At 32.2% G+C, this 53,448-nt stretch overlaps 3 protein-coding genes across 3 annotated transcripts; 1 reads left to right on the forward strand and 2 right to left on the reverse strand.

The window, feature by feature from the left end:
- Positions 1 to 112: 112 nt before the first annotated feature.
- Positions 113 to 9,668, reverse strand: LOC134235986 (SUMO-interacting motif-containing protein 1-like; the record flags this gene model as incomplete). Its single annotated transcript, XM_062718163.1, has 3 exons — positions 9,440 to 9,668; positions 1,001 to 1,543; positions 113 to 424 (listed from the first exon to the last, which is right to left on the reverse strand). Coding segments are annotated over exons 1-3 (1,044 nt in total), but the record flags the coding sequence as incomplete, so codon positions are not given.
- A 3,808-nt stretch (positions 9,669 to 13,476) lies between these two features.
- On the forward strand, positions 13,477 to 18,530 carry LOC134235985 (perlucin-like). Its single transcript, XM_062718162.1, has 5 exons — positions 13,477 to 13,561; positions 15,395 to 15,498; positions 15,796 to 15,892; positions 17,571 to 17,793; positions 18,451 to 18,530. Exons 1-5 carry the CDS (start codon positions 13,507 to 13,509, stop codon positions 18,485 to 18,487), a joined length of 516 nt encoding a protein of 171 aa, XP_062574146.1. The 5' UTR covers positions 13,477 to 13,506; the 3' UTR covers positions 18,488 to 18,530.
- Positions 18,531 to 34,262: 15,732 nt separating this feature from the next.
- On the reverse strand, positions 34,263 to 35,370 carry LOC134235984 (C-type lectin domain family 17, member A-like). Its single transcript, XM_062718161.1, has 4 exons — positions 35,286 to 35,370; positions 35,103 to 35,194; positions 34,623 to 34,719; positions 34,263 to 34,411 (listed from the first exon to the last, which is right to left on the reverse strand). The coding sequence occupies exons 1-4, from the start codon at positions 35,353 to 35,355 to the stop codon at positions 34,263 to 34,265; spliced, it is 408 nt and encodes a 135-aa protein (XP_062574145.1). The 5' UTR covers positions 35,356 to 35,370.
- Positions 35,371 to 53,448: the final 18,078 nt, after the last annotated feature.

Here is a 53,448-nt window from a genome sequence, read left to right on the forward strand (position 1 = left end):
CAACCCAATGAAATTATTCATTAATGAATTTAAAACTTAGACTTTTTGCTTTTAAATCTACAATTTTTAATACATGTATCAGTCTACTGGTACAAATGATTCCTTCTGTTACCTGGGACTGATCATTACTGCTGGGTATCTGTCCACTACTGCTGGGTATCTGTCCACTACTGCTGGGTATCTGTCCACTACTGCTGGACATATGTCCAATACTGCTGGGTATCTGTGCAATACTGCTGGACATCTGTCCAATACTGCTGGGTATTTGTCCACTACTGCTGGACATCTGTCCAATACTGCTGGGTATCTGTCCAGTACTGCTGGGCATCTGTCCAAAACTGTTAGGTATCTGTCCAGTACTGCTGCCTGAAGGTGTCTGTTCTGGTGTGTCCCTCTCCTGTGTGGATGGTGTCACCGATTCAACCTTAAATAATCAAAACATATATAAAATACATTTACACACTTGAACTAAGGGATTTAACTGATTCCTATATAGTATATACGAGTGTGCAAAATGACAATTGTTCCACAAATCTACATTAATTATACTTACCCTAGTCATGTCACTATAAAGGTTTTACCTTGATCAGACCAAGTTAAAGAGATCACCAACATATAACAAGAGGCCCATAAGCCTTATAGGCCATCTGAGTATCAAGTAACAACTTTTGATCCAATAATTAAATTTTGTTCATGTTTTAAACCAGACACCATGAAATTTTATTTCATCATAAGCAGTTGATTAATATGAAAGAGCTGCTTTCAAAGCATTAATTTATTTCAGACTACAAAACCCTCCATCCCCAGTACCCCTGACTCAGGGGTCCTAAAATAAATTATTGGAATGTAAAATGGGTTGGCAAATGATCAAATCTTCAATAAAGCCCTTTGGGCTTCATGGGATTTTTATCACGTGACCAACCCGTTTTATATTCCAATAAAACTTAAAAAAAAAACCTTATTTCTTAAATATTAACTTTTTAAACAATATTACATGTACCTGGGACTGACCACTACTGCTGGGTATCTGTCCAATACTGCTGGGTATCTGTCCAATACTGCTGGGTATCTGTCCAATACTGCTGGGTATCTGTCCAATACTGCTGGGTATCTGTCTAATACTGCTGGGTATCTGACCACTACTGCTGGGTATCTGTCCACTACTGCTGGGTATCTGACCACTACTGCTGGGTATCTGACCACTACTGCTGGGTATCTGTCCACTACTGCTGGGTATCTGTCCACTACTGCTGGGTATCTGTGCAATACTGCTGGGTATCTGTGCAATACTGCTGGGTATCTGTCCAATACTGCTAGGTATCTGTCCACTACTGCTTGGTATCTGTGCAATACTGCTGGGTATCTGTGCAATACTGCTGGGTATCTGTCCAATACTGCTAGGTATCTGTCCACTACTGCTGGGTATCTGTCCAATACTGCTGGGTATCTGTCCAATACTGCTGGGTATCTGTCCAGTACTGCTGCCTGAAGGTGTCTGTTCTGGTGTGTCCCTTTCCTGTGTGGATGGTGTCACTGATTCAACCTTTTAAAAATAGTTTTAAAACTAGAAACTCTTGTTGCTATAGCAACAAAAAAGGTCTTCCGTCCTCCTCTATTTATCTGACAGTGTATGAATGAGCTTTTATCTATGTTAAAAAGGCAGATAATATTTACAATGATTACAGGAAAACAAACGGCCGGAGGTATAACTCACTAAAATTCTTGATGTTACTTTAGACAGTTTAAAGTCTTAATAACATTCATAAAAAATCATTTTCAATTTTTTAGCACTTCCTGTGATGACTGGACTGGAAGTGACAGAGGACGCATTTTACCCTATATCTATTACCCAATCTTCACAAGTTTAGTGCCTTGGTCTGTTACATTTTAAGAAATCTCGTAATGTTAACTTCTCGTTTTGAGGACAAGAAATCACGTGACCGCAAGTAAATTTTAAAAAAGATATTTTACGTTACTTTAGACTTTTGCAGTCTGAATAACATGTCCTAAAATCATTTCAAATACTCTTTTTATAAAAGATATTTCTGGGATAATATGATACTCAATTTATGCAGTTTTTTCTCTCATAACTGGAAGTTGTCGTTTTTGTTTCTACTGGGACTGACATATTTCGAAATAACAAATAAGATGCTGTAATATAATATTAAGAAAGATTCCACAAAGAAAAGTTGAATTTTTTGATATATTTGATCACTTCATGTGACAACCGGAAGTGACTGCGGACGATGTTAACTCAAATCGATTTCTCTACTCAGCATAATCTACCATTCCTATTCCTTTGGTGTCTTAATCTCTTACCGTTTACGAAATCTAGCCATGATAACTTCTTAGTTTTAGGACAGAAAATCACGCGACCGGAAGTGAATTTTATAGAGATATTTGAGGTAACTGTAGATATATTGAATCTGAATAACATACCACAAAACCGTTACACACTTTATATATAAATAATATATATTTGAAAGAAAATACTCAAATTATGTAGTTTTTCTCTTATAACCGGAAGTTGTCGTTTTTGTTTCCGGTGGGTCTGATATATTTTGAAACTAGAAATAAGATGTTATCAGGTGATGCAATAAACTTTCCATAAAAGAAAAGTTGAAATTTTCGATTTCTTTGACTACTTCCTGTGACGACCGGAAGTGACGGCGGACAATCTTAACCCACACAGTTTTGCCTACTCATCAAGATCTACCATTTCTATAAGTTTGGTGTCTTCATCTCTTACCATTTACGAGATCTTTCTATGATAAGTTCTCATTTTGAGGACAGGAAATCACGTGACCGGAAGTGAATTTTAAAAAGATATTTGACGTTACTGTAGACATTGGCAGTCTGAATAACATATCCAAAAAATCATTTCAAATACTTTATCTATAAAAAATATTTATGGGAAAGAAAAATACTCAAATTATGTAGTTTCTCTCTTATAACCGGAAGTTGCCGTTTTTGTTTCCGGTGGAACTGACATATTTCAATACTACAAGTAAGATGCTATTATGTGATGCAAAAAAAAATTCAAAAAAGAAAAGTTGAAATTTTCGATATTTATGAACACTTCCTGTGACGACCGGAAGTGACGGCGGACAATCTTAACCCAAATGGATTTGCCTACTTATCAAGATCTATCATCCCTGTAAGTTTGGTGCCTTAATCCCTTACCGTTTCTGAGATCTCACTCGGATTAAATATTTTTGAAAAAAGCGGAAATCGGACATATCTGACGACCGGAAGTGAATTTTCAAAAAATGAAAAAAACGTCTCGGGGTATTTTCATTTTCTATCATCCCTGAAAATTTCAGGAAAATCCGTCCAGCCATCTCTGAGAAATCCTGCCGACAAGATTTGGGGAAAAAAATAATAATAAGAACTAGAAACTCTTGTTGCTACAGCAACAAAGAAGGTCTTCCGTCCTCCTCTATTAATCTGTATGCAGTATTTTTTTTTCTATTTTAAAAAAGACAGACATATAATAAACTAGTAGACTAATTGTTCAGCGAACAATTATCGGCCTTTCAACTTTTATAAGCATTTCGATATCATTTGGGCTGAAAAAAGTAGAAGAAAAGCAAGAAAAGAAATAAAACAGCAAAATTCTCATTTCTCTACTAGGATTTTAGATCGGGCTCGCAGTTGGTATAAATATACTCTAAACAGACTTCCTGGATTATTAGAGTCGACTCGGGGATAACCACGAATTCATTGATCACGCAAAGAGAGCACGTTCAAAACATTGTAACACGCTCCTAGGTGTATATATGATCTTGAATGAGATCATTTTCGAGTTAAGATGTAAGGGGTAGGGTCGGATTAAAATTACGATATACCTAATAATATGAATAACATGCATTTGATCTGCGCATCAAGACGGAAGCGTAAGTGGAAACGTTGTGAAATGTCCCATGTGTACCTGCATCATATGTGCATAATACATGTATTAAAGAGATGTTTGAAAATATTCGATTTGAGTTGTTTTATGTTTAAAATGGATGGCGATAAATTATTTCTGAGCATGTGAGAAACATGAGCGAGAGATGCAAGGCAGTTTGTAATTAAAGAAAAAGAAAACAGAGAATCGGGTTCGGATTTTAACATTCCTGACCAAAATAGGTATGGAATATGTGTGTGGATTAAATTCATTGTACGTAGCACAATAAATAAAATTCCGAACATGTATTTCTAGATGGGAAACACAGGGAAGAAACATGTATTGTTTTTTACTATGCTGAAAGTCGCTATTTCTTATAAGATTGTGTTATTCTAGAAAAAAAATCAAATTTCAAATGAAATCAAGATTCATTCAATTAATATTAAATTTAAATAAAATTGAAATAAATTCCACATACCAAAGAAAGCTAGAATACATGGTATTAAAATGTCGTATTAGAGCAGGAGAATCAAATGATATTAACAACAAATGAAGAAATAGCCAACACAAGCTTTATTTTATTTTATGCCCATCAGAATTTAAATTTCAGACAGAAAAAAATGCAGTTTTTGCCGATAATCCGTAGAATTTCATTATACTCAAGAGACTCACCGTAAAACTCTTAGGACACTTTCTTTAAGGTGTCTTCTACTCAAAATCTTAATTTTATGTCGATCTGTGGTGTCTTTTCAGAGGTAGAAGTTTTTTCTATGTTGCTATTGAGTTTTTTTAAGGGACGAGAAGTGGGGGGGGGGGGGTTATTTTGTAAACATTTGTTAAAATGAGAGTTGTTAATACCTCCACATACTTAAGCTTGATTGTGACCTTTAGGTCAATGGGGTCAAAGGTCAAGGTCATTTATCAAGATCAAAGGTCAAGGTCATCAGAGAGAGAGAGAGAAGGTGGGGAGAGAGAGAGAGAGGTAAACTTGAGATTAACACTTGAAGCTGAATCTAGATAAAGGTAATGAAGATTTCTTTATTACTTTTTGAGTAAGGGTCAAAGGTCTCATTTTTAGGACAAGAAATCACGTGACCTGAAGAAAGTAAATTTTAAAAGAAGATATTTGAGGTTACTCTAGAAATTTGCAGTCTGAATAAAATGTCCCAAAATCATTTCAAATACTTTTTTTAATTAAAGATATTTATCGGATAGTAGGAAACTCAATTTATACAGTTTTTCTCTCATAACCGGAAGTCGTCGTTTTTGTTTCCAGTGGGATTACATATCTCGAAGCTACAAGTAAGATGCTATAAGGTAATACTAAGAAAGATTCCATAAAGAAAAGTTTAAAATTTTGATTTATTTGATCACTTCCTGTGACAACCAGAAGTGACGGCGGACGATCTTAAACTCAAAGGATGTGTCTACTCATCAAGGTCTACCATCCCTATTAATTTGGGGTCTTATTCTCTTACCGTTTACGAGATCTAGCTATGATAACTTCTGATTTTGAGGACAGGAAGTCACGCGACCGGAAGTGAATTTTACTGAGATATTACACTTTTCAGTAGACATTCGCAGTCTGAATAACATATCTAAAAATCATTACAAATACTTTAATTATCAAAAAAAATTAAGGGAAAGAAAGACATTCAAATTATGTAGTTTTTCTCTTTTAACCGGAAGTTGTCATTTTTGTTTCCGTTGGGACTGATGCATTTCGAAATTTCAAATAAGATGCTATAATGTGATGCAAAACAAGTTTCAAAAAAGAAAAGTTGATTTTTACGAGTTTTTTTTTCACTTTCTATGACGACCGGAAGTGACGGCAGACAATCTTACCCCATATGGTTTTGCCTACTAATCAAGATCTATTACTCATATAAGTTTGGTGTCTTAATCTAATACTATTTTCGAGATCTAGCTATGATAACTTCCGATCTTGAGGACTGGAAATCACGCGACCGGAAGTGAATTTTACAAAGATGTTTGATTTTGCTGTAGACATTAGCAGTCTATATAACATATCTAAAAATCATAACAAATCCTTTATCTATAAAAAATATTTATTGGAAATAAAAATACTCAAATTATATAGTTTTTCTCTTATAACCGGAAGTTGTCGTTTTTGCTTCCGGTGGGACTGATATATTTCGAAACTACAAATAAGATGCTATTGTGTGATGCAAAAACAGTTTCATAAAAGAAAAGTGGCAATTTTCGATTTCTTTGATCACTTCCTGTGACGACCGGAAGTGATGGCGGACAATGTTAACCCAAGTGGATTTGCCTACTTATCAAGATCCATTACTCTAATAAGTTTGTAGTCTTCATCTCTTACTGTTTACGAGATCTTGCTATGATAACTTCTCATTTTGAAGACAGGAAATCACGCGACCGGAAGTGAAAATTGCAAAAATATTTGACATTACTGCAGACATTTGCAGTCTTAATAACATATCCAAATATCATTACAAATACTTTATCTATGAAAAATATTTATAGGAAAGAAAAATACTGAAAATATGCAGTTTTTCTCTTAAAACCGGAAGTTGTCGTTTTAGTTTCCAGTCGGACTGATATATTTCAAATATGAAAATAAGAAGTTATAATGTGACGCAAAAAAAGTTTCATGAAAGAAAAGTTAAAAATTTTGATTTTTTGGATCACTTCCTGTGACGACCGGAAGTGACGGCTGACACTCTTATCCCAACTGAATTTGCCTACTTATCAAGATCTATCACTTATATAAGTTTGGTGTCTTAATCTCTTACCGTTTTCGAGATATAGCTGTGATAACTTTTCATTTTGAGGACAAGAAATCACGCGACCGGAAGTGAATTTTATAATGATATTTGACGTTACTGTAGTCATTTATAGTCTGAATAACATATCCAAAAATCATTATAAATACTTTATCGATAAGAAATATTTATGGGAAAGAAAAATACTGAAAATATGTAGTTTTTCTCTTATAACCGGAAGTTGTCGTTTTTGTTTCCGGTGGGACTGACATATTTCGAAACTACGAATAAGATGCTATAATGTGATGCAAAAAAGTTTCAAAAAAGAAAAAGTTGAAATTTCCGATTTCTTTGATCACTTCCTGTGACGACCGGAAGTGACGGCGGACACTCTTACCCCGATTGGTTTTGCCTACTTATCAAGATCTATTAATCATATAAGTTTGGTGTCTTAATCTCTTGCCGTTTCTGAGATATGACTCGGACAAAACTTTTTTGAAAAAAGCGGAAATCGGACATATCTGACGACCGGAAGTGACTTTTGAAAAACTGAAAACTGCATCTGAAAGATATTTTCACTCTCCATCATCCCTGAAAATTTCATGAGAATCCGTCCAGTCATCTCTGAGAAATCGTCAAAACAAAAAGGCAAAATAATAATAATAATAATAATAATAACTAGAAACTCTTGTTGCTACAGCAACAAAGGTCTTCCGTTCTCCTCTATTAATCTGCAAGAATGAGTTTTTATCTATGTTAAAAAAGGCACAGAATATTTAAAATGATTTAAAGAAACAAACGGCCGGAGGTATAATTTACCAAGTTCCTTTACTTTATTTTAGACAATTATAGTCTTAATAACATGTACAAAAATCAATTGGCCAATCTTCATGGTTTATTATTCATATAAGTTTAGTGTCTTGATCTGTTACAGTTTAAAAGATATCGTTATATTATCTTCTCATTTTGAGGGCAAGAAATCACGTGACCGGAAGTAAATTTTTGAAAAGAATATTTGAGGTAACTCTTAACATTTCAGTCTGAATAACATGTCCTAAAATCATTTCAACTGCTCTTTTTATAAAAAAAAAATATTTAAGAGATAGTATGATACTAAATTTATGCAGTGTTTCTTTCATAACCGGAAGTTGTTGTTTTTATTTCCAGTGGGACTAACATATTTCAAAACTAGAAATAAGATGATATAATGTCTTACTAAGAAAGATTCAATAAGAAAAGTTGATTTTTTTATTTATTTGTTCACTTCCTGTGACAACCGGAAGTGATGGCGTACAATGTTAATCGAAATGGATTTGCCTACTCATCAAGATCTATCACTCCTATAAGTTTGGTGTCTTAATCTCTCACCGTTTATGAGATCTAGCAATGATAACTTCTCATTTTGAATACAAGACCGGAAGTGAATTTTACAAAGATATTTGATGTTATTGTAGACACGTACAGTCTGAATAAAATATCTAAAAATCCTGACAAATACTTTATCAATAAGAAATATTCATAGGAAAGAAAAATACTCAAATTATGTAGTTTTTCTCTTTTAACCGGAAGATGTCGTTATTTGTTTCCGGTGGTACTGAAACATTTGAAAACTACAAATAAGATGCTATAATGTGATGCAAAAACAGTTTCATAAACAAAAAGTAGAAAATTTTGATTTTTTGGATCACTTCCTGTGACGACCGGAAGTGACGGCTGACGATCTTAGCACCACTGCTTTTGCCTACTCCTCAAGATCTATAAATCCTATAAGTTTTGTTTCTTAATCTTTTACCGTTTACGAGATCTAGCTATGATAACTTCTCATTTTGAGGACAGGAAATCATGTGACCGGAAGTGAATTTTACAAAGATATTTGACGTTACTGTAGACATTTGCAATCTGAATAACATATCAAAAAATGATTAAAAGTACTTCATCCATAAAAAATATTTATGGGAAAGAAAAATACTGAAAATGTGCAGTTTTTCTCTTATAACCGGAAGTTGTCGTTTTTGTTTCCGGTGGGACTGACATATTTCGAAAGTACAAATAAGATGCTTTTATGTGATGTAAAAAGTTTCAAAAAAGAAAAAGTTGAAAATTTCGATTTCTTTGATCACTTCCTGTGACGACCGGAAGTGACGGCGGACAATGTTAACCCAATTGGTTTTGCCTACTTATCAAGATCTATTACTTATATAAATTTGGTGTCTTAATCTCTGACCGTTTCTTAGATATGACTCGGACAAAACTTTTTTGAAAAAAGCGGAAATCGGACATATCTGACGACCGGAAGTAAATTTTAAAAAACTGAAAACTGTATTTGAAAGATATTTTTACTCTCTATCATCTCTGAAAATTTCGAGAGAATCCGTCCAGTCATCTCTGAGAAATCGTCAAAAAACGAAAAGGGAAAAAAAAATAATAATAATAATAAGAAACAGTAGAATCACTATAAGGTCTTCCGTCTGAAACGGAAGACCTTAATAAAAAGAAAAAACAGTAGAATCTCTATAAGGTCTTCCGTCTGAAACGGAAGACCTTAATAAGAAAAAACAGTAGAATCACTATAAGGTCTTCCGTCTGAAACGGAAGACCTTAAATATAGCGATTTGGTTTCCTTTCAAATGAATACTATTTTCTACAACCCTTCTTTTAAAACATGAACTTTGACTATCAATACCTAGTATAAAATGATTTTTGTGTGACATTTGTTCTAATATGATGAAATACAGCAATTTAATTTATAAGTCTTTTTGCATTTAAGGCTTAGAAATTTAATTCTTGATAAAGGGAGGGTTACCCAGTGTACATCAAGTTCACCGTCAGGCATAATATATAATGCAGAACACTTCATTTGTCCCCACTGCTTTATACATGCTGGAGTGGTAGAATGTTCAGGCAGAGGTTCCAGCTTTCTTTTGTCCAGTTTACACAGTTTGTAAGTGGATGTTCCAAGCAAGGGGTATTTCCTCCTTATAAACTGGTCCATCTCGTCTTTGGTCCAATCTAAAGATAGTTTCTCTTTGCATCTTGTGGAGCCTTGGTAAAAATGAATAATTTCAAACCTCTAATTTTTTTTAATTTTATTTTTATAAATAGTATACACTAACAATGGTTTCATTGACAAATAATACCCAATAAAATATTTAAGATTCATATAAGACAGCTAGACAGACGGACGCCGGACAAAATGTGATCAGAAAAGCTCTATATGGCAATGTGGCAACGCCCTTTCAAACAATTACGCACTTTGAATTTTTTTAAAGTGCGTTTTTGGGACATTCTCAACGCATTTAAAAAAAAATTTCAAAGTGTGTTAAGACTGTACATAAAAAATTTTACCATAGGGACATATAACGAACTTTGAAAAAAAATGTATAGGACAAAAATTCTATACTTAGATTTTAGTAATTGAGAAAATGAATTTGTAATACACAGTAATTATATATTTCGAAAAACTTTTTAATTTGCATGTATTGTTTTAACACCAATGAGAACTAGGAGAAGACGAGTAGAATTATTGCTTCTCAGCCCAACTCTTTTTCTTTTACATTACCGTCGGTATCAAATTGAAAGTGGACCCCCCCAGCCCAGGTAGTCCCCAATTTTCAATGCTCATTTTATGTATATTTTTGACATTTTTGTGTCTAGCCCCCCTCACCCTCATCACGGTACCGATACATATGCTACTCCCAAATATATGCATTCCATCTACTGGTACATTTATAAACAGGTTACTTTTAAAAACTTACCATGACCAACTTTGTTCAGCTTTGCTATTTCCACACCCGAAATATACACCCCTGGTTTCTGTAAGCAGCAAAGGCGCATGCGTAGATCATTCGTGGGTCTACCCCTCTTTCTTAGTCTAGATCTATTCCCTCGACTTTGTCTACCCTGGTTTCTAAACAAACTGAATCTGAAATTAATTATGTACCGGTATTATATAATATTCTTTTTGTCCAGAATTATAAATCAATCATTAGAAAAAAATAGGAATTTAAACAAATTAAGCTTAAATAATGTTCTGTTATGGCAATCTTACATAAATACATGTACTAGTAGAAAGCTTTTCACTGTGTTACACAAGTATATGACTATATATCAGTATTTATTAAAATGTACTTGCCCCATGACTGCCCTTGATTGATCAATAAACTGCTGAGTAATTGAATATCACTGGATATTTAGCATTTTAATTTTGTTAAAAAAATAATGAATTATTCTTATTTGTGGCGTCATTACTTCACTAAATTTATAATTATAAATAGTATTATTGATCTAATTACACGTTTATATATATACATGATATATGGCAAATAGATGGAAAGATTTCAGTTTAGGTTCACCCCCCCCCCCCTCCCCCTCTAATTAAGTTATGGATTTGCCCCTATATGCGAAGTACTTGATATCCGTACCTTTGTACGATCGATGGATTTCCGGCGCTGTCCTGGTCCGGAGAACTAGTGGTGATCTGAGAGATAGATCTGGCGATCCTTGCCCCTCTCCTCTGCAATCTTCGGACGATATGAGCCCTGTCATGCAGTCTCGAAATCTCAGGCAAAAAGTCATCCGTATCTGAACCATCCATATTTTCCATTTGACGCGTATTATATACCGGTATATATATTACAAAAATCGTAACTTTTGCAAATGATATATTTTTTCCTATGCAGAATGCTATAACAGAACAGGTCCAAAACAGAGTGGAAGTATAACTGACTCAATTCAATTAAATTCGATGCATTGAGTCAATAAAACAATTTTAGAGAGTTGAAATGTCAATCTCAATCAACATTAATTTATAGAGCAGGAAATGACAAAAATAAGCAAATCCCATTCAAAGGTATACCAGTGTAAGATCTGGCTATAAAATTTGATAACAGCCATCGGCAAATGACATCGATATCGTGAGACTGAGGAGAGAGATGTCAGATGACGAAGCATTACAAACACGTGCAAAAATTGCCCCTAGAGGTCAAATAATTTAAAAACAATTAATTTCCACAAATGTGAAGATCTAGCCCTAAACTGATTTCTATTTTGTACTAGCTAACAATTTTTGAAAACTTAAATAGAAAGTACCTAATATGAATTGATTTACTTGGCAGTTTGGATATTGAGTTAATTAAAAACCCAAAGTTATGATATCAAAAGATGCGGAACTGTCTTCTATATGTTTATCATGAAACTTTTTCATATCATTCAGTCTATAATTTCACGAGAAAAACTTCTTAAATTATATACATATTGCTGCTACTGTTGGCACAGCCAAATATTTTAAGTTGGGGACACTATCAATTACCAGAAATTCCTTGACAAGCGGAAAAAGGCATAAGAAGTTTAATTAATTGATCTCTCCTATATAGTATCACTACATGTTTTCTATACTCTTAATATGTTTTTTAAAGATTATATTGTATACTGTATATCGGCAAATCCGTACAGTATAGTCCATTTGCAGTTATATTCCCTGTCTTAGGTGTAGGAAGCACATTGAAAGTCTATGTATATCATGTCATGTGTAAACAGTCTGGGGAATTTTCCCCGTTGAGCTATGAGTCACCAAATATCTAACATGGACTGTGATTGGTTGATTTTCACTTGAGTAAAAATATTTAATTGTGAGTAGAAATGGCCAGTGTCATATTTTTACTGCAGTAAAAATATTTTTACTGTAGTAAAATTAATTAATTGTGAGTTAAATGGCCACATTGTATTTTTACTCCAGTAGAGAAGTAAATTATTTTTACTGGAGTAAAAATAATTTTATTATTTTTACTGGAGTAAAAATAATTTTACTGGAGTAAAAATATTTAATTGTGAGTAGCATTGGCCAGTGTTTTATTTTAACTGCAGTAAAAATAATTTTAGTGGAGTAAAAATAAATAATTGTGAGTAGAACGGCCAACCATAGACGATTCTATTTACGGAAATACGACAGTCATGATCACGTTACGAAATTCATTTCTACAGCACTGCAATCTCGGAATGATGGTTTTCTGTCACGCATGTCAATATTATCAATCTTGTTTAAAGTCATCATTTCGTAAGAGCTATGGTCTATACGGTGATTATGTCAGCAATTATAATCAATCGAAAATTCAAATGCTGACATACATTTGTCATATTTAAAACCATTATTTACACACCGAATTTTTTTTATTTCCCGATCGTAACAAGGGGCACACGGCGGATGTTACCGGTCGGCAGGTGATTCTCAATCCTCCATGGCACCCGATCCCACCTCTGACGTTTCGGAGGTCCAAGTTTGCTCTGCTCCTATTTTGTATTGTTTGAATGGACATTTGAGTTTGAATAATGTTTGTTATTTCCATATGTTTCATGATAAGAGAAGATATCTAATCAAACAAAGAGAAACTAAATAAATAAATTGTTTTCACGGTCTATGAATTTTTGGTACAATCCCCGGATTTAAAATGATCTATCATTAATTTAAGCATGATTCACAGTGCTTACATTCTTGAAGAAATCATTACCTAGAACATGTTTGCGGTGTTGCAATTAATTAAAAACATACTTCAAAATAACGTTCTTATAATGAATAGAATGTTTTGATGTTATATTTCTTTGTGTGTCGTGAATACTTACAATTGAATCTTAAATCTAATAAATATAAACTTCTAATGTTTCAGAAAAGAAGATTAAATTTAAAATAAATAAAATTATGATAGCCTAAAAAAATAATCCATGATATGGTCTCCAAAGCTAAAACACTTTTCATTTTAGAGCATTTATGTCGCATGTAAATTTATTGAGACCTTTGACATCATGAACTTGACATTTATTTATATCTCTAAACGGCTACAATATCGGGACACTTGGTCTGTGGGCTACAGAAAAGGAATGCGAATGATTAGCCGAATACCACTTTTATCTCTTGTTGTCGCCACATTTTCAGGTAAATTAATGTACATGTAATTGAGAAAAAGCATTATGAATTTTTGAAAGACGTTCCCTATATTTCAGAATTAATGAATGGGAACATGCTAAAGAGTTGACAATGATAATGTTTTGAATTGTTCTGGTTCCAAAAAAAATTTTCCTTTTTCTATTTTTTTTTTTCTTAAGTAATTTTTGTAAGAGGGGACCTATGTACAAGTAGTTTTTGTGTGAAATTTTCAAAACTTTGTCATTTCTTTTCTTGTCACATGCTTTTAAATTTAAAGCATTAAAACAATTACTTATATGCTATTTTCTTTTTTACACGAGCATGTGCGAATTTCTATTAAAAAATTATTATTTTACAATATTTTTCGTTAAAAATGCGCGAAAAAGAACCAAAAAATTACAAATTATATTCAGAATCAAGATGTATTTAAAGTATTTGTCATATATCTTAAAAAATGAAAGCATATTCATTGTAATTTATCTTACGTGAAAAATTATAAAGGAACACAATGTACATGTAAGCATCGTCCCATTTTTTACTGCCGTATTTGTAACAATTCCGTCATATAATTAGGTAATACTTAAAAAGACTTCGTGTGAAAGTGTTGTAATTCATGGAATTCTTTTTAGAATATTAACATTTGCAAAATTAATATCAGCCTCTATATAACACTACTGAAAGCAATGTGTATCTATAACCGTAAAAATATAAGTTTCTTAAGACGTCATAAACATTGATGCGATTTCTCAGTAGCATCATAAAGGGTCGACGCGCATTCTATGAATGCAAGATATGGTGATAACGAACAGTATTGTATCTCAAACTCGATCACAAAACAATACAAATTAGGAACAGAGCAAAGGCAGACCTCCGAAACATCAGGGGTTCAGCAGGTGCAATTGAGGAGTGAACATCCCTTGCTGACCTGTCACACCCGCCATGTGCCCCTTGTCATGATCGGGAAATAACGGAAAAATCCGTCGTCAATTCAGTGTAAAAATAATTGACTAACAATTTGTATGAAAAACGTTCGTCAGCACACTTCGGATGTGACCGGTAATTATGGGATGCTAAATCCGCCATGACACTTTATTCCACCTCTGATGTTTCAGAGATCCATGTTTGCTTAGTTCCTATTTTGTATTGTATTATGGACTTTGAGATTGAATACTGTTATCTCCATATACATTGTAGTTCGCATATCAACCAAATCTATAAATAAAAAAAAACAATTATTAATGATGTGTATATATGTTTTTTTTAAATTGTGTACATAATTGATTAATATGTTGACGGTGCGACCGTTATGGAGAGATATTTATTTTGTTATATATAATAATAATTTAGATCGGGCTCGGCAAACTGCACGTGACATTTCGTGCGTCTAGTCTCTGACGTCATATGACGTCGTATGTAAGTTACCTTTCCAAAAAAAAAAGAACAGTGATGAAAGAAAATAAAGAACGTTTTGTTTACTATTTATTTTCAATATTTATCCAATTCATCTGGGCATGTTTACTTTTAAATGAACTTTTGCTGCTTTTTTCGAGAGCTTAAACAAGTGATGCATTTTGGGTCCAAATTACTGCGTCAAAAAATTCTATCGAATGAATTTGCAGTAGTCTGAATTTTCTCTTCGCACAGGCGTTGCTTAAAGAGCTCGCAGTGAAGAGTGTTGCTAATTTGCGACGCTCGCTGTTATCCATGTAAAGCCTATATCACAGTTGTAAAAGTCAACAGGTATGAAATATGTCTCTATTGAAACGTCAAATAACGCTGCTCTGACGCAGACCAACGTGGGTCCTCCTAGAACACGGTTAAACACTCCTTGTTGATTTTAAGGGATTGACTATGTTGGGGCCGACTGTCCAAACAACTGGAGAGGATATTCAGGAAATTGTTATCTCTTCCTCACTCACCTTCCAATGAACTGGCAAAGTGCGTGGGTAAGTCCCCCTCATTATAATAATGACTTTTCAAAGTATCGAAAATGCCGTGATATTTTATTGATTTGCTTTGGATATTTAAAGCATGTATTTGATTTCATCATTTGCTGCAATAAAAGTTTACTTCCCTTAGGTTACTCTGAAGAATGATTTTATATCCAAAACACTACTCGGCAGCTTTTGAAAACATATTCCTTTTTAAATCTATATTTGTCAAGATTAAGATAAATGCATTCAATTGCATGTAAAACAATACATGTGCGTACTGAGTTAATGATATGCCTTTACTTAAAACAGGACTACTGTGCGCACATGGGTGCAAAGTTAGTAGAAATTGAAACTTTTGCTGAGGACAATTTTATCAAACAAAACGCAAAGGATTTTCATTTTCATGGTAAGTGTATGTTAACAATTAAAATAAGTTTCAGAGCAAGCTTTCTGATGTTTACCAAAACATCCATGGGACACAAATGACTGTATGGACAATAATCATAAATAAAATTGATAAAATATCACCAGCATATTCCTTATATACACCCAGAAATCCTGTTGTAAAAATCGTCCAAGGACAATTTGCGTCTTTAACTTTATTAACAATTTTAATAAAACTCAAACACAGGCCTTGATTTTACTGGTCATTGCTTCATAAACTTTGAATTTGTTAACGAAGCACGATTTGATGAATCTTGGTTGCAACTATAGTGATATATAGTAAATCCATCTTTCAAATCAAGTAATTTTTTTTTCAAAGAATTGAATTGCTATGAACTTAAAGGCAGAGATTTTTTACCGGGTGGTAAATTACAGGTGAGGGATGGGCTTATTTTGTACAGGTGTGAATGCTTTGGGGGCTAGCAGTCTACCTGTGGTCATCTGTCGTCTATACATATACACAGGAAGTGATTTAATACACAGTGAAATACCCCAGGTGTCAAACTTTACCTGTGTTGGGGATTTTGATACATTTTAAAATTAGAAGTAAAAAGGTTTTATCAATTTTTATTGATTTTTTTTTACTGTTTTAAAACACTCTTACCTATTTAAGAAAAATATTATGATATCATACCATAAATTCAAATATTAAAACATTTAAAGATTGTTGTAGATGTTATTGTATGTGTTAATTTAAAGAAAACAACTCCTGTAACAACCAAATTAGACATAATGCATTCATCCCCAGGACCCCATCTATTAATTAAATGGAAAGAGAGCTGTGTGAATTACCTTTAACACAAAATATCTTCAGTGTATATGTTTATTTTAACCATGATAAGGCTTTGTCACAATGAAACATGCTTGTAAATTCTCATTTGAATAAAAAGGAAAATATAAGTGACCCATGATTAGAAACATTATTTTTTAAATTTAATTACTTTACACAGTGCTACTCTGAATTTTATCAATAACATTTCCACTTCACCATTAAACATATTAAATCGAAATTTCATTTGAAAAAAAAAAGTTTTTGTACTAAAGTTTAATTTTTTGACTTTAAAAATGCATATTATATTATTATCTTTTCAAATACTAAAGGAATATTTAATTCATATATTATCAATCTATAAAATTTCATTGTAATACAGTAATTCTGTATACCATGTTCAGTAAACATCAAAGGATCAAAAGTTAATTAGAAGGTGACCATGAGTCCCGATCAAGGTGTACAGGGTATACACAGGGACCAGTAAGTAACTGTCAATCAAGTTCAAGCATCCAATGTTAGACCTTCACCCACTTGATTGACAGGGCTACCCAGACCAGGTATTTTTGAAGGCGGTGCTTAAAATCTCTGCCTTTAATGAAATCAGAATAACGCTGCAAGATCATTTCGAAATTCTACAAGACGATTGTGAGATAAGTTTTAAAAAACGTCGTAGGTGTATCTAGGGTATGTTTACAAATATCTAGATTACATATATACTGTTTACTATATATCTCTGAGATGGCTTGTAAGATGGATACGATTTTAATCTGATTTTTTTTAAAAAAGCATTTAAGCTCAAAGACATAAAGGATAAAAAAAAAGAATATAATATAACATCATTTATGTTTTTAATTTCATTTTGGCATAGACTGTTTTTGGTTGGGTGGATCTGATGCAGTGCTCCCAGGTGTTTGGATTTGGGCCACATCACGTTCACACTTGCTATATACCAACTGGGGACCAGGAGAGCCAAATCACATTCATTCCGATAATGAACACTGTCTGAATCTGTATTATTTCACCGGATATAATACGTACTTCTGGAATGATGATGTCTGTGACTATCATTGCCATCCTATCTGTGAACAACCGTATGAAAAAAAAAATTCTTATTTCCATATTTATCATTACATAATTTGGTCTGATTTTTTTTAAGAAAAAAAAATGCGTTTCTTTTTGGTTTCAATTGGTAATACGTACAGTCATACCATGCCCAGTCGGTAGATTCGGTAAAGCACTCGCATTTTGATCGGGGGGTCGTTGGTTCGAATCCCGGCAACGAATGGCCTAAGTCGCTGAAGTTAAGGAAGCAACTGTTTATTCACCAAGCACTCGGTATTTTGAAGTGAGTTTTGAGTCCTTCGGGGGAGACCTTAAAAACTGAGGCCCCGAGTCACATTAATATCATTTACTGCTCAATGATTCTGAGTGCTGAGTAAAGGTCTAAGTTGACGCCTTTTACCGGTACATGCACATGGTAACGTCTCTATATGAATGAAACGTCTTACATAAGACGTAAAACAACACACATTAATAATTCATATGATAATCATTCATACTATTATCATGTTAATGTTAAATTATATTTATTGGAAAATTCACGTTTTTTAAAAAGAGTGTATTAGACATTATGGTACCATGTTTATCGGAAAAAGCTCAGTCTGTAGTTATAGAATTTAATTATTACTTTGTTATCATAAAAGAGGCTTGCATTTGAAAATATGTTTTTTTTCTTTTTTTTTCTTTAGGAGTATCCCTGGGGGTTCAATATTTGGAAGAAGATAGAGGATGCGTATTATACGATGCACTTTCCCAGAAGTTATGAATTTAATCAGTATTTATAAATAAACACATTAAATTCAACGATTCTATCAGTAATTTAATTATCATGTACTACCGAACAAAATCATTCCATCTGTATAAATAATATAATACTAGGTACATGTGTATTTGACTGAGTGTTGGAATAATTTTGTTGCATTCTATTGTCAAGACTGGTAGAGGAAATGTCAACCAAGCTTCGTTGAGGAATGTTGTTGAAGATTTACTTGATGAAAAACACTATCATGTTCAATTCTAAATATTTTCATTTTCAAGTATTTTTTAGAAAGTTAAAAAAGTCATTTTAGCCTACTTATTACGTTTCCCAAAACCAACATAAAAAACTTTTCTTTGACAATAGACCCCCTTTCTACGACCGATTTTGCGTTATTCTCCAAAGCCATCACCTTGTAGGGCAGAGTAGAGTAGTGAATCTATACATGCAAGAAATTCTGTGGATTAATCAATTTTTGTTGTCATCAATTTTCGTGGATTTTATATAAAAAGACGTTATCGAGAATAAGTAATTTCGTGGACAAAAGCATTGCCTATACAAATAAATAGCATATTTCTTAATTTAACGAACATTTAACTTCGTGGATCTGTTCAACAACGATATCCTCGAAAATTGGTGCTCAACGAATATTAATGAAACCACAGTATATGGGGAAAATATTTATAATCCTATAATCCTGAATTGATAGAGAATTTAACAAACGTATATTCATAAGAAATAAAGTGTTATCTTTACCTCGGTAACAAGTATTACAAATTGAACTTGGTTGAATATAAAACAGATCTGAAAATGTTGCCCTACAATATGGCGGCTAAGTGGAATAACGCCTAGGTAAATTTATGTCATAGAAAAAGAGTCTATTCCATGAAGGGTATGGAGATAATGAACAGTATTTAATCTCAAAGTCCATAAAACAATACAAAATAAGAGCAGAGGGAACACTGACTCCCGAAACATCAGAGGTGGGATCAGGTGCCATGGAGGAGTGAGCATCCCCTGCCGACCGGTCACACCCGCCGTGTGCTCCTTGTCATGATCAGTAAAGTACGGAAAAAATCTGTCGTCAATTCAGTGTATAAATAATGGAATAACAATTGGCATGAAAATCGTCAGTCAGCATTTGATACAATGATAAATTGTATTTACTGACAAGGTCATTGTGTCGACCATAAAACTTACGAAATGATGACTTTAATCGAGACTGCTGATATTCCTGTTTCATCAACTTGCTTGTCAATAATTTACCTCGTTTTAGAAATTGTTCATACGTAGAGCATGCTCTTGCGTATCCAATCAACTGAGATATATATATACTCCGTATGCTAGTGATGAAGGTATATTGCTGCATAAGTAAGGAAAGTTGACGATATAAAAATTAAAGTCATCACGTTTATCATATAGCTTGGTTGTTAGATCACCATAAGTGTCTTTTTCAAGTAAAATATCGAAGTATGAAGCAGAAGTGTCAGACTCTGTGGTATCTTTTATCTCAAGCTCACCAGGATATATCGTATCGACGTAGGAAAGGAAATTATCATTATTAATTGACAATACGTCGTCGATATATCTAAATGTCGAGTTGAAGGCCACAACAAGTGTTTTCTTCTTTTCACGCATAAGATTTTGCATAAATTCTGCTTCATATAAATATAAAAATAAGTCTGTTTATAACGGAGCGCAATTTGTACCCATGGGAATTCCAATAGATTGTTGGAATACCTGGTCTCCAAAAACCAAATAGATATTGTCAATCAGAAACTCAAGTATCTTTTTGATGTGAACTTCAGAGTACTTATATGTGCAATCAAAATCTTTTTTAGCAAAACAATTTTGCAAATAACCAATGACGAGGTTAGTAAATTTACGATTTCCATTTTTATTGAAGAAGCAGCTGTCAATGATATCAAAAAGCATCGACTTTAATTTGTCGTTGGGAATTGTTGTGTATAAAGTTGAAAAGTCATAAGTTTTTAAGCTATTGATTTTTGTAAAGTCTTGTGATTTCAATTTGTCCAAAAGTTCCCTAGAATTTTTTAGCATTCACATCTGATTCACACCACTTCTTGAATATATATATATATATATAGTTGCACAGTACTCTTGAAGTTTTTCCTTCACTACTGTCAATATTGTAGTGAGGAGTAACGAAAGAGTCTTGGTTGCACATTTACTGGAACCTGCAATGTATCTTTGTAAGGATTCTTATGACGTTTCGGAATCCAATATATATACATGTAAGTTAGTTCAAATTAATTTTGACTCTGTGGAATATTAAAAGTATTCAAAACTGACAGGTGATTTTGAAGAATTATTTCCTTAAAAAGGGAAGTATGGGCATAAGTAGGATTATCACTTGTAGAATTAAATCCAAGTTCTTCTAGAATGCAATTTATATAATGAGCCTTACAAACGAAGACAATGTTGTTACCTGCTTTGTCGGCAGGAACCAGTACGTACTGATCGTTTAATCTAATTTTTTTTTACTTCTGGTTTATTCAACACAGAAGGATTGTTTTTTGTGACTTCAAAAATGCTTTCGTCAAGTCCGACGATTTGAGTCTTTCATTAAGGATGTGTGAAACTGACGATTTTACGAGGGTTGATCCAAAAGTAATGTCACAACTTCGATAAAATTGCTTCTAGTCAACGTAAATTAACAAAATTATACATGGTGGTAGCTACATTTATTTCAAATCAATTCTGAAAAATTCAAATTGAAATGATTTATACTTTTCAAAATATCGAATTATATACAAAGTGCAGATATGGTAGTCACCGCACCCCAATAACGTCATATGACGGATATGCGCCGTCACAAAGTTTTAAAAACGCTTCCCCAACGTTTCATTAAGAAATTGATATTCAAAAACACATTCACACATTTTAATTTCTTTAAGAATCATTGTCATCAATAGCACACACTATCAGTAATTTAGTCGTTCATCAAAATTCTTTGAACAGTACAATAAGACAAACTTAAAAGTTTTTCATACAATGTATCACTCAAACCGCGTGACACGAATCTCTGTTTTTGACAACGTTGACACCATTGAACGTTTCTACTCGACCTCGTACCTTTCGGTCTTTCTGTCCTCATCTGATCAATCAATTACCCATTACCCGCCCAAAATTAATCTCTGACACAATCTATGATCAAGTCTAGTGTTAACATTATTTTCTCTGCGAGTCTGATTAACCATTGTATCTGATTCTACTGGCGATTTCCCACTTTTTAAGTAAAAACGCATTAAAACTTATTTCGGGGTTTTATTCAATTTCGACATTTCCTTTGTGTTTGTCTTTTTTTTATTCTAACAATATACACTTTAAAACGTGACGTTTAGTTTTGACGCGTCGGCACCCCCTATGTTTAATGTTTTAAACGTCTATACAATGAATGCAATAAAACATTTTTAAATGAAACTTTCAAGTTTGATTAGATTTCTTTTTCTGCATCTTTTGGTGCATGATATTTGATAATGTGACGCCTAATATAAAAATATGGACACAGTGACATTCCTTTTGGATCAACCCTCGTAAATCCACTGCGCAACTCCAACTGTCGAAAATGGACCAATGTTGTCAATATAATTAGAACATATGCTGTTGCCATAACATAACAAGGAGGCTAAGACTTCTGCAGACCCCCCTCCCCCTATAATAATCCTAGCTTACACTAAAGTAATTTTTCTTCCAAAGTTACACTTATGTACTATTAAAATTTATACATGTATTTATTTTCAAGATTATTTTTATCTTTTAGAATAAACATTACAGAGAAGTAGTGAATTCTTTATTGAACATCTGTAATTTAGTACACAGAGTGGCTTAAGGAATTATCCAATTATCTGGGTTCCCTCTCCTGGATTTCTATGGAAAAGAATTAAGAAGAAGACTTATATACTGCACTCAAATTCATTGAATTTTGTGTCTAATATACTTACAAACCAGTTTTATCTGACTCTGATCTTCGTGTGTGTCCCCGTTACAGTTCAAACAAACATGATTTTATTATATATGAGAATGCAGCTCTAAGAAGTTTATTAATAATTCTCCTGTTCTTTTTGAGAAATTAATCACCTCTTCATATTCAACGGTTATGCTTTGATTCTTATCGTGAGATTCCCTTTGCCGTTGGAACATGAATTGGTTTTTGATTCAGGCCTCTGTTTTGATGTGTAAAAAAAATCTCAATCTGTAGTAATTTTTACGTGTATTATGGTCCTTCTTTTTTATGACAAACAATTGAATATCTTATTCATACATATTTTTAAAAAAATCTGATCAACATTACAGACCTTGTTCTGCAATTACTGAAAATAACTTTTATTTCATTATTGTGAGTAATTAGCCGCGTAAGTTGATCTAGAAAAGAAAAATTGAAAGAAATTGTTTACATTGTAAAGATTTTACAAAAATGGTATCCCCTAATTTATACATTTACCCCAAAAGGCCAAGATCTAATTAAACTTTAGTATGCATCAATGTAGGTTTCTTCAATTTTACTATATGCTTAACTATGGCGAAAAACCACAATATCTTCATAAAGGTCTTAATTTTCAGTTTTTGTCTCATCGTTCTTGTATTAGACAGGTTTTAGAATTCTATATTGGCCCCAAATATGTACACGGGACATGGATTAAACATTTGTCGAAATGCACTTTTTAAGGTACCGTAGTTTGATTTTTATTAAGGAAATGTCCACGTTTAAAGATATAATATTTACATTCAGTGTAATTTTCCTTATGAAATGCAATAGAAATCTGCGACGTTTAAATTTCTATAACACACGCAAAACTTGTCACAGCGCTCAGAATACACAGCAGGAACTACCAGTAGCATTTTCAATACTCTAGGGACATCAAAATCTAAAATGTTTGATTTCAATTTAATGAAAAACAATAACCCTGAAAAATAAATGTAAAAATTAAATTAATGTGCGTCAAGATTTAATTTGTTACTTTTTCCCTCGCAATGTTAGTTTAGGTCATTTTACTTTGCAACTTCATTTAAGGTCATTTGACGTCACAAACGTCTATAACATCTATTAACCACGGCAGTTTTGAAGGACGCTAAATTCACATTTAAGATGAACAAAATAAGCAATTATGAAGAAAGAAAATAAGAAAATGTAAATATAAGCATTAAATTCATATTTTCGTATGTCTTTGGTCCTATAACACACCTGGCTGTGCCGACAAATTATCATACCGCGCTAACGCGCGGTTTTCAATTTGTCGGCACGGCCAGGTGTGTTATAGGACCGAAGACATCCAAAAATAATAAATTCAATGCTTAAGTGAAATAGTAACCCAGGTATTCTGACCTCATTTCACAAATGAAGGCCTTTGCTTCATTACAGTGATCGTCGTCCCAGTGATAATGATATTTGTGGTAGAGCTGCATTGTAGCAACCTCTAATGATAAAACACCACCTAATGATACAAATAGCATTAAGCGTTGCAATTGCAACGCTTAATGCCATAAATTATTGCATTAATAGCTGACATCATCAACCGCTAATGCTAAATCGCCGCTTAATGACAGAATTATATCATTAAGCGTCACAAATGCAGTGCAACACCGACGCTTAATGAAACAAGCAAATATCGACATATTCGACGCTTAATGATACACACTAGTGTATCATTAAGCGTTGCAGGTGCAACCCTTAATGATATAAAATTTAGAAATCGCTTGTTATATCTAAGAGAAACACCCACCCACCTTTCCTGGACAATGAGATATCACTTGTCAAAATATTTATATATGCCTAAATGGTATTTATTGAAGTTTTATTGTGTTTTCTATCTAGTCAAGGGAACGTCCACAAGACGAAAGACCACCTTTAAGCAATCGCTTAATGGTAGCTTAATGGTGACTTAATGGTGGCTTACAGAAGTTAATTCCTTTAAGCCACCATTAAGCCACCATTAAGCTGCAACTTACAGGTGCTTAATGTCCAAACTTCATTAAGCTACCATTAAGCCACCATTAAGCTGAGCTTAATGGTGACTTAATGGTCAACCCTCATTAAACTTTTACGCATCTTATATAGAATCTTTGAACTAAATTTTAGTTATTTTAATATCATTTAGGCAAAATCTATTCCAACTCATAGTTCTGTCTCGATCATAATTTCTACGCGTTTTTTGTCAACATGCATAAACTTGATCACTGGGAACAAAGTTAGCTAATAACCACAGGGGCTTGCTCGAGGTGTCTAATTTTTTCTTAAAATCATTTACAGTGATAATAAAACAAGACATCCTGTATCAGAACCGTATTTTTTTTTTTTAAATAAATCATTATTACATGCGTTGTTTTTATCTTTAGTGAATATGATTTTTAAAAATAAATAATTATTACACACCGTGAGGAAGTCCTTGTGAAATATCTTCAATTTACAATACCAAAAATCAATTTGTTTTTAAAATTATCTATATTCATGAACACAAAATATATATTACTTTTTAAAAACAAAATGTTATTTTAATTTCATGTGTTAAAAGAAACATTCCGCTACAGAATTCACAGGAATATAACTATATAATCTCATGAAAAAAAAATCTCTGTCCTTTTTTTGGGGAGGGGGGGGGGCTACTGGCATACAAATGTTTAGTTTTCAAAGATTGACTTTTACCATGAAAAACTTTTTAATGGCTTTTACATCATGAATAATTCTAATTAATTCGTTATTTTTTTTTAATAATGCAGCGGTAAGTATCTGTCAAAATCTAGTCGGTCTTCAATGATTGTTATTTCAAAATCGATTTTCAGAGGAATGGCCGATCAGACTAATCATGACATCCGACCAGATGTATACACATTGAGAAACGGGGTAAGATTAACAGATGATCAGTGTACGGTAAACCGACTGGTCAGACAATAGACCTTAATTAGGTGTCCCCCCGTCCCCGGTTAACTAACAGGAAACTATACATACACAACGTACACTGACAGATTTTAATGATCAATTATTTTGAAAAAATTTAAATTTAACGCAAGCACATAACAAATTAAAAATTATGATTCATCGTAAAAAGTCAATTATTTTGATACCCATTATGATACAAAAAGAATTGTAACTGAATATGATATTCTAAAAAAAGTTTTTGTAAACGTAATTAACCAGGTAACTCTTACGCGAGGATTGTCACTAAATTGTTGACACAGAAACCGTTAATATCCGCAGTATATCAAAAATAATAGTAGAATATGTTTTTTCCCCTTTCTTTTTCGAAGATAGACTTTTGTGTTTTATCTATAATTAATTTATTTTCAATCATAATTTAATGCTTACATTCCGAAAATTTTCGAATAACAGAGCGAAGAACTCAATCACATTACATCAATCTTAAAGTCGAACTCAGTGTAGAAATATATATTAATGTGTTAAGATCCACAAATAAAATTGTTTATATTTTGATTAATAAATCAATTCAAGACTTTTGGAAATGTTCAACAAAATTCTAGTAAATACCTTTACAAGTCCAAACAAATTTTGAAAAAAATAAAGGCTAAATATTTAATATTTTCCTTATTGTACCAAGAGCGGCGATAGCCTAATTGATAAGGCGTTCGCCTTGCAACCCTAAGGTGATGGGTTCGCGCCCCGACTGTAGCGTTTTTTTTTTTTTTTTTTTTGGATTTTGAATTTCGTTCTTTTTCATTATTTTTACCAAATCAAGATATAAGCGAACTCTACATTTATAATATTGATAACAAATCACTATAAAAATAATTTTTCACCCATATAAACAATATTATCGACTGCGTAATGTGACTTAATGGTGGCTTAATGGTGGCTTAATGGTAGCTTAATGGTAGCTTAATGGAGTTTGGACATTAAGCACCTGTAAGTCTAGCTTAATGGTAGCTTAATGGTGACTTAATGGTGGTCTAAAAGTTACCATTAAGGACCTGTAAGCCACCATTAAGCTACCATTAAGCTACATTTAAGCATCCATTAAGGACTTTGAGTTGGCTTAATGGTAACTTAATGGTGGTGTAAATGTTACTTAAAGGTGCTTAATGGTGACTTAATGGTGACTTAAAGACAACCATTAAACCACCATTAAGGACCTATAAGCCACCATTAAGCCGGACTTAAAGGGTGTGTTTCATCTTGTGGTCTTTAAGCCCCAGATGTTTAAGAGACAGACAGTCAGATAGTTGGAAGAAAGAGATACAAAGAAGGGATGAATAAAATGATATTCAAATTCTTTTTAAAAAAAAATTCTACTGAAAATACAGAGGCAAACAAGCAATTTTATTCCTTTTAATTTAATGCAATAATTTGAATAGTCAACCTGAAATAAATATATTGATATGTATATATTATATTCGAAACTTTAGATTTGATACAGCTCTACACATATAGCTGTTTACAATTCAGATATACGTATCAAGATTTTCACCATTGCTTCGTTTTTAATTCACCTGAGCCGAAGGCTCAAGTGAACTTTTCTGATCAAAATTTGTCCGTTGTCTATCGTCGTTGTAGTCGTTGTCGTCGTTGTTGTTGTCGTCGTCGTAAACTTTTCACATTTTCATCTTCTTTTCAAGAACCACTGGGCCAATTATAACCAAACTTGGCACGAAGTATCCTTGGATAAAGGGGAATCAAGTTTGTTCAAATGAATGGCCACACCCTCTTCAAAGGGGAGATAATTATGAATTAGAGAATAATTAATGGCATTTTTTAAAAAAAATCTTCTTATCAAGAAGCACTGCGCCAGGAAAGATGAAACTTATGTGGAATCATCCTCAGGTAATGTAGATTCAAGTTTGTTCAAATAATAATCCCTGGAGCAAAAGTTGGGCCAAAATGGCCGACCCAAGTTTTACATAGGAATATATAGGAAAAATCTTTTTGAAAATCTTCTTCTCCAGAACCACTGGGCCAGGAAAGGTGAAACTCATGTGAAATGATCCTTTGGTAGTGTAGATTCAAGTTTGTTCAAATCATGATCCCCGGGGCAAGGGTGGGGCCAAAATGGCTGACCCAAGTTTTACATAGGAATATATAGGAAAAGTCTTTAAAAATCTTCTTCTCCAGAACCACTGGGCCAGGAAAGACGAAAATCATGAGGAATCGTCCCCAGGCAGTGTAGATTCAAGTTTGTTTAAATGATGACCCCGAGGACAAGGTGGGGCCAAAATGGCCGACCCAAGTTTTACATAGGAATATGTAGGATAAAATCTTCTTCTCAAGAACCATTGGGCCAGGAAAGATGAAATTCACGTGGAATGATCATCGGGTAGTGTAAATTCAAGTTTGTTCAAATCATGACCCCTGGGGCTAGGGTGGCGCCAAAATGGCCCAGCCAAGTTTTTCATAGGGTATATAGGGAAACCTTTTAAAATCTTCTTTTCAAGTACTTCAAAGCTATGATTAGTGTTACTTATATGGAATCATTCTCAGGTAGTGTAGATTCTAGTTTGTTCAAATGATGAACGCCGGGGAGAGGTTTAAATTCAAGCCCGATGTGCTCAGGTGAGCGCTCTGGCCCCTGGGCCTCTTGTTCCAAATTCCGAAAAAGAGAAACATCAATATTGACAACTTAATTTGCTTAAGGATATATAACAAAGAATACAAGTACATGTAATACATAGAATAATATATTGTGTTTTGAGAAAAAGGTTCATTTATTCTTTAATTGTGAGCAGTGTTACTTGAATAATCATTGTTGCATGATTATTTTAGAATCAATTTTAAGTTCTAGTATATATCAAATTACAATATACACATTGACTGAGGTTGAAGAGGCTGTTTTTTTTTTAAATTCTAAATGACGCATATTTCATTTCCAGTATATTTTTTTTTCTCTCGATATATAAGACTAAGTTTACATCTGAGTAAAATTAAAATGAAATAGGTTTAAATGAATATACATGTAGTTCTTTTTTTTCGGTACAAGAGAAACCCTCTCTATTAATACTAGTATTCATCAGAAATATTTTGTTCACTCCAAATGGGTAGTGAAAGGTCGCATGAAAGGCCCGATTGTGCTTTACTTGCTTTTGTTAATACTTTAATAAGTTACAAAATATTCACGTCTCATTCAACTACGGCCAGAATGAGAGAAGCGCGTATATTTTGACCGTGGTTAGCGACGTTAAAGAAGTTTACACTATAGCAAATCTAAGATCCAAAGTTTTTGCTTTGCTTCTCTAGATAATTACATAAAACTATAGTAAACTATAGAGTTTTCTATGTTTTTTTTGTTAGGGACATCCCTTACAAAAAAAATACTACAGTAAAATATAGTCAATCAAAATGTCAAAGTTTTCAATAATTTTTTTCAAAGTGTCAAAGTTTTCGATAAAGTTGATTAAAATATCAAAGTTTTCCATTAACTCTTTCAAAGTTTCAAAGTTTACAATAAACTTTTTCTAAGTATCGAAGTTTTCGATAAAGTTTTTCAAAGTGTCAAAGCTTTCGCCAAAGTTTTTCAAAGTATCAAAGTTTTTCGCCAAAGTTTTTGAAAGTGTCAAAGTTTTTGCCGAAGTTTTTGAAAGTGTCAAAGCTTTCGCCAAAGTTTTTTCAAAGTATCAAAGATTTTCGCCAAAGTTTTCAAAGTGTCAAAGTTTTTCAAAGTGTCTAATTTTTCGCCAAAGTTTTTCAAAATGTCAAAGTTTTCGCCATAGTTTTGAAAATGTCAAAGTTATCATCACTATAGTTAACTATAGTAAACTAAATTTCAGACTTATAAGCAGAACCGACTAACAGGCGAGTATAAATGGTACATGTATACCGAAATAGATCATTCTTTGTTCAAAATTGCAGTGGAGACAGACTGAGATCTTTCTAGTTAGGAATAGAATTAACAACTTTTGAATAATATAAGAAGGTATTGTTATTCCAAACATAAAGTACAATGCTTTGATACTAGTATGCTTGGACTTTTGGTGTTTAAGGCATGGCATTTTTGGCGATACATAATTAGATGTTAAATCGTTATACTAGCTCATCTTACTCTATACATATGAAGTAGCACAAATGCAAGGAAAGAAAGAAACACAGAAGTCTTTCTGTTTGCTGTCTAGTTGGCAAAAATAAGTACGAGTTAGAGTTTTTATTGCAATAACATTTATTTAACTTTCATTTTTTATCTTTATAAAAAAAACATTACTTTGATTTGAAATAGTTACTTTAAACCCTGGATAGCACATGCAATTCAGATGATAAAAAGAAACGTAAGTTGCATATAAAGCAAGTATGTGGCAAAATTTTCCAAGTTAAGGGGAGGGTCTCCGAAAATGGATAATACAAAATTTCTTTAACTTAAATAGGATTCTTCTCTGGTTTCTGACTAGATGAAATATTCAAGGTATATTTGCTGATATGTCATACATGTATATTTAGATGTAAGAGGTTAAAAAGACCATATTTTTTTCCTCATCACAATTATGCAACTTGAAATAGAAATGGTAAACTGCGTTTGAAAACTAGCAGGGACTATATTTTTGGCGGAATGGTGGCGAATGAAAAGATCTTCTTTTCTGCCTTTCAGAATTATCATAGAACATCGAATTTAGTTATATTTTTTACGCAATCAAAGACTAGACGAAATTTTTAAATGTAAGTTAAATTAATAATAAGGGACTAAAGTTAAAAATATATCAAATAAATAAGATTTTTCATACATACTAGAAATATGTTTGCTTTTAAATGCTTCAAATTCAAGTACAGATTTTAGCCAAAAGTCCGTAAAAGGTGTTATCTTAGTAAACAATTAAAACTATTAGTGTTTGTATCATTTTGTGCCTTTATGTGCCAACTTTACTATATGTGAAAATTAGAAAAAAAAATTAAATATAGGAAGCATATAAAAACAACTAATAAATCCTTAAAAGTTAAGAAAAAAAGGATATTCGGAATAGCAAATATCCATTTTATTTAAATTACCCACGGTACTTTGATAATATCATCTGATAGGCCCTATATGGAAGTATCTTTTTATGCAAAAATAAAAAAAAAATCTTTAAAACTACAAGTAGGGATCACATTATTGGAAACAATAATTTTTAGCTCTATTGGTCAGAGACTAGAAGAGCTTATACGATAGTAATGCGTCCGTCCATCTATCTGTCTAGCTGTCCGTCTGTCTGTAAACATTTTTTTAAACGCTGCTCCTCCTACAGTTTTGGTCTGATTTTAATATAACTTGGCACACAAGTAGACTACACTAAGATACATAAAAAAATGCAATGGTTTTTGCTTTCGATGCACGGTGTTGTCATGGTTACTAAAAATAGAATTTTCTGTGAAATTTCTTTTAAATGCTATTCCTCCTACAGTTTTGATCTGATTTCAATATAACTTGGCACACATGTAGACTACACTAAGATAAATAAAATGATGCATCAGTTTTTGATTTCGATGAACGGTGTTGCAATGGTTATTAAAAGTAGAATTTTCTGTGAAATTCCTTTAAAACACTTTATGTCCTACAATTTTTGTCTGATTTCAATATAACTTGGCACACAAATAGACTACACTAAGATACATAGGATATATCATCGGTTTTTGATTTCGATGAACTGTTTTGCCAAGGTTGCTAAAATAGAATTTTCTGTGAAATTCCTTTCAAACACTACATATCCTACAATTTTTGTCCGATTTCAATATAACTTGGCACACAAGTAGACTACACTAAGATACATAAAAAATGCATCGGTTTTTGATTTTGATGAATAAGGTTGCCATTATTAGGAAAAATAGAAATGTCTGTGAAATTCCTTTAAAACGCTAATCCTTCTACAGTTTTAGTCTTATGGCAATGGCTTCTTTTCTCATCCTTTGTTATAAGTACAAACCAGTAGAGCTACAGTCTTGACAGAGACTTTTGGTTTAATGTTAAGGTCAGACGACACGTTCCTCAATAATATTTAATTTTTCTTAAGAGATTGTCATTGAAGAATAGGTACTTAAACAAGATTCCTCGCAAAAAATAAGGGTACCTTACCAGCCATTTGGACAAGATACCAAAGATTTATATTCTTTAAATAACCCTTATGGGTAATCTTCGGAACGGCCTATCTCACCATTTTTTGGTGTACCTATATTTAAAAAATATTTTGAAAACAATGTAGAATTCAGAAAAGAATGCCAAATATGAATATTTTTTATCTTATTCCAAGATATAACAAAACATATTATGAAGGAACGTGTCGTCTGACCTTAATAAAAAAGGTAATGATATTGACCTGACTTTGCCTCAAATATTAAACGGTCAAATTTATTCTAACTGATACCATCACTTAGAAACATTGTCCTCTTGGTTCTGTGAACATATCATTAATTTTTAAATACAAGAAATGTGAGAAGAATCCTACTTTAACCAAGATAAAATATTGATTAATGTAATTAACCCTACCCCACCCCATCCCAACGCTTACAAACATACTTTATCTCATCACTTCTCCTTACTTTGAAAATTTCCATTAAACTACAGCGTAGTTTGATCGGCTTTTTGTTTTATTTTGATGAGAAAGTCGGTGATGTTACATTGGACAACAAATCGAAATTTAGAGATTTTTTCTCACGGCTGGCGTTAAAAAAAGAAAATATCCTTGAAAATGTACTACAGTAACTATAGTTTACTTTAGTTAGCTATATTACCAAAGTAAACATTTAGAAACTTGAATTTACTATTAATAGTGAAAACTTTAGAACTTTGATTTGCAATAGTAAAATCTTTGAACCTTTGATTTACTACAGTTAAAACTTTGGAATTTAATTAACAATAGTTATGACTTTGAAAAGTTGAAGTAATTATGATTTGATTCCTATTTTTAATATTTCATTATATTTCAAGGTTAAGATTAGGAAAATGGTTCCAACATTTTTTTGAGCAGGACCATTTCTCTAAAAGAATAATGTACAATGAATGAATACTAGTACATGCATTAATAGAGAGGGTCTCTCTTGTATCGAAAAAAGAAATATTCATTTAAATCTATTTCATTTTAATATTAGTCAGATGTTAACATATATCGTAAGAAAAAAATATATCTCTGTGGAGACTGTAGCTCTACTCGTTTGTACTTACTTATAATAAAGGAAGAAAAAAGTAGCAATTGGGGCTTAAAACTTTACAAAAGCAATATATAGAATGACAGTCCTTAATTAAGTCTATTTTTGTGGCAAGATTGCAATACAACTACAACTGTAGTAATAGCTTTCAATTAAATTTTACAGAATTTTCAATTTTAGTTATCATGGCAACATCAATCAACAAAATCAAAAACACGAAACTGATAATAGTGTATGCCAGTATCGTCTACCTGCATGCTAAATTATATTACATCTGACTAAAACTGTAAGAACATTAACTTTTTGAAATGATTTCACAGAAATTTCTATTTTAGTAACCACGGCAACACCGTTGATCGAAATTTAAAAAAAACCCATATCTTTAAGTATAGTCTACATGTGTGCCAAGTTATTTTGAAATCAGACAAAAAAATGTTGGATAAGTAGCATTTTATTAATTTATTTCTATATTTAGTAACTAAGACTACACCGTTCATAGAAATCAAAAATCGATACAGAAATTAGGTATCTAAGTGTAGTCTACTTGTGTGCCAAGTTATATTGAAATCATACCAAAACTGCAGGAGAAGTAGCATTTTGAAAAATTGTTTACAGACAGACGGACAGACAGACAGGCAAATATACTATAAAATAAAGTATGCGTCATTTAGAATTAAAAAAGAAAAATCAGCTTCATCAACTTCATTCGACATGTTTTTTTTTTATAATCTGATAATTATATACATGTACTAGTTTTCAAAATTGATTATAAGATAATCATGCCAAGGTAATGTATTCAAGTAAAACTGATAACAAATAAATTATAGGATGAATGAACATTTTTCTCAAAATAATATATTATTCAATGTATTACAATCATTTGTATTATTTATGTTTTATAAATTGTCAATATTGATGTCTCTCTTTTTCGAAATTTGGAGAAACGAAGCAGATTAAGAATACAATTATAGTGAAAATCATCAATTTTTTTCTCGATACGTGTATCTGAAACGTTAACGATGACATGTGTTAAGCTGTATCAAATCTAAAATACAAAGTTTGGAATATTTGAATTTATTCTATATACCTTAGGTTGAGTATTAAAATCATTGTATCAAATTAAAAGGAATTTAATTGTTTGTTTGCCTCTGTATTTTCAATAAAAATGGTTCTTTTAAAAGGATTTGAATATCATTTTATTTATCCCTTTGTTAACATCTCCAGCTATCTGACTATCTGTCTCTTAAACATCTGGGGCTTAAAGACGTTCCCTTGACTAGATAGACAACACAATAAAACTTCAATAATTACCATTTATATAGCACAAGGGCATATATAAATATTTTGACAAATAATATCTCATTGTCGAGGAAAGGTGGAAGGGTGTTTCTCTTAGATAAAACAAGCGATTTCTAAATTTTATATCATTAAGGGTTGCACCTACAACGCTTAATGATACACTAGTGTATCATTAAGCGTCGAATATGTCGATATTTGCTTGTTTCATTAAGCGTCGGTGTTGCACTGCATTTGTGACGCTTAATGATATAATTCTGTCATTAAGCGGCGATTTAGCATTAGCAGTTGATGATGTCAGCTATTAATGCAATAATTTATGGCATTAAGCGTTGCAATTGCAACGCTTAATGCTATTTGTATCATTAGGCGGCGTTTTATCATTAGAGGTTGCTACACTGCATACAGTCCTGATCATGGTCATCATTAGGCTGCCCAGGCATCCAGTCATTGTATCCTATAGGGTCAAACCCTGGCATCCACCTCCACCCACCCTCACTGATGGCATCAGTCGCTCCAACCCAAAAATCAGCTACAAAATGTAAGAATTGGTCTTCGCAAGACATGCAAACATTTTTAGCTTTCAGCGATAGCATTCCAAAATATTTTTAGAAATGTAATTGTATTTCTTGCTGTAATTGCATTTCTTCTTTCAGCATGCTAAATATTAACCAATTTCGTGCTTCCATCATGTTAGTTTGCCTTTTTAATCTTGAAAAAAGTTTTTAATAAAGTAATAAAACCTGTATTTCCATGTAAATTCAGTTGTTTTTTAAGAAATTGGTTTTCAGATTCATCGTTAATATTGGTGAGATATGAGCTCAGGTTTCTACAAAAGTCCTGTAAAAGAAACGAAAGAGGATATTGGGTACTTTTCGCTTAATTGCTTACGGCTAACTGAATTATTTCAAATGGATTGAAGAGTATAAGTAAGGTAAGGTAAACTTCAAAATGTCTAATGAAATTGTAAAATTGTCCATCGCATGTTTAACATATATATCTTGAATATTCTTTTTTTTTCTCAAATTCATTTTTTTAAAATACGATTTTCTGCCAGAAGTAGGGGTCAAAAAACGATTTCTCTTCAAAATAGTTTCGTAATGCACAGAATTTAAAGGACCGTTAAGGAGATTGACTCATTTTTTGATATAGTTATTCTGAAATGTAGGCATAATGTAAAAGGTAGAGATAACGAGCAGTAGAAGTTAAATGAATGTATATACCTCAGCAGCAGTCCATTCCTTTCCTTGTTGATAAAACAAATAACAGCTTGCTTCGTATGGGAACCATCCTTCTGGACATTCACAATGAACTTCTGAAAAACATTGCGATGACGGGATAATTCTTTTATCAATTCTTTTACTATTGAGCTTTCATTTATAGGTGACCGGCAAAAAAAATCTCACCTGTCGTAAGAAATACAGCCAGTATTGTTAAGATAAGAAATCGGTTTCCCTCCATTGATATGTATGTCATGTTTATGTAACGTTATCATTACATCAGCAGACAAGTTCATATACATTAGGAAATTCTAAAAATTAACCCCAACTCTTTAGATAAGAGGCAATGGATTCACAGTTTGTGTCAATTTATTGCGTACCTATTTTTACAATAATGATAGAAATACATTACTTAGTGAATATAGCATTGCCCTCCAGAAGAAGGATATGGAGATAACGAACAGTATTCAATTTCAAAGTCCATAAAACAATAAAACAAAATAGGAGCAGAGCAAACGCTGACCTCTGAAACATTAAATGTGGGATCAGGTGCCATGGAGGCGTGAGCTTCCCTTGCTGACCGGTCACAACCGCCGTGTGCTCCTTGTATAGATGGGGAAATAACGGGAAAATCCGTCGTCAATTCAGTGTATAAATAATGGACTAACAATTAGTATAAGAAACGTCAGTCAGCATTTGTCTCAATGATAAATTGTATTTGCTGATAAGGTCATTGAATCGACCCTAGAATTTACGAAATTATGACTTTAAATGAGACTGTTGATATTCTTGTTTCGTCAACTTTCTTGTTAAAAATTAACCTCGTCTTAGAAATTGTTCATACGTAGAGCATGCTCTTGCGTATCGAATCAGCTGTGATATATAGATTTCGTATGCAGGTAATGAAGGTATATTGCTGCATAAGTAAGGGTAGTTGACGATAGAAAAACTAAAGTCATTACATTTATCGTAATGGTTGTTAGATTACCATTAACGTCTTTTTTCAAGTAAAATATCCAAGTATGAAACAGATTCGTCAGACTCTGTGGAATTACACAATTTCGGAAGAACTACATACTGTAATGTTCATTTTATCTAAATGTATATGTATATACTTAATTTTGTTTAAACATTTCATGTGTTTTAATATCTCTTTCATAGAACCCCATCCCAATATCTTAACCATAGACAATGGGTCTATAAAATTTAGAATACAGGAAGAGGGTTTAATGTTTAATTTAATATGGCCACGCAAAAGATTTAAGGCTAAGTATAGACGTTTTTATGCAAATGAGCAAATAAAATGCAAGAGATATAGAAAAGGCTAGGTGAGCGTCTCCGAGAAAACCATTGAAAGAAGGATATGGAAATAAAGAACAGTATTCAATATCAAAGTCCATAAAATGGCACAAAATGGTCAACAAGCTTACATCTCAAATATTTTCAAAATGCTATAGAACTGAAAGAACATCCCATGAAAGTCCCTTGAATCCAATTACCTCTCAATGTTGTTCTATTTTTAGCTTTGACCTAATTTATGGAAAATGTAAAAAAAAAAATACCAAAATTAATACATTTAAGTACCGAAATATGAAAAGGGAGTACAATTCAAACAAACTTTGTATTTATATTAAAGTTTTCTTCTTTTTTTTTCAGTAAACATAGTTGCTTTGAAAGTTTTGGTTTTGCATTGTATAAAGATCAGACAGAATTTAGAAAACTGGCATATTAATACCATTGTTATATGCCTCAGAAAATGCCAAATTTGATTAAGGTATAAATATACTCAAAAACGCTGGTATTTTCTCCTTTTCACAAAATTATAAAAGAAAAAGACCTAAATCAAATCTGAAAAATATATTCATCTCTGGACTCTCAAAGTTTACTGCACAATTGATTTATATTGATCTATACATTTATACGCAAGTCAAAATTGTATATCTCTTCGATATATAATTCATGTACCAACGTTATTATAAAGAAGAAAATAAAACAAATTGAAAGTAAATAATTTAATGTGAGTATTTTTCAGAGAATTTTTTTTGTTGTCAATTTAGCATGCAAATTTTCTTTCAAAGAAAATTTTGCAGTGTGCAAATGTTTTGGTTGCATTTTGATCGATGCAAATCAAAATTATATTTTCCGATATTGCCATCTTGGATGAATAGAATTCATCATATCTTCAAAGGATTCGTGCTTTAATTGTTTATATACCGAAACAATCATGGAGATGTTAAATGAAACAACTATTTTTACGGAGACAAGGTTACAATCTCTAAGTACAGCTGCTTAATAAGTGTTTCTGGTGCCGGTTTTATTGTTGTCAATGCGAACTTTGAGTCTGTATTAACATATCCATAAAAAAGAATTATCCTGATGTTCTTTAAATATTTTAGTGCTCACTTTGTCTTTTATTATACACATCTGAGTCTGAGGTAGGACTGAACCTTCTTTACACTCGACAATGTTTGTAGGCAATCGTGGAATACAAAATGTACTTTACTTCTCAAGGGATTCTTTTTAAGGAAACTTCCCAATTAAGTTAGATTTCAAACAATTCGTGTTTATTTATAAATGTTAGTTAATAATCTATTTGATATTTTTTCTAAATGTAAATTATAGTTGAGTTCTTTTAACCTCTTCATATTTATTAATTATTATTATAATATTATTTTATTATAATTATTTATTTTAACAAATATTCAGGATGGAATATTTACATCGTGCATCAAAAAAACGTTATGTTGGACTCTCTGAAGAGGTCGATATAGCTTCGCAGGAAGACCGGGACATGAGAATGGATATAATGGAAATAAAAAACTGGAATATGTATTGAAAACTGCTCTTTTGGATACCGACTATTGTACAGTGGTAGCAAAAGAGAGGGATTTCGATTGGAAAGTTCAGATAGTGACAAAGTGTTTACTGAATAATTGGCAGTGACTCAGATAATGTTCACTGTTAAGGTTTAACATGTACATACCTAGGCATTGCATTTTATTGTATTTTTCATAGATTTATTTATATTATATTACAATTATGGACTCTTTCGAAGCCGAGGTCCATATTAATATTTTTCTTGTGAATAACGAACCATATTCAACACCAAAATAGGTTCATTGTTGTTTTAATATATAGTGGGAATTTGAATAAATAAGACATTGAAGGCTGTCTGACGACACCATCTTTATTTACAATCTTCCAATAATTAAAATAAAAAAGGTCCTGATTACTGTTTGTAACTTCAGTGTTCTCCTTTCCGAGTTTCCACACGTGTAAGACGTCCGAATGTTTAAAAAAATAATCCTACAATAAGTTGCAACCATTGTTACAACTTTGTTTGAGGATTTGATTGTTACGTCACAATGATGTTGCATGCGTATTGACCCTCTGGTAAACACGGCCTAAAATAGGTGAATACGTCGTGTTAAGAAATGTACAGTGACTATAAATAGACTATATGATAATATTACATTTAGCTAAATTCAAACTTATGATGACCCTGCTTAATACGAGATATACGTTAAACAGCTTGCACATGTAGTACGTATCAATCTAGCTCCTTTGTTCGCACATACTTAATCTACATTTATTTTCAGAGAAATGTAAAAAAAATTGTAACGTTGCTTTTGTCAAACTTACGTCATATTCAAATGCACAAAACAATAACTGGAATCGTGGAAATTGTGTACCGGAATTGAAGATAAAAGCCTATGCTGAAAAATGAAATGATAACATGTGCCGTCACACACTCCTCAATTTTACAGTGTATATAAATGTTTTATTTTTTATTCAAAAATATTTCTGATCTTCGTGATTTTCTTTTCATTTTCAAAATAAATCTTAATATCGTATACTCAGTATATGATATTAATCTAATTTCTTTTTTTGTACCCTTTCGGTAAATGTTAGTGTAGTACTGATTATTCATTGGATGCTAGTGTGTAAAGAAAATATTTTTTCCTGTATTGGCAATATTAAGTGTAGTTACATTATACTCAGAAGATCCTTAGATGCCCAGCTCTTTATAAGAGGATATGTTGTAGATAATTAAATCCTGTATATATTCCTTGATCCGGCAATTGATTGTTTCCTCACAGTTGTAGATATCCGTTCACGTGAAACATCCAACACAGAAAGGTACATCACGCTTCTAATTTCATTGATACGGTATGTAATTTTTAATAATAATTTAGTATTACTTTTGCACATGAATGTTTTATATTTGTCTCATGCATGCAATATAAGATAAAATTATGTAGTTTTACTTTGAATATCACTTCAAAAAAGAAATTAGACGAGCTTTCTTTAAAATGTACAATAGTTAGGCATAGTTTACTATAGTATCTTATTTTTTCAGTATAGTATCTAAAAGACTCAAGAAAAAACAAAGTAGTTATTATACGTACTATGAAATTCAAATTGTTATTTATATTCATCAATTTATACATGACAAATTTCGAGCTATTAAGGAATTATTGTATGTACTATTATGTTTAGAGATAGATGAATATTTGAGCAATCCTCAAAACTAATATGCAAGTAGACAGCATGTATTTAGACGTTTATTGCATACTTACATGTTTGTTTGTTTAAAAAGTCAATTCTGACATTTCTAAGAACAGGTGTAGTTTGTTTGTGAAAACATATACCATGTTTTTCTCTTAATGTAGGCTCCTTGTATCAAAACAAAATGGCTGGGCCAGAAAAAGGTATGTTCTCCATTGTACATGTACAACTGCATGCTTTTCTTTTTAAAAAGAGAAACAGAGAGTATATATTGAACTTAAAAATAAAGAACACAAACAATATAAAAAAATATTGCGTGGATTGATATACAGTTGTGATTGATTTTGAATACAAATGCCTAAAACATCAAGAACTCGTACCCTTGCTTCAGTCTTTAAATATGTGACTTTGTACTATTTTCTTATATTTTATCCATACAAACTCATTTTTGAACATTACTGAACCTTACAAAATTTTCTCGTCTCTTCTGCAGAAGACTTTTTATATTATTAATCTATATTGAAATATATATATTAAAAGAAATGTTGGTCCTTTAGGTCAAATAATGAAATTGATAAAACAATTTGATTGAATAGAACGGATTTATAGAGTATTAAGATTATACACAGAAACTTTAGACAACTTTCTATCAATTTTAATCAAAATAATATAATAGGTAATAAAAAAACTCACCTGAGTCACTGTATTTTTGTCAAGAAAATGATTTTCTTTTTCGAAATTACACTCTTTTATTTCATACATACTTTGTCTCCATCTTGTTCGACTGAAGTCGGGACCCGAAATAGTCTTGATTTATTCAACATCAAATCGAAAAATCAATATGGATATTGTCCCGCTGTTTTTGAAAATATTTTTTCCTGAACACATTCATTATATACATTCTGATTACTGAGTTCATCTCAAAGGCCATTGAGTGAATGCCAGCCTTAAGGATCGTGATATTCAATGAAAATGAATCTACGCTATTGTAGGAGGATGTTATCAAAACTAAAACTTATTTCATATGCTGTTCAACAGCTGGGCGGGGATTCTTTCTTAATGCTCCCCATATGACATATTTATATTATATTGTGTCCCTTCCCTAAAGCTTCGGCCGGGAAGGGGGGGGGGGGCATATGCAGAAAATTGAATCTTTATCATCTTGATCTGATACCATAAAAATATAAATATTCACTGCCTAGTTGTTCTGAAGATTTCATTCGTATATATACAAGTTTTCCTATGTAAACTTTTATTGCATATTTGGGTCTACCCTAGCCCTGGGGATCACGATTTGCAGTAATTTTCAGTAATTTTCATTGATTTTTTCCTTTAAAAGTGAGTGAGACTCTAACTTCGAATATAATTTGAATCCCCTTTTTCTATTTACGCTTCGTTGCAAGTTTGGTTCAAATTAGCATAGTACAGGTAGCTCTTGAAAAAAAGTTCAAAATGTAAAAAGTTTACAGACGTCACACGGCAGACAAACGACGTACGACATACAGACACCGGACTAAATAAAACAATAAAATAAAAACATAAAAAATATTTCTGCTCTTTTGTAGTTAACATTGACGAATTGATGAAAATTGCCAAAGCAATGTTCGAATCAGTTGACCCTGCTTTCAAAGACATATCGGAGGAAGAGCGCAATGATATAGAAAATATCATGAAAAGTCGCATCCAGGATGTAATCCAAATGAACAATTCTGTCGGGGGCACTTCTACAATGTCTAACACGGAACTAGCAGACACTATGAAAGCCCTTCTCCCAGAGGAGGATGAGGATGAAAAATCATCTGGAAATGATGATCAACAGAACTCGGAAATGGATACTTCGACTTCCGAATCAAGTTCTGAGAGTCCTTCCAAATAAAGACAGAAGATTGCACCAAATAATCACGTTCAGTCTTCCCAGCAAGAAAAATATAATGAAAATACACTCAATTTTTTCAAAGACTTTTGAAATGTTTTTTTGTATTGAAAGATCGAGATTTTCATTTGTTTCGATGTATGTCTGATTTTGGGTTGAGTAAAATTTACCACGTAGCAACCGCTTATTAATATGATGATAGGACACCGCTTAACGATAGATATATCACACAAGTCAGGTATTAATTACAGTGGACCTTCAGATATCCGGACGCCAGATATCCGGATGCTTCAGTATCCGGACGATTTTTCATCGGAACGAAATTTTAAAATGTTATTCTGTCTTGTTTAACTGGTGATTCAGATATCCGGATGCTTCACATATCCGGACAAATTGACTGGGAACCAAAGCGTCCGGATAAATGAGGGTCCACTGTATATGTAAAAAGCTTGTCTGGCGTAAGCAATATTTATTATTTTGGAAAGAAATAAGATTAGTTTAATCTAGCGTAATTAACATAAGTCTGAGTACAGAAAAAATAAGTTGTTTTACTATAAATCAAGAAACGCTCAATTTAGTGGGGTATAACGTAAAATAAAACTGGGTAAATGAATTTCATCTACATATATCCCTGATTACCCTTACTCCATAAACATAAGCGGAAAATCCCCACGTTTCTCTTCAACTTATATTTTGATTCATACAATCATTTCAGAATACAATTGCATTTTCCAAATACTTTTACTTATCTTGTTGAAAATTGCATTTCCTTAGCTTCTTTCAGGGTTATTGACAGTGTGTGCACTGTTAATATCGGATGGTCAACATCGTTGTGTATGAACTGCAGTACTTGACCATATGTGAATCATAATTTTATTTTTCCACAATACATTATACATTTCATTACAAAAAATACATTTTACTATAATTTTATTGCAGTTTTATTTGTTGCTCATTTTTAATGACTTAGCCAATAGCCATCATGGAATGCAGAATTCTTTGCAGTTTTTAAAACAACGTTTTGTAGTCACTATGGTGATATCACAGGTCAAGTGCTAAACAAAAGTTTTGTTGACTCTAGTCTTTTTAGGACATACGCAACCTACCTTACATACTGATAATTTTTCGCCATATTTTTAATTTGGGATTATTGTGTCCTCAGATGTTCATAGGCAAAAAAACTAGCATACATTTCCAGGTATTATGAAAAGATATCAATTGTTTCAAATTCTCGTATAACTCAAAGAAAAATGCACAAAAATACTTAACATATATTCTTGATGTTTTGTATATCAAAACTTATTTTAGAAGTCTTCGACAACTTATATAGGCATTAAAATGAAGAATTTAATTCCTTTAAGTATTGGAACTTTTCAACTCCAGAAAGAAAGACAATAAAGTTCAAACAACGTTGCTTATGTCACAATGAAATATATAGTGTAAAATACAATTATGATTCATTTATGGCCATATGCTGTATCTCAGTAGGAAGTGTCATACACGACACAATTTGCTAGCATGTGTCAAACACGAGACAAGATGCTAGGAGGTTTCAAACACGAGACAAGAAACCAAACAAAAGTTCGCAGCAGGTCTTTGTCCGGTCTTTACTCTTACTGAGGTCGGGGAATGCTCAGTAACAATCTGAAGGATATGCTTTCCAGAAAATTTAGAAAGCAACAAAGAAATTTAAAGTTTTTGCAGAAGCTGGAATTACGGGGAAAAAATCATTGTTAACTACAAAGGTTTTTCGAGAGGACGTCCTATGTAATTTTACTGTGAAAAGTAGCATTTCTTTCATCGAATAGGACCCAACATGTATAATTCTATTCTAAAAATCAAAAACATTAGTCTTTCACATCTTTGATAGAAGGAAGGTTCGTGGCATTTATATCAAAAGTACTGAGTATGCAGTTTTCTTCGTTGAGGATGGAAGTCAGTAAGAATTGCAGGGTGCAAAAGGGGAGATGTACTAGTCTCACGTTATCTTCAGTGTCCAAATACATTTTAATATTGTCCAAATACATTTTAATAATCACTCACCAGATAAATTTTGTTTTGCAGTCTTATTCAATATGGAAATTCTTTACAGAATAAAACATGTTTTATATATTACAATCATGGAAAGGAACACATGGTGGGTATGAGTCTTTCTTTTCTCAAGAACCACTGATGTAGACAAGCTAAAACTTATGTTGAAGCATCTTGGGATAGTGAGGATTATTTAGTGTTCTAATAATGACCCGGGGGTAGAGCGGACCACGAAAGGGAATTCAAGTTTTACATTGAAATATATACATTTTACGCAAAAACTCTTTTTTTCTGAATAACCACTGGACCAGAAAAGCAGAAACTTATGTTGAAGCATCCGGGGGTAATGTTGATCTTAAATTGTTAAAATCATGACCCCTGTGGGTAATGCGGGTCAACAATAGGGAATCCCACTTTAACATTAAGATATATAGGGAAAATCTTTTTTTTTTAAATTCTCCTCCAGAAGCACTGAGTCAGAAAAGCTGAAACTTTTGATGATGCATCCTGGGGTACTGTAGATTCTATGTTCTCAAAATCAAGACCCCTTTAGGTAGGGTTGGATCAAAATAAGTATTACAAAGGGGAAATCTGGTAGAAAATTGTATGATCAAATTAGCTCGGGTGAGCGTGTGACCACTGGGCATCCTGTCTGTTACTTCGGGTCTTTTGAAGCATAGTCAGTTAATTTTTCAGGGATAAAATATGTGGAATATGACTGTCCTACCGACTGAAAAAGTTCCAATAGAGATTGTTTCTTTCAAAGTTGGAAAATTTGATTTTTTGTTACTTGAAATGAGGAAACCTTCTACAGAATAACATTAATGTTATCATCGCGATGTCTTATCGAGAACAACTTCCTTATGGATCCAAATACAATCCCGTACGTCGTCACATGTCTGGATGCAACTTACATGTATAACAAATACCATACTAAGATCTGCTATGAAATCCTTTTCCATATGGATTGTGGTTAACTGTTTGCGACATGATAGGATGCATCTCATCCGATAATGACCGGGATATTTAAAGGAAAGGAAACAAATAAACATACAATCAATTACTATCAAATTCATTGTAAGACTATGCAACTTTATATGATTAGGAACACTGTTTAGTTAACGTGCAATCATATTTAAAGATGGAAATTAAAAAGAAATATATGTAAAAACAGACCTAGAAGTGGGGCGATATGAGATAACATAACACTTAAAATGTACAGATTAATACTTTTAAATGATTTGAAACTGGATGAAATTAATTATCACTGATTCTATACACTGAAAGTACGTGCATCCTAAGAATGATACCTAAAGAGTGCTGGAATTCCCATTTGTTAAAATTTATGAAGTCTTCGATGACCAATTCAGTCTTCAAGCAAACTGTTGAAATCACGACATTAGCTGTGTTCTTTTATTAATCAACCTGACTATGTTTTCCTATTGTCAGCATGAGAACTGGAACACTCTTCCTCTGACCTTGAACGCGATGTATGCCTATATCTAAGATGTATAATTACAAACTAATATAAGTTATTTTCTTTCTTATGTTAAGTAGATATAAACTCCAGAGTCTACCACATCTGTTTTTGGTGTTCTTCTGAACATAGACCATTGGGTCTAAGTTAAAGTCAGCATTTCTTGAATGCTAGTATAATTTAAATGACACTGTAAACAATTTTAGACTTTTACTGTGTCGTATTTTAAGTTGACTTGATACATATAAAGATATACCTTTTTTTAAAAAAACAACAGAATATTACTACCGAAGTTCCGTCCTCCTGATCACTACATAAGGCTCACAGCGGACGAGCCAAATCAACAAAGGGTGCTTACTTCTCCTAGGCGCCTGAACCTTAGAATTTCCAGGGTCAGGGTTTTCTGTTCTAAGGAAATTATCATTTTATTGTCGGTAAAATTCCATTCTGTAACCCTTTTTTTACAAGGAACAAAGAGGAATTCAAGAAATAATCAAATATATTTTTCCTCCATAACAAAAAATAGGGGACATTTACTTATGGTTTGGAATACAAATGAAGAGTCTTTAAAATATTTTCTTGAACTTGCAATTTATCTTTGTGCTAAAGTATTTGTATAAACATGTACGTTACTAATAAAGCATACGTATGATATTTCAAATTCAATTTTATCACAATGAATATTAAACAGTCATACTGTTTTTTCCAAATAACATGATTTTAAAGAAAAAATTCTTAAAAGGGAACTCTAGATAAAGGATATCTGAACAATTAAATACATGTTATACTTTGTGCTCCCCTCTTTCGCGAAAGGATCTGTCTGTCCGTCACGCTGTCTGTACAAAAACTTTAACCTTGGTCATAACTTTGGAATGAAAAGAGATAGGGTTTTCACTTTTCATATGTATATTACCTGTGACAAGACCTTTTAAATAAACTATGATTTTATACCCCATGACCTTAAACCTTGAGGTTTGGCCTACTTTTCAAAAATGTTTTCCGCTATAACTTTTGATTGAGAAGAGACCGAACTTTCAATTTTGACCATGTGTTTGTGATAAGATATTTCCGAGCATGCTATAATTTTTATCCAATTGATATTAACTTTCACATTTGACCTAATTTAAAAAAAAATTGGCGATTACTATATAACAATATATGAATAGACGTTCATATTTGATACAATGTACATATATCGTAAGAAATCTCTCTAGCAACGACACCGGAAGCAGGGGGCCAAAGTTCTTTGAATTTGCCTGTTTATGAGATTATGACAATGCTGTTAAAACATGCTGCAGATTGTTGTTAGAGGTCTTTATTTCAAAAATAAAATCTTAAGACATGAAAGGATTTTGCATAATTGCAAATGCATCGGATGATGTATAAATATACTCAGTCTTTATAAGAACGTTAGAAAGGATATACATTGTAATACTTAATGTTTCAAAAATGTAATGCTTTTCTTTCCAAAATATAATATATTCTGTTGAATTATAATCCCTTTATCTCTTTATTTTCATCTTAAACTTGTAATTCCTTGTATTGAATCGAATTTGTCTTCCAATTTTTTTTCATTTTGATTTATAGAAAACAAGTATGATATAATATATGGGCAATGACATCTTCGGATTCTTCCCTAAAATAACCTGGCTTACACTAAAATAATTTGTCTTCCAAACGTTACACTAATGTGATGTAAAAATGTATTTATTTTCAATATTCTGCCATTCCTAAACCGATAACCCATAAATTTAAAATAGACATAAACAAAACAAACAAAACTTATGTCTTTTATTGAACTAACTGACATTTTTGCAAAACCTGGCTCAAGGAATTATCCTAATATCTGGTTTTCTTTACTGAATTTTTGTTGGGAAAGAAATAACAAACATCGTTTTTAAATTCGTTTTCATTGAAATTCGTATCTGATATACGAGAACATATGCTGAAAAACACAAGTTTTTTTTTTGCCTCTGCTGTTTGTTTGATTTGATTTCACGATTTAAGCAATCTTAAATTTTATTTTCTGAGAAGATAAAAAATAACTTGCTCTGCATGTCTAAAAAACAAAATATGCATTTTCAATGGGTAGTACGCTCACTCTGTGATCGCAAGGCCGTGTGTAAAAATCATAGTTTCTTCTTACCAAATTGTTTCTTAAAAAGTCAAATCACAAATCTTCATGTGATCAAATTTTCTAGGTTTAAAAACAATTATTGCTTTTTAGGGATTTTAGGGGGTGGTTGAAAAATGATTGAAGTAGTAATGAAATTAATCGTTGAAATTGTTCATTTCGTGGTGGTCATAACAGAAGATGAAACACATCCTTTAAGCCTGGCTTAATTGTGGCTTATAGGTCCTTAATGATGCGCGGGTATGTTAAGGAAGCATATAAGTAATTTCTCGGGAAATTTAGACTTTTTGAAGAAAATTTAGTTAATAAATTACCAAAACCAGTGATAAATTTAGGTCATGATCTAGTAAATGAAAGGTGCCTACAGATTTATCAAATTTGAGAAATAAATTCCTTTATTGATGCTTTACAACTTTAGCTTTGTCAAATAAGATGTTTCGGGGCATAATTTGTAGGTAAACAAGATGTAAAACTGTATTTTAAACTGGCATTTTCAATAAAAAATTAAGAAAACCAGTCATGAATATGGGAGTTTTTATCATATTCGACAAAGGAAATGTATCCAGATTGCCTACAGTCTCTCAGAAAACGGTAACTAGTATGTTCATGGCCTCTTCTTTAAATCAATATCAAATTTAATACAGGTATTCGGATTACTTTTCATATGATTTCAAATTTAATGTCATGAAAATACTCTATTTTTTACATAATTCTGCTAAAGCCGTAAAGTACGGGAAAAAGAAAGTTGAAATTGATTATGACGTCATAATGGATCTAGCAACAAAAAATTAGTCTAAAGTTATTTACTAGATCTTAAACTTTAACTGTTAATTTCTATTGCACACAGATAAAAGCGTGTCTAACGCAAAGACGTGCATCACCGCCACGGCATCACGTGACTTCTATTAATAGCAAAATTTTCCTTAATAAAAATGCTTACAGACCAACAATACCCCGGAGTTTGATAATTTCTTTGAGTATGTAATAAAGTAATTATTTTGTCTGTAAAATATTTATTCCACACATTCGCACGAAACCTTACCCTTTGTTTTGAATTTTATACATATGAATCGAGATTTTTCGTACAACCATGCTTAACTCGGGATTCTAGCAGCACTTTCCAAGTTTGTCAAAACGCAAACTTTCAATCTGTACAAATACCTAGTATGTTTTGAAATGTCCAGCTTATTGTTGTTCTGTTGCATTTTTTGGTCAAGAATGACAGACGATATGCCGACCGGGATACGTAATATAGCTGACTGTCTTCGAAAGAGAATATAATCGATGAAAATAAATTAGCATACTTGTTTAATTTATTGAACTCCATAAGAATTTAACATAATATTTCAGATATTTCCTTTTAAACTCCATTTTACGTATCTTTGAACATGCCGTCTTCGCCAAATTCTCATTACACGACATGATCAATTTCCAAGTTACTCGATGTTCACATATGACGTCATCGGTGGTAGATTTCAATCATAATGACTGTTACAGCATAACAAAATAAAAACATTTTATTTTTATTAATGTTTACACGTTTCTAATCATTTTTAGAGTGAAATTACATCGCTAAATACCAATATTACGAAAACCTGATCTGTAAAATTGACGTCATCTTGCCTACTATGACGTCATAATGCAGCACTGATGTAGCCAAGGTAGAATATTTTGTATGCTTCCTTATTCCCCCTGCGTGGTTTAATGGTTGTTTTTAAGTCACCATTAAGCACCTTTAAGTAACATTTACACCACCATTAAGTTACCATTAAGCCATCTCAAAGTCCTTAATGGGTGCTTAAATGTCCAAACTGCCTTAAGCTACCATTAAGCCACCATTAAAAAATAAATGTGAAGTTCACACATATCTTAATTTGGCAAAAATAATGAAAAAGAATGAAATTCAAAATTTAAAAAAAAATTGCCACAAACGGGGCGCAAACCCATGACCTTCAGCCTATATGGCAGTCATCCTATCCGTCAGGCTATTACCGCTCTGAAAATTAATCAAAAATATTAAACCTTTATTTTTCACAAAATTTATTTGGACTTGTGAAGAACGTTTCCAAAGTCTTGAATTGATTCATTAATAAAAAGATAGACAATTTTATTTATGGATCTTTTTAAAAGGCTTATATCACATTAATATTTCTAAACCGTTGAGTTCGGCTTTTAGATTAAAATAATGAATTCTTCGCTCTTTTATTCGAAGATATATACATGTAAGCATTAAATCATGATTGAAATTAAATCAATTATAGATAAAACACAAATATCTATCATCAAGAGAGAAAGATGAAAAAACAGGTTCTACTATTTTTAAATATGCTGCGGATATTAACAGTTTTTGTGTCTACAATTTAGTATCCTCGCGTAAGAGTTACATGTACCTGGTTACGTTTACAAAATCTTTTTTTAGAATATCATTACATTCTGCGTTGATTTCAACGCAAAATGTAATAACGCAAAATGTAATATTCCAGGTTTATTACATTTCGCGTTGTAACAATGTTACATTCTATAGATTTGTCAATATTCATGCTTGCTGGCGCTTACTTTCAATTTTCAAATCACATTTGTCCATAATCATTAGGCTTACCATTATACATAGTATATTATCTGTATATCAGTAAATTATATTTTTTTAATCATTACCTGTATTTCCGCGTAAATTGAGTTGTGTTTGAAGGATCTGGTTTTCCAATTTATCATCAATATTTGTAAGATAGGAACTTAGTTTTCTACAAAACACCTGTTAATCAAAGCAATACAGGATGGTAGACACATCATTGTTTGTTTGATTGCTTTTACCGCTAGATGAACAAATTAATAATTTATCCACCGGCAGTTAAATTGAGTATTTCTTCGTCACAACAAAATGGAATGAAAAAGTAATATTATGCGTTCTTTTAATCCACAAAGAAATGTATATACCTCAGCGGCATTCCATTCCTTTCCATGCTGATAAAACAAATAACAGCTGGATTCGTATGAGATCCATCCCACTGGACATTCTCCGTGAATTGAAAATATTTTTAATTATAACAATAAAAGGTATGCTTTATTCTATAACAATTGGGCAAATGATAATGATATCTCACCGGTACTAAGAAGTAATACAAATACTATAAAGAGAAGGAATCTCTGGACGTTCATTGATAAACTAAATGCTATGTAGCCTTGACATTAATTTCGTAGACAAGTTCATTCTCATTAGGGGATTCCAGTAATTGACTCTCATTGCTAAGATAAAACCCATTATTACATAATCTATAAGTAGTTATAATCTATACAATCGTTTCATGATAAATTGTTCAGTTCAGTTCAGTTCAGTTCTTTATTCCGTGGGACGTACATCCCATAAGCATCATAAGTACAACATTGTATTTATCAATTACATACATAGTACAATAACATGTTATAAACTTACCAACTAGTAATACATACATTTTATTATATAGCTAATTGATTTAAACATTCCATTCGTAATTTATTAGCATGATATATGTATTTCCCTAGCTGATTTACATCTTTCGTATTTGTACTACAGAATAATTGTATTAACTTGAAGACACTTGGTCTTCGGGAGTAGTAATGTTTGATGAACTTGTTTCTTAAATCGTGAAAAACTGGACAAATGAATAAAAAATGAAATTCGTCTTCAATATCATTTAAATTACACAGAACACATTTCCTATCACTCCTTATTAAGTTCTCGTATCTTCCAGTTTCAATCTTTAAATTATGTGCTGAAAGTCTGAGACATGAAATTGCTTTTCTATATTTTACATGGATGGGTTTCTTTAAATAACCTTGTAAACAAAAATAATCAACTAAATGCTTATATAACATACATTTTGGTGACTTACATATATCAGATATAGCCTTCTGTTTAAAAACGTCACACATTCTATAGTATATGTTATGTCTAATAAAATGCTATCTTTTTGATTACTATGAAACAAGTCAGCTAAACCTAGAGTGTACATTTCATTTTTTATACTCATAACCCAGGGATCTTTATTCTCTACCATATCTTGATAACATGCACTCAAAATACAATTATTACTTTTTCTTAATTTTAACCAATATTTTAATATTCTGCGCTTTCTGTATATATCTAGTGGTATTCTACCTAACTCATAATAAACAGCACTATTACAGGTATTTTTTCTTACACCAAGTATTCTTTTACTGAATTTGGGTCTGTACAAAATATTCACAAGATGATCAAACAACACTTGTGACGTCATATTATCAGTACCTCAGACAGCTTTTAAATCAATAGTTTCAACCGTTTCTAATCATTAAGCTATTTCCTACACACTAACTGTATATTTCAGAGTCAAAAATCCTAAGGTCAGTGTTTCTAGAATCATTAATTTTTTTCGTTCAATGACTAGAATGTTCTCTAGAGAGACTTAAATAAAGTTTTTTATATCAAATAATTAGCTAACATCTAAATGGGGATTTCAATACAATGCGACACCCAATCATATTTCTGGACACCAGTGGATTGTGGTTTACTGTCTGTCACTTTATAGGACTTAGTTTGGTTATGCTATACGATAATGACATGAATATTTTAGACGAACATTCCAATGCACAAAAGGTAAATAAACCTCACACAAAAAACTCCTAAGGCTACACACCTCGACATTCATGATTGAAAGTGCTTGGTATACAGGAAATCATACCTACAAATTTATTTCTAAAATCGAATAAGTGTCAATTGAAAAGTGAACTTGATATATTATACAAATGAGTTACATTTTTGCTTACTTGTTAGGCATTTTGTTTTTAAACTTAATTAGACTACGGAAGTTTCGTTTACCTGATAAATAAATAGGTGTCAAGGCGTGTTGAACGGACAACAGGGGATGCTAACCCCTCCTTGGCCGCACCTAAATTTACAGTGTAAACATCGGTGTACACAGTTGATCAGTCTGTCTCAGTGATCATTCTTTATGCTTTTATGCTTTCCGTTCCATTATAAAATATCTGTCGTCATTATCACTTCTTTCAAATTGACCACTGTTAATTTTTGTTCTATCCAATTCGCCTTTTTAGAGGAAATATATGTGCATTTTTTTGAAAATGATAAAAATCAGCCTATGTAATTTTTTTTATCTTATTTTGTACCATTGTATGTATTTTCTTCATTAATTTTACCTTTCTTGGTGGGTTAATTTTGTATTAAAGTTTATGTCTACTTGACTGTGTGATTTCTCCAAATTTGTAATTTTATTGACGTTTCCACTAATATTTTAGAAGTGTCATTTTCATGCAAAAATACAGCAGGTTACGGAGTAAATGTAATACCAGCTCAACCCTTGCTCCTTTTAAACATTTTTAAAATAAAAGGGTAAATGAATAAAAATTGCAATTTTTTCCATGATTACTTTAATTGTGTACTTTCTGGAATATATAAAAGAGAAACATATGGAGATAACGAACAGTATTCAAGATCAAAAGTCCATAAAACAATGCAAAACAGGAACAGAGCAAACACGGACCTACAAATCATCAAAGGTGGGACTACGTGCAATGAAGGAGTGAGCATCCCCTGCAGACTGATCACACGTGTCTTGTGCTCCTTGTCATGATCGGGAAATAACGAGAAAATACGTTGTCAATTCATTGTATAAATAATGGACTAACAATTAGTATGAAAAACGTCAGTCAGCATTTGACTCAATGATAAATTGTATTTGCTGACAAGGTCATTGTATCTACCATAGAATTTACGAAATGATGACTTTCCATTTTTTCCTGATCATGACAAGGAGCACACGGCGGATGTGACCGGTCACTTTTCCATGGCACCTGATCCTACTTCTGATGTATCGGAGATGCGTGTTTGCTTTGCTCCTATTTCGTATTGTTTTATGGACTTTGAGAGATTTTAGCAAGCATAAAATAGAAATTGACATTGAATTTAAGATAAAATGAACTGTTTAAAGTGCGTGAAAATGCGTGAATGCGGGGAAACGGAATATATGCTTTATTTTGCGGTAGAAATAGGAAATGACGTATGCGTTAAAATGCGAGTCTGTGTTCAGGGGGGTTAAGAAATTGGGAAAAGTATTTTATTTGATTATCAGAATCTTTCGCATTCTTTCTATCCTTGACTGATTTTCATTCATCATTTTACTTTTATGAACTTTTATGCCAGAATCAAATAAATATCTGGTTTATCTTATATTTAATAAACTTGTTTAAGGTTGGAACATTCTAGTTTAAAACCTACGTGTTTTAATTGTACAGATCTAAGCAGAAATTAATGATTCCTCGGCTTTTCGTGTTAATTTTTGTTTATTACACT

The sequence above is a fragment of the Saccostrea cucullata genome, unplaced genomic scaffold (genome assembly GCF_032062105.1).
Source record: "Saccostrea cucullata isolate Sc308-1 unplaced genomic scaffold, CSIRO_AGI_Scuc_v1 ctg10130, whole genome shotgun sequence".
NCBI classification, from domain to species: Eukaryota; Metazoa; Mollusca; class Bivalvia; order Ostreida; family Ostreidae; genus Saccostrea; species Saccostrea cuccullata.

Excerpts from the sequence above, each read along its gene's own strand:
- LOC134235984 (XM_062718161.1), bottom strand. The coding sequence starts at position 35,355 with ATGACATACATATCAATGGAGGGAAACCGATTTCTTATCTTAACAATA. Across the intron at positions 34,720-35,102 it reads AGGAATGGACTGCTGCTGAG|GACTTTTGTAGAAACCTGAG; the intron begins GTATATACATTC and ends TTTCTTTTACAG. Across the intron at positions 34,412-34,622 it reads GAATTTACATGGAAATACAG|CTGATTTTTGGGTTGGAGCG; the intron begins GTTTTATTACTT and ends TACATTTTGTAG.
- LOC134235985 (XM_062718162.1), top strand. The coding sequence starts at position 13,507 with ATGCGAATGATTAGCCGAATACCACTTTTATCTCTTGTTGTCGCCACA. Across the intron at positions 13,562-15,394 it reads TGTTGTCGCCACATTTTCAG|GGATTGACTATGTTGGGGCC; the intron begins GTAAATTAATGT and ends GTTGATTTTAAG. Across the intron at positions 17,794-18,450 it reads CATCCTATCTGTGAACAACC|GAGTATCCCTGGGGGTTCAA; the intron begins GTATGAAAAAAA and ends TTTTTTCTTTAG.